The following is a 60948-nucleotide window of genomic DNA, read 5'->3' on the forward strand; positions in this document are numbered from 1 at the left end:
CTCACTCTGATCGAGCAGATCACCTCTGTAAGGCATCCAAGTTCACACTAACCTATAAAACGGGGGCAAGAAAAAGTGAAGGGAGAAAAGGAGGAAGGTTGAACTAGAGCTAATCTTACAGATTTGGTTTTGTTACGATTTAGAAAATTTAGACCCTTAAATGAAAGGGCCCTTATAGGTCATCCAGTCACACCCTGTGCAGGAGTTCTTTTCAGAGTGCTCCTGTCTAAGGGCTTTCTAACCCCCGTTCAATTCCTTTCGTCATAAGAACTAGGTCCCAGGCAGCTTGCTCCTTCCGGCTCAGTAGTTCTCCACGAGGCCTGCACATGCGAATTGCCTGGAAGATCTTAAACATCAAGCTGCCCAGGTTACACCTCAAACCAATGAAATCAGAATCTCAGTGGCTAGGACGCAGGTGGCAGTCTTTGAAAGCTCTGCAGATGACTCCACTGTGCAGCTGAGGCTGTAAGCCAATGCTTGGGAGGTGAAAAAGCTTTTCTGATGTATTATGAAGATGAGACCCTGTGTCTGTATCCTCTACACCAAGCAGAAGTAGAGTAGGTCTTAAGTCTTTCTTGAACAAACGAAAGTCCTGTAATTTAAGTCTGCTGGTCCTAGTCCAACCTTCTGAAACGACAGGGATTGTCCATCAAGTTCAGGTGACAGACTTGGCATCCATGTGGCTGGGCCTCATCTTTCCTCCTCATCTAATTCTCAGGACACGGCCCATAGCCTCCTTCAATCACTTATCTCAAGGCAAGGTTGCTAGGCCTTTGCATACCCTACTACCTCCCTTCTGGATGCATCTTATTTATACCTGTTTTTTCCTCATTAACTGATAACTTCAAGTAAATATAAAACACACACACAAAAAAGGATTTAAACCTTTAGGAATATACGTATAAGGGAAGAAGCCTAAATCTCTATTTTTAAAATGCAGCTACTTAACAATAAAGTAAAAAAACTACACACTTATTTCACCTTGGCTGGTCTTAAGGGCTTGCATTCTTTTATTCATTTAAAAAACAAACAAAAAAAACTTTGGTTTGGAAAACTAGCATTTGATGTGAGTTCCTAATTGTCCAGGTTGCTCTTGGTAACATATTTCAATTACAATATAATCATTTCAAAAATTTAAAGTAATTCTTTAGTAGAGAATGCCAATGTTTTCACCAAAAAAGCAAAACACCATCCCAAGAATGTATATTATCCTATTTTCAGGTTACTATAGATAGGACAGCAGGGTTCTTAACCTTTTCCACAAATAGCACTGCACGGCTGTTGAATGCTCCCAGTTTGGCTTTGGGTACCAGCTGCAGAGGCCAGGTTGCAGACTGGATGGAGTAGAATCTCATCCAGCAGGACACATTGTGTTCTTTTCACGGGATGTGGATAAACATGTAGGCTTCATCATGCAATAGGGGTTATTTTGAAACATAGTACTCCATTCCCTTTGGCTTTTTCTTTGTAGACCCATCCCTGACAGTTAGAGCCGACATCACTGGAAGATACTCAAATCGTCTCTATGCTTACGAACCTTCGGATATGGCTCTATGTAAGTGTTACCTCCTTTGAACATCTGTTTCACTGCTGTACTGGAAGGAGAGCTCACATGGGGAGGGGAGAAAAAGCTGTGCTCAGAGACCCCAGAGAACCAGTCTGACCCTAACTGGCCTTGTGTCCTCCGGCAAATTACATTCAAGCATTGATCTCACTTTTTTAAAAACTCAATTAAAGATGAGTTATTTAGATTAGGTATCTTTTCCTCTAGGAGAATCCTAGGACCCTATTACCTCCTTTTCACGTTTCTCTTAGACTCATTTAACTCCTTCTACCACAGACCTGAGCGCAATAGTAATCGTACCATTACAATAGCAGTAGTAGCAATCTCAGTGCTTTGTTCAATGCTTTTCTCCAAGTAACAAAAGTGAAATCATTTAGTCCAGCTTATTAAAGTTGAATTCAAGTTCAATTTTAAAGATCAGTAGGAAAGATGGTTCCAAATATTTGCCAAGATACTGACTTCCCCTGGGGTCGCCATAACATGAAAAAAAAAAAAAAAGTGTGAGACTCAAGGCAGATGAAGAGCCTCAATGGGAGACTGTACCTAGCTGTGACATCTAATTAGTCCTTCTGGGAAGAAAATTGAGTCTTGTCATAGGAACCAATTCACTCAATGACTAGTGACTATGTAGACCTGCACTGCCCAATATGTCAGCCATTAGTCACATGTAGCTGTTTTAATTAAGGTTTTAAAATTCAGATCCTCAGACACGGTAACCACATTTAAAGTATTCAGTGAATAGGCGCTGACTATTTTTCATCATCACAGAAATTTCCGTTGGGTGGCACCAACCTAGAACGTTATGCTGGGAAGGATTATGAGGTTGTGTCTGGGCAGCAGGAAAGAATGTCCCGGTCCATTATCAATGTCTCCAGTAGGTTCTGGGTGTGCCAAGGGAAGCACATTCCAAATGTATTGACCATTCTTGAGATAACAGTATAGATCTTAATAAGACTTTGGGTTCCTTAAAGGCAGGTATTCCGCACAGGTAATATCACCGTGCCTTGTAAAAAAAGGCAGTTAATAAACATTGGAAGAGAACTAGATTATAATAATAAAAGCCGTTTCACATACTTTTAGAAAAAAATTTACAAGGTTCCCAACATTCATGCTATATCTATCAATGTGATTTCTGATGATGTGCTGACTTTCATAACTTTTTCCCACATTAGTGCTTGACAACATGAGGAAAGCTCTCAAGTTCCTGAAGACTGAATTGTAGAGAAAAAACAAAATCTGCAAGCTCCTCCCTTTGTGTTGGGCCTTGAGACTTGGAACCAGAGGAGATTTTAGAAGACTGTGGAGAAGGCAGAAGCACTGGTGAACCTACTGATTAGATGATGGGTTCATGTTACAACAGCTCTTTTTTTAAATTTTGTCTTAAGTATACATGCATGAAAACAATATCTTATACTAGGATAGTGAGCCATGATTTTTTTAAAAATAAATCCTTTTAGGGGTGTTCAAACTGTTCTTTTTTCCCCCAATTTGGTCTTTCACAGAAAAGCTATTCGGTTCATTCACCAAATAGGATTTTCAGACACACAAAATGTTCCAAAAGAGGACAAGACAAACCTAGTTCAAGCAACAAAGCCCAAAAACAAAGTTATCATCTCATCTCGCTACAGTTTCTCACTGGGTGACTAAAAGTAGACATGAGCTTGAACAACAGAAGTATCAAACAATACGCTCTAGTGTGAAAGAATATCTACAAAGGCATCCCAGGAAAATCAATACCTAATTGAAGACCACCCCTCCTCACCCTGGCCAGAAACCCCAATGGACACTCTTGAATTTAGCAATCCAGTTTTAGTTTAGATTTTGCTCTCTGAGAAAGCCTCTGGCAGGTAGCTTTCTCCTTCAGAAGACTAATTTTGTAAAAAAAAAAGTTCATTCAGGGCTTCCCAGGTGACGCAGTGGTTGAGAGTCTGCCTGCTGATGCAGGGGACACGGGTTCGTGACCCGGTGTGGGAAGATCCCACATGCCACGGAGCTGCTGGGCCCGTGAGCCATGGCCGCTGAGCCTGCGCATCCGGAGCCTGTGCTCCACAACGGGAGAGGCCACAGCAGTGAGAGGCCCGAGTACCGCACACACACACACAAAAAGGTCAAAGAACATCTGTATCCTTAAACACACCCTAATGAAACTGTGAAAATTAAACTCATAATATATTTGTTTTCTTAAGGTTTTAGAGTACTGGCCGGGAATAAATTCAGTTGATATGTTCCCATCTTCTTCACCCAAATGTGACCTGCTGGGTCAAGAGCAAAGGGCACTGACCTCATGTCCATGGGGGTAGAGATCAGAGGTTACTACTTATCTTTGGAAGAGGTGAGAGAGGAGGTACCATCAGATAGGGGAGCAGTTAACTACTTTTAACTCTTTATTCTGCTGACAAAAGTTAGAACCATGTATTCACTACTTCACTACATATTTACTCTCACGTTCATTGTTAGATAAAATTCCTTTATCACCCCAACCCCACTGCCTTCTTTGGCCCCTGAATGGCTGTGACAGTCTGTGCAATGCTTTGTCTATTGGTTATCTATTGCTTGTCTTAATTAACTTTGTTCGTTTGTTTGTTTGGATACAGCCTTTTCTGAATGGCATTATTAACTTTCCCCAGTTAATACTTTTTAAAATACTTTTCCCTCACACAGTACCGTCAAAGAGCTCTGCAACAGAAACCTATGTTGTTGATTTAATGACATATAAATCCTCAGCAAAAATATCACCAGAGGGACTGGGTGCCCTCCTTGTAAGTAGGTAAGCTACATGTACTTAAAAAGGTAAAATATCCCATTTAGAAAGCTCTCTGAGGGTTAACTGGAGGAAAACAACAGTTTCCACGTGTATAAACAAATATTTTGAATGACAACTTCTAAGCTCTTCAGGTTTCCTTTATTGTACAGCAAAATAGTTTTTTTTTAAATTGGGCTGATGTGAAATAAGATTAAATCCTTAAAATTTATTGAATGACATGCTATTTTAGCCACCCATATACTTTTTAAAATATAAATACATCTCTGAGAAGTCAAATGTCAAGGCTGCAAGGAAAATGAGTCTCCCTTAGGAAAGTGACAGAGCAATAGTCATTAAAAAAAAAAAAATTGATCAACTTTGACCCAGTCTCCTCTACTTCTGAGAATTTGTCCTAAGAAAATCATTCAAGAGAAACTGTTCTGTGAAGATGCCAATGGCAACATTATTTAAACATACCCAAAGAAAGGGGCCACCTCCAAATCTAATGAATACATAATTAACACAAAGTGCACTATGTTGTCATCTATAAGTTATAAACATCACAGAGAAACAAAAAGGGTAAGTGAAAAAGAATTTAAGAATTTCTATGCTATAATTGCAACTACAGGACATGTGTACTTAACAAAGGTTAGAAAGAGAAGTTGCAAACATAAAAATGGTTGTTTTAAGCTCATGGAAATGTTAACAATGCCTGCTCTTTCTACCAAACCCTTTACTGTCATCTCACAATCTTTCCTTTGTGTTTAAATAAATTTAAGTGAGAGCATATCTTGAGAGAGAAATGGAAGAATGCCTTAAGACTAGAGTATTATTTTGAACAGCTGAATTAAAATGTTGGTAACCTAGGGGGGATGTAAAATGGTACAGCCACTATGAAAAAAATATAACCGTTCCTCAAAAACCAAATACAGAATTACCATACAATCTGATAATTCCACTTCTGAGTAGGTACCCAAAAAGATATCTGTATACTCACATTCACAGCACCATTGTTGACAACAGCTGGGAGGTAGAAGCAAACCAAATAGCCACTGATGGATGAATGTGTAAACAAAATGTGCTTTACATAGAATAGAATATCCCGTAGCCTTTAAAAGAAGGAAATTCTGACATATGGATGAACATGGAGGACATTATGCTAAGTGAAATAAACCAGTCACAAAAGGACAAATACTGTCTGATTTCACTAAGATGAGGTATCTAGAGCAGTCGAGTTCATACAGATAAAGTGGAATGGTAGTTGCCAGCAGCTGAGGGGAGGGAGGAATGAGGGGGTTACTGTTTAACAGATACAAAGTTTCAGTTTGGGAAGATGACAACCTTCTAGAAATGGATGGTGGTGACAGTTGTGCAACAATGTGAATGTACTTAATAACACTGAACTACCTATGCACTTAAGATAGTTAAAATGATACATTTTATTCTATGTATATGTTACCACCTTAATTTGTTTTTTATCAGTTTTATCTGAGGGTAGGAGGGAGAGGACTAACTTTGAAAAATGAGTAACAAAAGTCATCTGTAAAAGTCATTTACGTAGATGATCAACATACCTCACTAAACCTTTATTACCTGTTTTAGAACCGTGGTCTTCTTCAAACGATCACCTATAACCAGCTATCTCTGCTTTGGTTTTTTGCTGGTTCGATGCCTTCAGTAATCCTAAGTAGGTACTGAGGTCCTCGTATTTAGTAATCACTGTTGAGAATGGGAGCTGGAGGGAGAAGAGAAAGAGCTCGAAGGCAAGCACGAAACTTTCCAGTACCCCACCAGTGAGGCGGACTTCAAAGTCCAGATGAAGTCAGCCTAACTTATCAAGAGGCCACCTGTCAAGTTGTGACGTCATCGACCTGTCAAAAGCAAGATCCCAAAAGTAAGCAGAAATGGTTTCACCCTCCAAGTGATGTCAAAGTCCGTTCTTTGACATATATTTTCACTCACAGGGAACTCCCTCAAGCTCTTCTTTGAAAATGAATTCCAAAAGCTGAGTTTCCTCAGCAGAGGAGAGGACCGGAGAAGCAGCCTGGCACATGGTATGGGGGGGGCTGCTCTTCCCCTTTCCCATTGTTTCAATGACTACAATTGTGATCATGACATTCCAGATAAACTTCAACATGAAAAGCTGTGGTCTCTTTTCTCTTTCTCTTTCTCCCTCCCTCTCCCTCTGGAGTCAGGTGGAGGTGTGGGGTGAAGGGCACTGCCCCTTTAAAATTGTTTAGAAAACATTCATTGAAAACCCACCTTGTAATTGCATCTGGCATAGAGAGCCTGGTGTAAAAGTTAACTGCTAGACCCAAACATACCAAGTGCAGAACAAATTTACACAAATCCCTTCACTTATCCAGAAACCTGGACAACTTGGTCTTCAACCTTATTGTAATAAAGCAACTGATTGCAATAAAACCTTATTGCAATAAAACAACTGATATGTGAATGATCCTATTGGTATAATCATGATGCCCAAAAGTGGTTTTCCCCTAGAAAATACTATGTAAAAACGTGATTCTAACTTTCTCAGTACCAGCTAAATGGTGAAACAGTTTCATATATTTAGTCAGTGCATTTTCAAAAGGATGAAAAACTCAAACAGGGTTAAACAAATATTTAGAAAAACTGTGGGAGGAGGTTTTTGGCTGAAGAAACTAAGAACTAAAAGCCACCCTTCTGGTTTCTTTTTCTTCTGAAAGGTTCCATTCAGCAGCATATTACTTAGGTTGAACATGCATAACTGGTTTTCACAAACTCACTGTCGCTTAGATAACGCAGTAGCTGAAATGAATTTAAGCTATATGAGCTTGGATTTCCAGAATTTATAACCTAACTTTTTGTTTCCCTTTGTATTAGCCTTATATTTTCTAAAATTTCAACTTTAACATCAAGGCTGACTGGGTAAATGTTCTGAGAAACATTTCTCTAAATGAAATAAGTCCACAGAGAATGAAAGAATTTTTTAAAATAGGTTTTTTGTTTGTCTGCTTTTTAATAAATGCTAGGTTTAGAAGAAAGAAGCTCTGGAGTCTTGAGCTGGCCTTACAGACATTTGTTACCGCTCCAGGACAGACCCTGATTTGAAACGCACCCTCCTCTGAGGACACAAAATGTGTTTGTGGCAACATTTTGCGCACAAGAGGCAGTGGCCCTCCTGTCATCCTGGGATCAGCCTGACCTCGGCAGGCTCACCAGCAGCCATTCGGAACTCGGGACAGTATTCAGAGTTTAGTAGTTCTAAAGATTCTTGCTTCTCAGTCCCTGGTCTGTAACTAGGGTGACCTAAATAAGGCCATGGCAATTAGAGCACAAACCAAGGCTATGGGTTGGTTCTCTCTGGAACAGCCCTTGCCACATAAAATCATTCGCACCAAGAAAAGTATTCTAGTAGGAGATTCCAGAACTTCATGGAAACTTCAAAATGCAACAAAGCAAACCGGGAAAATACAAAATGCCTTAAAGGAAGACGGAGTCCAAAAATCTCACTTGTTTCATGAGTCACTTACAATCTCATCTTATGGTACAAGTGGCAACACTTATACGGTCGCCCAGAGCTCAATACGAAATCGAAGGAGGGCAGAATACGCCACCCCACAATATGCCTCTTCGGCATTAAGATTATTTTGAGTTGATTATTTTTGAGAAAGAACAGACAGGAGAAGCTCTGAAAACAGAGTAGAAATTTACTCTTCTGTAAGGTAAATTTACACTTAAATCTCCATTTGTGAAGGTGTCTCCTTCTCTGTACCAGGAAGAAAAGGATGATTCCAAATCACAAGAAACTCTTTTATCAATGGCACTGGCTTAAAACTGTTAAAAAACCTTATCCTTATTTACTGTGTCTTTCCTAGTAACCTCCCATAACTGGCTTCCTGACAGCCCCCCTCCCATACACACACACCTTTCTTTTGCCTTTAGCTGAAGATGGTATTTAAGATGATGGCTTGAGCCATCTCGAGGAGTTAATCAGTTTTTCTGGATATTTCCTATGTATACATGAGGTATACATGTTAATAAATTTCTGTTGTTTCTCTTGTTATCTGTCATTTGCTACACGGGGTCTCAGTCAAGAACTCAGAAGAAGAGAGAAAAAATTATTTTTCTTCCCCTACAACAGCATGGGAATTGCACCAAGGGAATTTCGTTTTCTTGAAAGATAAGCCAGTCTTCCAGAGGCATGTAAGTGACCCACCCTCAATGCTCTAAAATTCTAAAGATTAACTATTTATTCTCCTTCTTGGTCTAAAAGCCATCAAAACAATTACTAATGAAACACCATATACTACATAAAATATAAGACAGGAAATTAGTAATTTTTAGTAACAGGAAAGAACTTTTACATATTTTTCCCCCCAAAATGAGCGACTTCTCTTTTAAAAAACAATTTTCGCTATGGAGAAAATATCAGACACTGAAACATTTCAAGAAAAGATTTTGGGATGACTACTGGTGCTGGAAGTTAATTCCATGGCTGGATTATACACTGAAATAGCAACACTCAGCTCTCGGTCAGTCAAAGGGAACCCGAAGCAAAAAAGAGAAGAATTCCACTTCACTTAATTCATTTATCAATCCTTCCATTACTTTCTTTTAATTCAAACATTCATAGACGAAGAAAGGTTTCCATACTTAATTTTTTAACATAATATACAGAACCACAATACTATTTAAATTCCAAATTATGGGAGATCACATTCAAATACGCTTGGATTTGATGACTTGCTGTGACAATACAGAGAAATTTCACGGAAAAGGTATTTAGAATTTGTAAGATAGTCAAATATCTTTTTGCTATGTGGGCCAATGCATTAATAGGAACTTGATTAAAAAGGCAGTCTTTTGGACTTCAAATTATTATAAAAGAATATCAAGATTATATAGATATACTTTCTGAATTTCTCAAACTCATTTCATTTTGAAGGCTGAAGGCAAATGTTACATATTAGAACATTCATGAAACCATTTCTCCTTTGCACTTACCTGTAAAAATCAAAAACTAAACCACAATTTCCTAAAGACCTAGCTATTTCTAGAGTACATTAGTGTAATCAGAAGGACTACTAGAACTAAATTATCACTTTTATGTTAACAATTTTCACCACAACATCTTTCCTAATAAAAGGACAAAAAAATTGGGGAATTTAGATTTCCCTTATTGAACTTAACAGAATAGAATCTCATACTTTCTGGCTTTAATAAACTTCAACTCTTTTTTCCAGTGGGAACTATCTACACAGCACAGTGCCACATACAATTAATTATTCCAGTGAGATGTACATTTAGATTCACAATATGATCAACACAATAGTGCCATACAAAGTTTTTCTGCAGGTAAAAACGCTAAGAAAGGCCACAGTGGACAGTGCCAGACACTGTGAAAAACAGTAGATTACAAGGTACCACTGAGGTTCAGAGGAGACCACAAGTTTCAGATTTTTTCAGCAATGGAAAAAGAAAAACATTTAGAGAAACATAAAAATATATCATTCACTGTCAATTATGTAATTTTTCATATACTGTTTCCTTAAACAGGCAAATTAGCTTAACTTAGAGGAAATGTACAAGATCAGAATATGAAAGATTTTTCTTGTTTTCTCATCAAAGGAATGCACTAGGATTAGCACGAGGATCTTTCTGGTTCCTGTATCTGTAGGTCAGCCAAACACCCAGGATCTGGAACGGGAAAAAGAAAAGAAGAAAGAGAAAGTAACAGTTGCGTGTATTTATTCAGTTTATCAGCAAAATAATCCGGAACCTCTGAAGCACTTTGTATTATTTGTTCAAAGAGGAAGAGAGATTTCTTTTTAAAATGTAGTATGGGGCTTCCCTGGTGGTGCAGTGGTTGAGAGTCTGCCTGCTGATGCAGGGGACACAGGTTCGTGCACCAATCCGGGAAGATCCCACATGCCGCGGAGCGGCTGGACCCGTGAGCCACGGCCGCTGAGCCTGCGCGTCCGGAGCCTGTGCTCCGCCACGGAAGAGGCCACAACAGTGAGAGGCCCACGTACCGCAAAAAAAAAAAAGGTAGTATGTAACCCAAATTAGAGATCCTAAGAAAAAGTAATAGGAACATTGTGGTAGGCTGAATAATGGCCCTCCAAGGTTGTCCACACCATTATCCCCAGAATCTGCAAATATTCAACCTTACGTGGTAACAGGGACATTGCAGACATGACTGAGTTAAAGCTCGTGAGACAGGGAGATTATCTGGGTGGGCTCTGTGACGTAATCACAGGGGTCCTTAAAAGAGGGAAGCAGGAAGGACAAAAATCAGAGATACAGCCGAAAGGTGATGTCATGACAGAAGCACCGGGAAGCAGATTCAGAGAGAGAAGATGCAACACTGCTGGCTTTGAAGATGAAGAAAAGTCAAGCCAAAGTGGAGCCAAGGGGTGCAGGCAGCCTCTAGAAGCTAGAAAAGGCAAGAAAAGAGGTTTCCTCTAGAGCCTCCAGAATGAGTCTCCATTTTAAGCTTCTGACCTCCAGAAGTATAAGACGATAAATTTGTGTTGCTTTAAGCTACTACATTTGTGATTACTTGTTAGAGTGGCAATAGGAAAGTGATACAAGTTAGCTAATAAGACTGAAATGTCTTAATAGCTAAAAAATCACAGATTTTGCTAAATCAGAAACAGAGTTTGGCAAAACTTAAGCAATAACAAAAATCCTACAATAAATACATTTTCCAACACAGATCATAAAAAATGTCATAATTCCTACCTCTCCAAGGGAGGGGGACGTATACTTTTAGAAAAGTAATAAGTAGTTATCCTGCCATTTCTCACACCACGTTCACTAACGAGTTAACAAATATAACCTGCCTTTTTTTTAATTGAGAAATGTGTTCATTCTGGTTCTGCTACCTCAAAGTTGATTTATTTAAAATAATCAAAAATTCTTAGACTGAATAAGATGCAAAATTTTAATGGAACAAAATGAATTTCAAATTATATTTCCCGTTTCAGACCTGTGCCAACTTTTAATCTAAATTTTGTTCACTTGACTTCATAACTAGTCATTAGCTCTTGAAACTACGTATAGAGAATTGTGGTAAATCTAAAATTTTCTCCATTTACCACAATAATAATTTCTGAGTTACTATAAAACTCATGACTGGCAATGTTTATTATAACATGTAAGGGCTGATGGAACTATGCTTTGTGTTGAATCAAGGAAACATAAGTCTAATTTAAGGAAGTGGAAAGTCTGGTTTGGTGTCTGTATGAGGGGGGTTAGGGGGAAGGAATTTACTTAAACCTATGAAGAGTACTTTGTGACTGGCTCTATTCTTCACATTTCACAAATTCATATAATTTGACCAAAAACCCTATATGATACGAACTGTGAGGGAATTGAGGCATCGAGAGGTTAAATAACTAGATAATAGCTACACAGGTCATGAGTGCCAGAACCAGGATTCAAATCTTGGATCCAAGCTCTTAATTACGTATGTTGTTTCATATGAGAATCAGATGTGTTACAGGCCATTCTCAAGCTAACAACATTCCACCTGTGCTCCGCAACGGAAGAGGCCACAACAGTGAGAGGCCCGCGTATGGAAAAAAAAAAAAAAAAAAAATCTCTAGCTAGGTTTCAAAAGGACATGGTGTATAAATTCAGAGCAGGACTCCATGAAAGAACACCTTACAAATCTAAGATCCATGAGTTTATATTCTTCAATGATTAATATTTTAGAAGACAGCGGGGGCTGGGAGGGATGAATAGGCAGAGCACAGAGAGCATTTTTAGGGTAGTGAACATACTCTGTATGATACCATAATGATGGAGATATTTGTCCAAACTCATAGGCTGTACAACACCAAAAGTGAACCCTAATGTAGGTTATGGACTTTGTGTGTCATTATGTGCCAATGTAGTTTCATCAGCTGTGACGAATGCACCATCCGGTGAGTCACGGTGACAGTGGGGAGGCTATGCTTGTGTGGGTGCAGGGAGATACTGGAAATCTCTGGACCTTCCTCTCAATTTGGCTGTGAACTTAAAACTGCTCTAAAAATAAATAAATAACCTCCTTTTAAAATAATATATGCATAGCTGAAGGCAGTGTGATCTGATAAGAAGAAAATGGAGCTGCTCAAAAGAACTAAATTCTCAAAATAAATCCCAGATATAAAAAAGAAACCATGTGGTGAAATTCTGATCATTACTGACTCTGGCTAATGGAGATTGCTCATTCTGGTTTTTTCCCACCTATATTTTTAAATTTTTATGACAAATTTTTTTAACTTTTAAATCCATGTTTTATTTTAAAAGACAGAAAGGAAAAATGCACAGGATTGTTTTCAAACGGTATGTGAATTTTATTGAATCAATGCCATGACCAACCCAGAAGTAAGATGGCTCCTTCCTGAGAAAAAGTGAAGTGAAAATATGCTTAGAGTAGGAAGGGATGTCAGTAAAAACTTCTTTTGAAAAGTAAATACTAATGAGAATTCCTGGGAGGAATTGCAGGGGGCCCAGGTTCAATCCCTGGTCGGGGAACTAAGATCCCGCAAATGTGGTGAGGCCAAAAAAAAAAAAAAAAAGTGAATACTAAGCTTGGTCTTTATCTCCAGTTTGATAATAACAGCCATGTACGGATTTTTCATTCTCAAAGGGAGAAAAAGAAACTGAATTAGAATATACAATATACACAAACATCTATGTATATATAATATGCTATCTTAATCATACATTTTATACATATATATGTAATGTATACATTATATACATAAATTCAATACATGTCACACACACACAATCAAAATGAGAAGATCTAATGTGTAACGTGGTGACTACAGTTGATAACACTGTATTGTACAAGTGTATTGTACAATCCAATATTGTACAAAATACTGTATTGTACTGTACAATCTACTCTCTTGCTAAGAGAGTAGAACTTAAATGTTTTCACCAAAAAAAAAAAAAAAGGTATATATGTGAGGTGATGGATGTGTTAATTAACTTGATAGGGGGAACCCTTTCACAATGTATATGTATATCAAATCATCATGATATACACTTTAAATATCTTACAATTTTATTTGTCAATTATACCTTGATAAAACAAAAAATACATTTTTTTGTATTTTTATATTTAATTATACAGAGAGAAATAAATTTCTAGGCCCAAGATGAAGCTGCTCTTATCCAGGGTGCCACATCAGCAAACCGAAACTTGGGTAACCTTTGTGTCCCTGTAAATGCCCCCTCTTGACCGGAAGTGCAATATATTCAGTCAGCCAATCCCCAAAGGCCAAGCCAGCTCCGGGCCTTCTCACCCCAAACAAGACTGACTACGTGGGCCCAGCCAATCAGATATTTTCTATTATTCCCTTCCTTATTCTTTAACCTATAAAAGCTCCTTGCCTTCGGCCTTATTTTGCAGTTCTCTGAAAGGAGACTGTCCATGAAGTGTTAAATTTTGTTTGTATCACCTAAACTGCTTTCTTTAATCAAAATGAGAAAGTGCCTTCTAAACATAAAAATCAACTGGATAAACCATCTAGGCAAAAAGCGATAAACTGAACCACATAAAAAGTAAAACCTATACATTTTATTTAAAAACCATGAAAAAGTTAAGTAAATGCAAAAGAAATTGAAAGCAGGACAAAGAAGCCAAGTAGAGTGAGTGATGAGAGGAGGAGGGAGCCAGGAAGGGAGCGGAGGAAATAAAAGGTGAGTGGGCAACTTTCTGGGGCGCCTGGGTTTCTAAAAGCACCCAGTGAGCCCCAGCCTCGAGGTCTCTTTTCTAAACAACCTTCTACCCCTGAGGCCCACTCTCCTATTCTTTTACAAAATTCCCCTTTTTTGCATAGACTGAGTTACAGGCGATCCAAAGGTCCTTGATCAGGACAGACAGTAGGTGGGCAATTCACAAAAGAAGTAATACCAGTGGTCCAAAAACACATGAATACATGAATATTTTCAAATTCACTAGTCACATTTCCAAAAGAGCAAACAGAACTGTAATACTATTTTTACCTATCAAATTGGCAAATATTTTGTAAGATAAAAATATCGAGAATTAGTGCTTGAACCAAAAGTTGGTAGAATCTCCCCCAAAAGGCAATTTGGCAATATTTACCAAACTCTCTTAAAATGCCCATATACTGAATGTCATCTTTTACTTCTGGAGGTATACTCTAAAGAAAAACTAGGGAATATAGATTAAAAATATATATATACAAGGAAGTTGACCATGAAATTACTTATTATAGGGACATACCGATGGGGAAATCAAATGTGCAAGAAATTAAACGACACAGTAAACTTCAAATATACAAAACACTTCAGATTTTTCTGATTTCCTTTTAAAGATAAATGCTCATTCTTACAATAGCCTACCATATACTTCCACAGTTACATGCACAATCTTACTTAATAGCATAATTCTACACATGCTATTCTTTGTTTAAAACAGGTGTGACATGGACAATTAACACAGCCATCACAGGGGTCTCATCATCTTTTTTTAAGGGGGACATCTTTTTTTTTATATGGGGACTTGTACATCAATAATTTACTCATGTCTACAAAATGACAGCTAACACACACAGCGCTTGCCATTATGTCAGGCATTTTTCTCACTATTACAAGTTTTTACATATACTAACTCCTTTAAGCATCAAAACAACTCTATATGAAATAGGGGCTTTCCATTATTATGCCCGTTTGCAAAGCCGAAACAGCAGCACAGAAAGATTAAGGAACTTGCCCAAGGTCACACAGTTCATAAAGCAGGAGAACTAGGTTTCCAACCCACACAGTGCATTTTTTAACTATTTGCTCTTGTCTAATAAACTCTAGTTTCACCCGCTCATTATTGACAAACATGAGTTGGCCCGAACGTTTGCTGTTATAAACAATAAACATTCTTGTGTATTCATTTTACGTAGTTATATAATTATCTCCGTGAAATAAAGCACTGCAAGTAGAATTGATGAGTTAAAGAAAAAAGTTTTAATTTAAATACATATTGCCAATTCAGATGCATCAAAAGTGTCCAGAGTTATTGAGTGTTTAATAAAGACAACGAGGACTTAGCATTCCTCAAGAATTATCAAAATAATATGTGTGTGGTTTTGCTTAGACATTTATATAAATGTATTAATATAGTAAATATATTAATATAACAAATATATGTTATATAGGTAAGAAATTAATAACAACGATTACCTACAGGTTTTAGAAGGCTAGGAACAAAGGGGAGTGCAGATAGGGTTGGAAGGCAACTTTTCAAAGCATACCTATATATAAATGTGTGTATATTACACATTAATAGCTATATTAAACAATGTGAATGTCCTACCTATTCCAAAATTATATCTAAAATTATAGTTTATCATACAACTCTAGAAATAGAAGAGACCCAAGAGATAACCCAGTCTAATATCTTCATTTAATTTTACATAATTTAATGATCAAGCACTTCACCCTGTATAAACTTAGTGCTAAATCTGTGATGTCTGATTTCGAGCCACAGCTCTTCCTATTACAGTACTAGCACCCAGTGAAAACATCCATTGATACATTCCAAAAGTTAAGTGCCATGCCCTCTTGCCCTATAAAACAGGAATCTCACGACAAAGCATGGAAGATATCGAGTTCTTTGTACATACCTCTGTAAAACTGAAGAAGAGGCCAATGCCGCCAACAAATCTCAAAACTTCTCCTGCGTATTTTCCTATTATTGGAGCACAGGGTGAGCACTGGTGGCTGCTCTTCACACAGCTCTGTATCAATTTTCAAAAAAGAACTTTTATTTCAAAGTACATTTATAATGAGCAGATTAAAAAAAAAAACACCCACATAAAAATGACTGTCTGGAATATCACATCCAACCTGGAGCCATGGCTCTTTAGTAGCGTCCAAAATCGTAAGGTGGCTCCTAAGATTCCCACCCCCAGGGTACGTGCCCTGAAGAACCACCCCTTGAGAGTGGATGGGATTTGTGAATAACGATGCACTGTCACTCTCGTGTTTACGTTGCATTACATAAGACACTGTCTTAATAAAGTGAAGAGATTTTCACACTGCCTTTGATGCCATGTTGTGAGATGGCTGTAGAGTTAAGACCTGAGCAGCATCTAGGAACTCAGAGACACCAGAAAGAAAATGGGACTTCAGTCCTACAACTACCAGAAGCTGAATTCAACCAACAATAGCTTGGTAGAAGACCCCAAACCTGAGATGAGACTGTAGCCCTGGCCAATACCTTGACTTCATTCTGGTGAGATCCTGATGAACAGAGGACCTAGCTAAGCTATATGCAGGCTCCTGACTTAGGGAAACTAAGACAATAAACGGGTGTTGTTTTAACCACTAAAATTGTGATAATGTATTATATAGCAATAGAAAACTAATAACCCACAAAAGAGGACACAACGAGGGGGTGTCCAGCTCAGGGCTCAGCGAGGGGGTAATAGGAGTTTCCCCAAAATATAAACACATGTAAACTTCCCAGGAGAGCCAAGCTCCAAGTCCATCCCCATACGGGATTGGGCTGGACTTGGGAGGTCAGTGGTCTGGCCTGGGGCAACAGGAAGGCTCTAATTGATCTATCGCTAGCTCAGCTCCCAGAGAGAAAGGGCATGAAGTTGTGATGGGGAAGAAGGGAGAGAGGAAAGAGGGTGGTTCCTTGTGTCCTCCACCCTGGGGATGTTTAGCTGGCTGAGAAGCCCAGTTTAGTACAGACCACTCCCCTCCTACCACCCTGATAGGCTTCCAAACCAAGATATTTATTTGCTGATCTGCTGTTATTTCTCTTTCACAACTTGTTCTAGGAGGATTTGGCTGGGAAGGAATTAGGGGCAAAGAACCAAAAGCATCCGTGTCTGGCTGGGCCCTGGAATATTCAGCATCCTCAGGATGGATATTTGAGAACAGATAATTGATACAATAGTGTACACGGAATGTAATGCTGGTATATAAAAAACACTTTAAAAGTACAATTCAGCATCAGGAAGTCCACTTCTTCCATGTTAACCATTATTCATCTGTATGCAATACATCTCCAAAAAACATTTTATACTTTGTACTTACAGCCAGACAGGTGTCATTTGGGTTAAAACTTCGGAACCCACAGCAGTTTAAATTTCTCTGGATGTCATTTCGAGCACTTGCTGTATTGTTCCAACCAACTTCCAAAAGCTGACCCTAGAAAACGCATTTAAACATACATTAAAATGTGTCATCCCTGGGACTTCCCTGAAGGTCCAGTGGTTAAGACTTCACCTTCCAAGGCAGGGGGTGCAGGTTCAATCCTTGGTCGGGGAGCTAAGATCCCACATGCCTCGTGGCCAAAAAAACAAAACATAAAACAGAAGCAATATTTTAACAAATTCAATAAAGACTTTAAAAATGGTCCACATAAAAAAAAATCTTAAAAAAAAGTGTCATCCCTGCATAAAATGTATAAAGCTGGAGCCTGCAACTATTAAAACTGAGTGCACCTAATATAATACTCTTTATAAGAGCATCAAAACTTTTCAAAGGGTTACACTTCAATCTGCAACAAAAAGAAGGCATGATTTCTATCCCAAGAATAAAACGTCTTCACGTTCACATGTGATTTAAAAGAAGCACTTAGGTCAAAGGACTAGTTTTCAGAGTGTAGCAAGACAAATTTTCCATTGCCCCAAAAGAGAGACCCATATCCTTCAAACAAATTAGAGTTTGAAGAGAATAATTGCCAGAATGAAACCACAAACATTCTGGGGCAAATGTTTCATTGCATAAAAGTAGGGAAAGACTGGGTGAATATCCATTAGCAGGAGCAATTTTTACCCAGTGAGGGCAAAATCCTACTTCAAGGATGCAGAAAATAGCAACACGTGGTGTTTTAGGGCTCTAAGCAGCCCCACTAAAGCAATGAGGAACAAAAGACTTCAGCTATGTGGAGTGAAATGGCATCCTGAACAAGAAGAAATTATTTTATATTCCAATCATTCCTCCCCCTTTCTTCCTACATGTACTATAATAAAGTAGAAAGAAAAAAAATCTTTGCTTACCTGTTGCTCCTGGTTCAGGGCTAAACAAGCACATGATACGGAAAACTGGACAATAAATACAAGTAAGAGAATAATCATGTACTGAGAATCAAAGTTAAGGATAGCTCTGGAAATGCTTAAAATAACATAAAACAGAGTTACTGGCAACTTCACAACTCCCTAGAAGGAAGTCACCCAGAAAACAGAACAAATGGCACTTAGAGAAAGTGCAAGAAGAATACACGTAATTTTTATTTTGATAATACACTGTAGGTATAATTATATAGAAAAATACTAACAATAATTATTTAAATGCTGATCTATTATAGAGAAAAGACTTGTGGTTGCCAAGGGGGAGGGGAGTGGAGAGGGATGGATCGGGAGTTTGGGATTAGCAGATGCAAACCGTTATACATAGGACGGATAAACAACACGGTCCTACTGTATAGCACAGGGAACTATATTCAATATCCTGTGATAAACCATAATGGAAAAGAATATGAAAACAATATATATGTATAACTGAGTCCCTTTGCTATACAGCAGAAATTAAACACAACATTGTAAATCAACTATACTTCAATAAATTATTACTTCAATAAATTATTAAAAATAAATAAATAAAAATAAAAAGCTGATCTATTATAATTTCATTTAGATTAAAATAAAAATTCTTACCTAGATAAAATAGGAAATAAGTAGAGATAAATGTATGTAAGCTTTCTTAATATCAACTCTTAAAAAAATCATTGTGAAATTCTCAACCAAATATTAATGACTTGGAAAGGACATAGAAGTCTCTGAATCAGTTCAATGTAACGCTGAATTTGCAACACATAAATAGGATGATACTGAACTTGCAGAATACATTCGTCATGATGTGAAATGGAGAGAGAATATGTAAACATACAATAACTTAACCCTAAGAAATGTTCCTAATGTTGGTTGGACAAATACGCATAATGCTTGTCAGGAGTTGCTCTCTGGCAATTAATTTCCTAATGGTTATTTTAAATTAGTTGTAGTTATCACAGGAGTAATCAGTAAGATAAGAGCAAACCCAAGTGGGGTATAACTCCCACCTGTAAAAGAGGATACAAAAAAAAGCAACACCTGATGGTGTTTCACGGCTCCGATCAGCCCCACTAATGCAATCAGGAACAAGAAGATGCCCACTGCGATGACCACACCGACCACCCGGAGACTGGAAATCAGCCCGAAGCCGATGCCCCACGCTGCAATTCCAATGAGCAGCAGACTAACCAACTGCAAAAACAACCACAAAGGGCAGTGATTGGGGGGGGGGGGGGCGGGGGGAGAAGAAAGAGGGGAAAAGCGTCAATATATGTATTAATATCAAGAACATTTTTCAGGCACCTACTTAGTATCTTACAAATGATTGCTAACAGTCAATACTAGAATACACACATGATCTCACAGATAGTATTGTCTTAACAAGTTATATTAATCCTCGGCCGTGTTTTTGTTTTTTGTTTTTGCGGTACGCGGGCCTCTCACTGTTGTGGCCTCTCCCGTTGCGGAGCACAGGCTCCGGACGCGCAGGCTCAGCGGCCATGGTTCACGGGCCCAGCCGCTCCCCGGCATGTGGTATCTTCCTGGACCGGGGCACAAACCCGCGTCCCTTCATCAGCAGGCGGACTCTCAACCACTGCACCACCAGGGAAGCCCCTTGGCCGTGTTTTTAAAACACAAACAATAATCTATAAAATTATTATGGAGCCTCAGAGGCCATCTGGCTTACTAAACCTAAACGATTTCTACTTAAGCTTTTGAAATAATAGCGTATGTAAAACTTTTATACACCAACACATCTCAGTCCGACATACCGGTTTCTTCACGTGGAAATCACATATCTTTCCTTCAAAGCCCCGGACTGGGGCTTCCCTGGTGGCGCAGTGGTTGAGAGTCCGCCTGCCGATGCAGGGGACACGGGTTCGTGCCCCGGTCCGGGAAGATCCCACATGCCGCGGAGCGGCTGGGCCCGTGAGCCATGGCCGCTGAGCCTGCGCGTCCGGAGCCTGTGCTCCGCAACGGGAGAGGCCACAACAGTGAGAGGCCCGTGTACTGCAAAAAACAACAAAAAAGAGCCCCGGACTGTAACCTTCTCTGTGCTGCCTTCCCAGTCCCCAGCAAACTGAATTCATCTCTCCATTCTCTGAGCAATCTCTGTTCTTCAAATATGGTTCCACTGTTCCCTTCAACACATTAACATTCTGTTTCCAAGCCTGTCTCTCCTAGGAGTCTCTGAGCAACTTAGAGACCCCATCTTTTCACTTCTCTTTATCCCCACAACCTATCACAGAACCTCGCCTTTGGAACAGTCGAAATATCTCACAATATTGTTGATGAAATGAATTGCTTTAGATATCACTGGCTATTCTGTGAGCATTCAAACATAGAGAGAGACTATTAAAACTTTTAGGATGAAAAGAGTATAAGAGATTTTAGCTACTCAGAGTAAAAATGGCATTCTGAGCAAGAAGAAATTACTTTACATCCCAATCATTTAATTTATATTCTTATAAAACAAAATCAAGTGTAAGAGGTAAAACACATGCCTCCATCAGTCATTACCTGTAAAACTCAAAGCTACAGTTACTTCTTTAAAATAACACTTAAATAGCATGCCATATAAAGATTATAATCAACTGATAGAAGATACAACTTAAATAGGTGTGGGGGGGCGGGGTGGAGGGTGGAACAGGGAAGAGACAGTATCTTCAAGTCAATCGAGAGTCAGCCATTTCCTGGAGCAAGTTGACAGCTTAATACCTTGTTGGGAGGAATCAAAGTATGTAAAATAAACTTTCTAGCACCACTTCAAGGCTTAATAAACTTTGTTTTGAGATACAAAATAAATCATCACTCACTCAAATGGTTCTTTACTCAAATGTGTAATTTTTTATAAGTGTAGTCATTGTTTATCAGACACAATTCTTAAATGCTTTGGTATGTAACACTTCTTATATGTGTAGACATACAAGTAAAATGGCTAAATATGGACAAATACAGCAGCTATTTGTTTTTTGTTTGTTTGTTTGTTTTTTGCGGTACGCGGGCCTCTCACTGTCGTGGCCTCTCCCGTTGCGGAGCACAGGCTCCGGACGCGCAGGCTCAGCGACCATGGCTCACGGCTCAGCGGCCATGGCTCACGGGCCCAGCCGCTCCGCGGCATGTGGGATCTTCCCGGACCGGGGCACGACCCCGTGTCCCCTGCATCGGCAGGCGGACTCTCAACCACTGCGCCACCAGGGAAGCCCAGCTATTTGTATTTTTATCCATTTATTATAAAGCAGCAAAATTGGAGAATGAAAGCAACTATCTGTAGCATGATAGGAACAAGTTATGGAGTTATATGGACTTGATGTTCTCCACTGAATTAGTACACAGAGGAAGTTTTTCTTTTTAGAGGGAGAAGACGAAAAACTTCTCACAAATACTGCTACCCAGAAATTAGTCCTCCTCATTTTCTCAAATGCTTCTTCTCAGCAGATCCATTCGCTTCTGTCTCATTTTTATCAACTCACAGTCTTCTCACAACTTCAAACAATCTTGGATTGAGAAAAAGTCCTTGGGCCCATCACAAATGAGCTTATTTCTGACTTTGTTATACCCGAATATAACACATTTCCTTTCACGAGGCAGAAGCCTGAAGGAGGTGTCAAGGAAGGAGAGGAAGATAATGCCAGAGGGGCCTCACCTCAGTGAGGGGAGAGAGCGATGCTTAGGTGTCAACAAACACTGAAGATGGTCCACAGTCTCAACACATCAGAGTAACTTGCTGTATCGGTCAGGGTTCTCCAGAGAAACAGAACCAATAGGATATGTATTGAGAGAGAGTGAGAGAGAGAGATTTATTTGAAGGAACTGGCTGGTGGAATTGTGGGGTCCACTAAGTCCAGAATGTGTAGGACGGGATGACAGGTTGGAAATTCTGACACGATTTCAGTGATGCAGTCTTGAGACAGAATTCCTTCTCCTTTAGGAAACGTGGTCTTTGTTCTTAATGCTTTCATGTTTCATATCGTACATGAGGCCCATAACTACTTAAACTCAACTGAGGGTACATGTTAATCACAACTAAAAAATACCTTCAGAGCAACATCTAGACTGATGCTTGAAAAAGCATCTTGGCATCACAGCCCAGCCAAGGTGACATATAAAATTAACCAACACTTGGCAGCTTCAAGTCCTGGGTGTGATGACTATTTACTAACTTAATTAAATTCAGGGGCAGGACATTTACCCTATATTTCTTTGAGTCTTAGGACCAAAAAGATCAGAAGCGTGCATAATATGACACATAAAATTCTTCTAACCCACCGTTTTAAAGAATCCTTTGGGAATTGTACCAAATCCTTAACAACATTAATGAAATTCTTACCACGAGTTAAATATTCATCAACAAATGGTTGGTGCCCACTACACATGGAAGCCAGAGACAAGCTACCCCTAAATACTGAAATTTAAATTCTTATAATTTTCATGTGAAACAAAATATGTTCCTTTGATTTTTTTTTCAACCATTTAAAAATGTAAAACCACTCTTAGTTGGCAGGCTGTACAGTAACAGGCAATGGAATGGATGTGGTCCATGGGCTGCAGCTCGCTGACTCTCATTCTAGAATTCAATGTAGGAGATAATGAAAAACTACAATGGGACAAATCATTGCTGGGTCAGAGATTTTTACAAAGTGGGTCAGAGTAGAGAACAATAATCACAAATATCCAGATAAACAGAACACACCAAAGACTGCAAAGGAACCATAACAGAACACATAGTAGGCTGAAAAGTGACCCCAACTGAATATTACCGTATACAGCAAAAGAATGAATGCTATATCACATGGCAAAAGATGTGACTCAATTAAGGGTCTAAAAGGGACAAGCTTATCCTGGATTATCAGGCAGCCTCTAAGTGTCATCAAAAGTATCCTTACGAGAGAGGCAGAAGGAGAGTAGAGACAGAGAGAGGAGACAGCAATATCAAGACAGAGGCAGAGGGTGATGTGACCGCAAGGCAAGGGATGCTGGCAGCCACCAGAAGACAGAAGAGACAAAGTGGCAAGGAGGCAAGGAACAGATTCTCCCCTAGGGCCTTCAGAGAGAGTGCAACAACTTACTTGATGGTGAACTTCTGGCCTCGTGAACTGTTAGAATAGCTTTCTGCTGTTTTGAAGCCACCATGTTTGTGGTAATCTGTCACAGCAGCCCACACAAAACAATTCTCGCATTTGGAGATGAACAAGTCAGGAATGCATGTTACAGAAAGCTGCGTGATACTTTACCATCAACGTAATCCCTACCATATAGCTGGAGTGAATTATTCAGGTATCCCTTGTCAGTACCCTCCCAGCAAACCAAATCCTTTATTGACAACAGCAGCATTTCAACAAAAGGAGAAAACTGCTCTCTGCTCTCTCAGCTACCCAAGTTACAGGCGTATTAATAATGAGAATCTTTTCCCCTTTGAAAAATAATGTCTATAACTAAAAGGGGGGTAGGGCACTTTATCACTTCTATAAGAAGTTCTAGCTTCCAGACTAGGCTTTATGCTGTTATTGAAAACATTATCTAGAACATTCACAAGTATCTTTGCTCTGATTTTTTTTTTCTAGGTAGGAGAAGAAAAAGGTTACACCCTTCTATGTACCTCTCACTCGAGAGTATTCCTCACCAAGTTCGCTCTGCTGTGTCTCTAATATAGTTTTAGTCATCCCCATCAATGATACTAGGCACCTCTCCTTCAAAAACATTTGAGAGGATGTATCACTTTCTTATTGCCATTTTAACAAATTAGCACAAGCTTAGTGGCTTAAAACACCACAAACGTATTCTCTTGTAATTCTGGAGGTCAGAAGTCCAACATGGGTCTTACTAAGCTAAAGTAACGGTGTCAGTAAGACTTCATTCCTTCTGGAAGCTCTAGGGGAGAATCCATTTCTTTGCCTTTTCTAGCTTCTAGGAGTCACTTGCACTCCTTGGCCGGTATATCCCCTTTCTCCATCTTCAAAGCCAGCTGTGTTGTATCTTCAAATTTCTCAGACTGCAACCTGCTTCTCTAAGCACATCACTTTCTCTGAGTATAAGCCACTAACATCCCTCTTATACAGACCTTTGTGATTATATAGGGCCCCCAGTAACCCAGAATAATCGCCTATCTCAAGATGCTTAATTTAATCACATCTTCAAAGCCCATTTTGCTATATAAGGTCACATATTCACAGGTTCTAAGGATGAGGATGTGAAACTTTGGTGGGAGAAGAGTATTACTCATCCTACCATAGAACCTGGGCAACTGAGTTACCCACGTAACTGAGTCCTTCCTGCTACTCATACTTTAAAGTATTGAAAAAGACAACATTTTATTTAAATATTTAGCTGAGGGACTTCCCTGGTGGTGCAGTGGTTAAAAATCCACCTGCCAATGCAGAGGACATGGGTTCCAACCCTGGTCCAGGAAAATCCCACATGCCGTGCAACAACTAAGCCCATGCACCACAACTACTGAGGTTGCGCTCTAGAGCCCTCGAGCCACGACTACTGAAGCCCGTGCGCCTACAGCCCACGCTCCGCTACAAGAGAAGCCACCGCAATGAGAAGCCCGTGCACCGCAACGAAGAGTAGCCCCTGCTTGCCGCAACTAGAGAAAGCCCGCGCGCAGCAACAAAGACCCAATGCAGCCAAAAATTAATTAATTAACAAAAAAGATAAACAAATAACTTTTAAAATAATATATATTTATTTATATGTATATTTATATATATATATATAGCTGAGTGCAGAGAAACTATGGGAAATTCCCACAGGCCGGAAAGGAAAGGAGAACTGAAAGTCAGACGGCAAGCATACAACTGGCACTGTGTGGCCATGAGACGGTGCAAAGGAATTCCCAGATCAGAACCGTCCCTAAAGGGGAAGGACTTGGGTTTTAAACCAGGCAGAAGCAGGAAGCTGAACTAAGACCCTTGCATGTCTAGACCTCCAGAAAGCTGTATTTCCAGTGTAAAAGGTCACAGAAAGGTCACTATACAAAATCAACAGCATGCTGATGCACCTCCAAATCTCTTCATGCACTTCCTTAAAAGCAATTTGTAATAGGTCCCCAAAATATGACGTACATATAAATAAATCTAAAAGAAGTATTATGACACATCCATGGAGAAAATTATGAAATGAATTGAAGAACATGGAAAAGACCTAAATTAAATGAAGAGATTTATCATGTTCATGGTTGGAACACTTGTTATAATAGAGCATCAATTCACCTCCAATTTAGCCTACAAATTTCACGTATTTCTAGTCAAAGTCTCATGGTTTTGGGTAAAAATTTATACAATGATCCGTTAAGTTACATGGAAGAATAAATGTCATCAAAGAGCTAGGAACATTTTTAAGAAGATTAAAGAGAAAGGCCTGTGTCTGCTGCACTTTTTCTCAGCCCAGCTACACTGTCACTAGCACCCTGCATAAGAAATGCTCCTAGTGGCAAATCAACCTTTGTCAGTGGTCACATTTAACCGTCCCAAATTCTGTCTTTGTTATTGCTTTCACCATGCTCTTCAAAACCTGAGCCTGACTCTATAGCTTTTGAATGTGTTTTATTTTTTTTATTTAGTAAAATTAAATATATAAATAAAACTAAAAGAACTAAAGAAGTTAAAAATAATCCAAACAAATATCAAAATTTATTATAATGGTTTGGTAATTAAAATCAAGTAACTAAACAAACCAACAGTGTGGGCTTGATGAGATATGGAATTCTACATCAGTAGGGAAAGAGCAGTCTTTAATTAATAGCTCTTCCACAACTACCTTCCCATTTTGAAAAATAATAGTAGTAATCTCTACCTCATGCCATAGATTTAAAGCCTAAATATAAAAAGCAAAATTTTAACTTTTGGGGAAAAAAATACAGAAAGATATTTTGCCTTTGTGGTTAAAGAAACACTCTTAAACAAGACCCCCCAAAAGCACAAATAATACAAATATGTCATTTACTACATACAAGAAGTATTCAAAATGTTTTACATTTATTAACTAATTCAGTCTTCTCAACAACCCTAAGACGTAGGTAGTACTATTGCCTCCATTTTCCAGATGGGGGAAGTTGTGCACAGAGATGTTAAGAAATTAGCTCAAGGTTACACAGCAAGGAAGGGATAGAACTGCGATATGAATCCATGTTCTAACCCACCAAACTATACCTCACATTAAAATTTTAAATTCTATATGATAAAAAAAAACAGAAAAATGTCAGATATGCCTAGGACTAGAAGATATTTCCAGCACAGAAATATATATTAAAGAACACTTACAAATCAATTTAAAAGGACAAAAAGCACACTGAAAAGTGGTCAAAGGTAATGAGAGGCAGTTCACTGAAGAAGAATCCAAAAGGCCAATAAACAAATGAAAGATGTTAAATCTCATTATATATCAGGAAAGCAAAAATTAGAACAATGAGGTACGCACTAGTGAACCTCAGAGTGGATCTCACATTCACTAGATTGGCAAACATTAAGCCTGATGACACGAGGATGCAGAGAACCTAGAACTCACATTCCAGTAGAAGTGTCAACTGTTGCAGGCACTTTACAGACCAATTTGGCAGCACCTCAAAAAGTTATAGATACGTGTCTCTTACTAACCCAGCAACTCTGCTTCTAGGTTAATATCCAAGAAAAATGCCCATGTCCCCAGCCAGACATACATGTATTAGGATTTTACTGCAGCCTTGGTTGTAATAGTAAAAAATGTAAAAGAACCTCAAACACCATGACTAGGGAATTCACAAACTCTGGTGTGATCACACAGTAGTATACAAGTGTTAATCTATTTCTATTAAATCTATAAATTCCAAACACAAAAATGAAACAAATTGTATAAATATTGATAAAACAGACCATTTACATAAGTTTTCAAACACAAAAACAACACTTTAGGACTTCCCTGGTGGCGCAATGGTTGAGAGTCCGCCTGCCGATGCAGGAGACATGGGTTCGTGCCCCAGTCCGGGAAGATCCCACATGCCAAGGAGCGGCTGGGCCCGTGAGCCATGGCCGCTGAGCCTGCGCGTCCGGAGCCTGTGCTCCGCAACGGGAGAGGCCACAACAGTGAGAGGCCCGCGTACTGCAATAAAAAAAAAAAAAAAAGAATCCACCTGCCAATGAAGGGGACATGGGCTCGAGCCCTGGTCCGGGAAGATCCCACATGCCACGGAGCAACTAAGCCCGCGAACCACAACTACTGAGCCCACACGCTGCAACTACTGAAGCCCACGCGCCTAGAGCCCGTGCTCCACAACAAGAGAAGCCACCGCAATGAGAAGCCCGAGCACAGCAAGGAAGAGTAGCCCCCGCTCTCGGCAACCAGAGAAAGCCCATGCGCAGCAACGAACACCCAACACAGCCAAAAATAAATTATTAAAAAAAAAAAAACCACTATATTTTCTCTGTGGTTGATTACCAGATCAAATTGTCATATATAAACATGCATAGAAATGACATATGTTGATTTTGGGATAGTGAGTATGATACTTTTGGTGGGGATTGGGAAAGGGAACAGAGAGGGCCCCTTTAGCTGTACTATAACTTTGAACCTCTTAAGAGACATAGCAAAACACTGGCATTTGTGACATCAGGCTGTTGGGATCACATGAGTCCACCATATTACTTTCTGTGCATATAAAGCATTTCCAAGTTACAAGTAGCCTTAAAATGTAACAACCCTTTTCTTACTGGAACACCAATACTAAATTCTTCCGCTTTGCTTTTCTCTGTAAATCCGTCCAACTTGCCTCATCCAGCCTTTTTCCTCACAATTCCCCAAACATGGCTACTCGCATCAAGATATTCTCATTTGTCTCTCAAATATTTCACATTAATTCCCAACTGTGCATCTCCAGGTACTGCTCACATTCTCCCCTACAATTTGCACCCACTTAAGAAAAAGGAAGGCTTTCAAATGAAGGTGGTAGAGACCTGAAGACAGTAGGTAGTAATTCACTGACTCTCCACTTGTTTATAACAGAAAGTGAAGCTCTAGGTCTGTCATACTTGGGTAGACTCACATATGCATCCTGACACCACCCTATCACCTCCTTCTGGTACCCGACTCCTAAATACACATTCTCATTTGTAACGTGGAAGAGAACATGATTTAACTGTCCAATCAAAAACAAATTTTTCATTTATTACCACAACAGAGAAACTGTCCAAACATAAACTTACTTAAGTGACTCAATTTTATGATAAACCCCCAAAATATGTTTGGGTTTTTTGGGTTTTTTTAAACATTTATTTATTTATGGCTGCATTGGGTCTTCGTTGCTTCTCGCGGGCTTTCTCTAGTTGCGGTGAGTGGGGGCTACTCTTCCTTGCGGTGTGCAGGCTGCTCATTGCAGTGGCTTCTCTTGTTGCGGAGCACGGGCTCTAGGCGCGCGGGCTTCAGTAGTTGTGGCACAGGGGCTCAGTAGTTGTGGTTCGCGGGCTCTAGAATGCAGGCTCAGTAGTCATGGAGCACTGGCTTAGTTGCTCCGCGGCATGTGGGATCTTCCCGGACCAGGGCTCGAACCCGTGTCCCCTGCATTGGCAGGCGGATTCTTAACCACTGCACCACCAGGGAAGCCCTGTTTGGATTTTTTAATAAAGCAAAATTGAAAACATAAATGTTTTTGGGTGTGACTGCTGTCTCTAACACACTGTAACAAAAATCCCCAAGTACTCATAATTAACTTTTTAAATTAGAAACAACACCTAAAGTTTTATGATATGCCTCTAATTAGATCTGATTATCAGTGTTTCTTTAACTTTTACTAAGAAGGAGCCTTTTAAAGGTAATAATGAAGCAATTTATTTCTGAATAGTGGTAATTGTATGTTATGGCTGGTTTGTAATTTTGAAGAGAATGGGATTATGTGAAGTCTTCCAAATGAGTGATATAAAAATTATGGATTCCAATAAGATTCTAACTGTATAATTAAAAAGCCTGCTTGTAACTAGAACCTGGTAGACAAAGAAACTGCATGAATTTTTTGTTTAATAATAACAACAGTTTCCTTATGAGACCAATGGTAATAGAAAGTAAATTTAGACCTATGACAAATAGTTTCCTTCCTTTGGGAGACAGAAGGCTGATAAAAACAAATTATGGATCTGTTAACTTGTTGATAGCAATATTATTTATGAACAGGAAGCACCAACCTTTCCTGTTCTCTCTTTAAAACAAAGAAAAGTGAATCATACAAAAAATGAGCTTTTAAAAGAGACAGTACAAAAGCTAAAATTTCTGAAAAGCCACGCCAAGGCAAGATTATAAAAGTGGCTATAACTGGTATTGCTTCCCCAAGCAAATCCTTAAAAAAGGAGGTGGTGGCAAAACTATTAGTGCGCATATGGATAGATTCTTTTTTTAAAAAAATGTATTTATTTTTATTTTTGGCTGCATCGGGTCTTAGTTGCGTGGGATCTTTCATTGTGGTGCCCTGGCTTCTCTCTAGTTGAGGCTCGTGGGCTCAGTAGTTGCGATGCGTGGGCTTAGTTGCCCCGTGACATGAGGGATCTTAGTTCCCTGACCAGGGATCGAACCCGCATCCCCTGCATAGGAAGGCGAATTCTTAACCACTGGACTGCCAGGGAAATCCCATAGATTCTGATGAAGGAGGGCACTAGTGGCACAAAGCTATCTGGCCAGTGACCCTAACCGAGTCCCCTCATTTTATAGGTGATAAATCAGAGTAGCAAAATGACATACCCGATGACAGAGGCAGAACTGTGGCAACCTTTCTGTTTGGTGCATTTTTTTCTTCCTGTAGGACCATATCATAGTGCCTAGCAACATAGTTAAGTAATTTTTAACATCGAGATATAATAGTAAAGACAATATTATAATGCATAAGAAACTGTAGTTCTTGCTTTGTAGTCAGATTGATATAGGTTTGATTAGCGTCTCCTTGACTTACTCCCTATGAGATCTGGTTGCACAGTCATGTATAAACGAACAATAAGGTCCTCACTCATACAACGTTGCTATTAGTTAACTACCAAATCCTTGCTTATTCATTTTGTGCTTATTTTTCTTTTACTCGACCTAGAAAATTTGTAACATATGCCAACATTCATACACAAGCACACAGTGCATTGCCTGGAGTAGGGGAGCAAGAAATCCTAGTCGGGATGCACAGTCTTTATCTTTGAGATCACTCTAGCAAATAAAATTATTTAAAACTAATAAACATGTATTTACGCACTTTTTGGATCAATTGCACACAATGCCACTCCAGAAGAAAGAAAAAAAGTGTTGTGCATAATGTTCTTTACAATCTAGCTTAAGTAGGTGTTGAGGCATTAAACCACTACAGTAGGCCTTTCAAATGATGGAGTTGCTAGAACATTCTAGAATTAGGAAGAGAAGATTCAAATTCCTACTCAGAGGACAAGTGATCTCTGTAGGGGACATACGGTGTTTTTACAACCCAGCACATACATTTCTTATAAAACCCATAATCACAGTGTCTCACTGGCCCCCTCTAACCACTGCCAGCAGCAATCATGGTTGCTCATCCTCCTACACACAGTGATTGGTTCATGGGTTGGGTCCATAAACCAACAGGGTTAATTAGTATGTCCCATATGATCATACAGGAATATTGAAAGAGAAAAAAAGGGTTCCTCTGGTATAGCAAGCCATAAGGACAATTAAAATTGATTCTGCCAGTGGCCATCTCGCACATGGAAAGTTCTGGCCTCAAAAAGAATCTACGCAGAGGCAAGCTGGGCTGAGAAGTGGATAGAAGGAACAAGAGAGTTCTGACCTTTTCTGAGCCCCTTGATCCAGCCATACTTGATGATCCAACTATTGAATCTCCCAATTATATCCTTCTAAGAGTTTGTGCTATCTCGCCAACACATTCTTTTAAGTTCATTTATAACTTATAAAGAATTCTGGTCAAGGCAAGCTTCATCTTGCAAGTGTTTATCGTAACATCTTTAATACTTGCAAACTTGCAGTGACCCTGTCTACCTTCCCCACTGTGACCACCTTCCCCGCCTAGACTAACTCTAAATCCTTCACTTTGTCAATGGGCTTTTACAAAACAGGAGCACTCCGTTTTAGCCTAAAAGACCTCCCTGAAACTGTTTACTCTAAGGACCAAACGAGAAGTGACTCAATGGGCCAGAGAAATGTCCTAGGCCACCTCCCTCCTGCAAACACCCTCCCCAGGCTTACCAAATTGAACTCCAGCCTCAATTTTACTGCTGAGCAGGTCAGTGGTTGCCTGCAAATTGGGAGCAAAGGTTATGTGCCAGGAGAGAGGGATTACAAAGGAGGATAAGGAAACTTTGGGGGTTGATATGTTCAAGGTCGTGAAAGCAATGATGGCTTCACAGGTGTATATATGTGTCACAACTTTATCCAATTTATACTTTGAATATGTGCAGCTTATTGTATGTCATTAATACCTCAATAGAACTATTCTAACACACACACACACACACACACACACACAAACACACACACACACACACACACACACAGAGCTTTATGAGGAAAAGCATTTTACAGCGTTATCCTTCTTCCAGCAGGGAACAAATCCTAATGCCTAGAGTTGCAGATGTAATTGGGTAACAAAGAAGAAAGTCACCTACCAAGGATGGTAGGGCAGGATAATTGGGACCTTGATAACATGCTTGCATTGTGCATCTTCTCTAGATTACCTACTTCTAGACATCTTGCTACATGAAAATAAGAGAGCTTACTATTTGAAGCAGCAGTAGCTGGGTTTCTCTTACCAGCAGCTGGACTCTATTCCTAATATGGTAGTCTTTGATGGTCTTTAACTTAAAGCCAATAGATCAGGTGATTCCCATGCCGGCTATCTTTTGTTTCTAATCTCAGAATAAAGTCCAAATACCAGGCTGACAAATCCAAGAATGCGAAGGGCCTGGCTTACCTCTCAAGGTAACTCGTTAGCCACTATTCCCCACCTCCAGTCATACTTTGAATTCTTCTAATGAGCCCTCTACACTTTGAGAGCCATACAGTCAAAGCACATGTTGACCTGATATTCCTAGAATGTGGCTAAGTGCCTGGTACAGAAGAGGTACCCAAAATACACTGCAGACGGAAAGAGCTCATGATCTTGTTCATTATGCTTTAGGGATAGGGAAATGCTTATTCCCTAATGTAATCAATATTTGGGGTGAAGAAATCCAGCCTCATGTGTTCCAGATTATTCTTTCTCTATATAACCTATAAAAGAGAGTTTCATTCTTTCACCAAATATCCACCACACTGCAGAAACAACATGCAAAGAGAGACCTGAATCATTTCTAGAGCAGCTACACTTTTTGAGCATCCAAATTCTACCAGGGTAAGTGAATTGCTTTGAGGACGAAAGAGGAACGTAGAACTTTGAAAAAACTGGATGCGATTCTGCAGTTAAATCATTCAAAAATGTTCTGTCAGCACTAAAGCAAGAGAGAAGACGTGATGATAGCGGAGGGTAAGAAACTTAAAACAGTAATAAGATTTAAAAGGACTATACCACCAAAATGTAACGCAGCATCCACCGATACATTAAAAACTAAGGCCCCAGACCTCTCCATGCTTCAACAGTCATAAGAGTAATTACACGTGACACTGAACTCTTCCTCTGAACTTCTGCCCAATGTGAACAACTGAAGAACAATTCAGTGATTATGAAGCATGTGTTTCTCTGCTACCAAACATCTGGATGGAAATTTGAAAATTCTGTAAATAATCTGGATACTGCTAAATATCCAGACATTTAGTGTTGAAGCCAAGACCGCAGTTCTTCGTCTCATTTTCATTCCTCAAATGATACAAGGAAGGCTCATGTGCTGTTGTCACATATTTTTCTTCTCTGTGTTCTCCTTGGTGCCAAGCAGATTGCTTTATACTTACAAGGCACAGAATACATAATATATAATATCTGCTGGGAAGAAATTATATAAAGAGAATCAAAAGTAAGGCATCCTGACTTGCCATTTTCCAAGGATAACTGGTTTGAGGTAGCACTCACAACTGCCAACAAAGTTTCAACCCCACCCTACGTCTTCCTTCTTCGGAGCAGTTTTGGGAGAGAAGAAGTGGAATTATGGGTGAAACAGCCCTGCACTGCCTCCTTCTTTCAATCAACTAAATGTCAACCATATGGCAAGGCTGTGCTGGGCATTCAGGAAAGCCGGAGTGATTGGGACACGGTCCTTACTGTTGAGGGACATATAGTCTATCATATGACAAAATAAAAGGGAAATTGCTTTTTTCAGTGACTTCTTCATTGATCAACTTAAGAATCATAACTTAGTCCTCATCTTACTTGGCAGCATTTGACACAGATGTTCAACTCTGCCTCCTTAAAATGACGTGCATTTGGCTTCTAAGACACCCTCCTCTACCAGGTTTTCCTCCTACCTGACAGGCCATTGCTTCTCAGGCTCCTTGGCTGGTTCCTCCTTGTCTCCGAAAACTGTTATTAGAAGAGTGTCCTGGGCTTCCCTGGTGGCGCAGTGGTTGAGAGTCCGCCTGCCGATGCAGGGGACACGGGTTCGTGCCCCGGTCTGGGAAGATGCCACATGCCGCAGAGCGGCTGGGCCCGTGAGCCATGGCCGCTGAGCCTGCGCGTCCGGAGCCTGTGCTCCGCAACGGGAGAGGCCACAGCAGTGAGAGGCCCGCGTACCGCAAAAAAAAAAAAAAAAAGGAGTGTCCTTTTTAGACTACCTGCCATCTGACATCTCCACTTGGGTATCTGATTGGCATCGCATCTAATACTGAACCTCTTATGTTCCTTCCAAAGCCTGTTCCACCCAGTCTCCCCATTCCCGTTAACAGCAGATTCAGCAAGCCAGTTGTTTAGGCCATAAACCACAAGTAATCTGTGACTGGTCTCACCCCATTCTCATCCATCAGGAAACTATGTTGGCGCCACCTTCAAAATGCACCCAAAAGCTGACCATTTCTCTTACTTCCATTGCTATAATATTGGTCCAAACCTCCATCATCTTTGCTTAAATTACTGCAGTAGCCTTACAGGTGATCTCACTGTTTCTACTTTTGCCATCCATAATCTACTTTCAATTCAGGAGCCAGACAAACGTTTAAATGAAAATCAGGCCCAAAGCCACCAATGGCTCCCCATTTCCCTTGGTGTAAAAGTTCAATTCCTTCAATCTGGGTCCCAGAAACTCTGACTCATTTCCAACCACTCCACCCACCGCTTGCTCACTCCGTCCCAGCCACAGGCGTCCTCTCTGTCCCTTGCCTAAATCAGAAATACTCCTTCAGGATCTTCTCAAAGGCCGTTCCCTCCACTGACTTTTTCCAGATGTCTGTCCTTCATCTCTTTCAAGTTTTTGTTCCACTGCTATCTTACCGAGAAGGCTAATCCTGACCACCACACATAAAAATATGCCCTCATCCTCCCCTACCCGCCCCCCCACTGCCCCACTGTGCTTCAGCCTTCTTACTCCATTTTTCTCCATAGCATTTTACCTTCTAACATGATGTATAACTTATTTGCTTATTGGCTTATCATCTACCTTCCTCCCCAAACGTAAGATCCATGAACGCAGGACCTTTTGGTTTGTTTCTCTCACTGCTGCTGTTGCTTATTTAATATTATTGGAATGAATAAAAGAAAAATTATTTGGGTTCGTCTTAACATTTATGTTAGACTAATAATAATAAATTAGACTAATAATATAAAGAACCCTATCCAACAATGATTCTAGTACAATTTTACGGAAAGCTGATTTGTTCACGGGAAAGGTTACAGGAAAACCTCAGATGCATAGGAGAGCTTGGCCAACAATGGGAGAGAAAAGAGAAAAGAGTATTTCAAGGAACATTAGATTCTACAGTAGACAGATAAAAGCAATTCCTATTTATTATTTTTAACCCGACGCTAATTTTCATGTCTTAAAATATTTGGCTGCCTTCTAGATTTAATTTTGATCAAATTATCCTGTTTATGCAAGCTTTCATTAGGTATGTTTTACCTCTGGTGAAAAGGGAACAGCCAATTCTGCAAATTCCATTCAAGAAGTATTTAGAAAGTATAAGCTCTGTGCTAAAAAAAAAAAAAAAAATGCTACAAACCAAAGGATGCAACAAAGAGAAAGCTATGATCTCCGCCAATAAACGGTGGATAGTCTAGCTGGGGAAAAAGCAAACACAAAGCAATCTATAGTGTGGAGCATTGGTATGGTTAATGGCAAAGACAGAGTAAAATAAAATCTTACAGCACTGACTCTCAGCCCTCACTGTAATTTAGAATTAGCTAGGAAGATTTTAAAAAGGGTTTTTTTAAACCAAAAAATCACATGCCTCTCCCTCTCTCTGAATACTGATTGAATTAGTCTGGGGTGGCACTCAAGTAGTAAGATTGATTCCCAAGTGAAAATTTAAGGAAACAATTCTTTCTGACTTAAGAAACGGGAGGCTTTATTTGAGTAGTTTTACAAAGACAGAACAAGGTACTATAGGTCAAGAGCAAAGGATCAGCAAAGACAGGCAACAAAGGGCAAAATGTCTGGGGAACCCTCTGTGGCTGAAATATATGAAGACATGCACACGGGAAGAGCGGATGGTGAAAGACCTTGAATGGCATGCTAAGGAATTTGGGTTTATTCTCTGAGAGTTTTCATCCACTATTACAAGTGCATTATTCATTTTACAGTGATAACATAATATGGAGGAACAATTCAGGTGAAATGTGGTAAGAAGGAAGACGAACTAAACCTAGCCTGTCTTCACCAGTAATTCATATGTGTTTGAGGTGATGATGGCCCACTTTTAAACTACTTAAAACTGTATGCAAATTAAACCACTGAGATGTTCAAATCTCACTTTTCAAACGTAGGCTGAAATACAATTATTCCCCTAATAAATTTTCTTTCTTTCTAAAAGCCTCTTAATTATGTTGTTAAACTTTGTGAAAGAAAATAACCTCATTTCAAGTAAGAAATGACATAAATAGCACATTTCGGTAACTGTTTTAAAATCAAAAGTTGGGAAATTTCACAAACACATTTGGCACAAAGGCCGACTATGAACACCAGCTCAACAGCATCACGTGAAAATTCCAGGTTCTGTAAACAGTGAATCATTTTTATATTCAAAATCCAAGTAAATATTCAGCAACCACTTAAATATTTTAAATTCATTCAGTAGTTTGAACAAGGGCTGAGAAATAACATAAGCCTAACCACATATTAAATAAGAATAATTTGAAAAATAATGATCAGAATTTTGAAAAATGTCAAATACAATAATTTGAAGGCAATTACAGAAGTAGATTTTTTTCTTTGGCTGAAGTATTAGCGTTTTTCATTTATTTTGGAGTAGAAACTGCACAAAATTATACTTTTCCAGCCCTCTAACGACCAGAATAGGACTTTTAAAAATGTACAGGAAAATCGTTCCAAATTTATACTCACCATACCTCAGTCATTTTTTTCTTACAACTGAAAGATTAATATTACTGCTTTGAGGGTATGAACTCTTGCCCCCGTAGGGCCTGCTTGAGTTAACACCAGCCTGTAAGCGTTAGAAATCCCAGTAGCTTGAAAACCTTTCCATTGTAACTTACAGGTTTGTAATTCAGAAATTTAAAATAATTCAACTTTTTCCACGAAGCTGTAACAACTTGCTCTTTTTTCTATAACACATCCAAAGCATTTATCCACATTCTCTCCTTTTATCCTAACAACTCCACAAGGGAAGAATGAAAAATATCATCACCAGTTTATAAATGAAAAAAGTGAAACTCAGATGGAGACGTTTGCCCAAGGTTAAATTCCAAGCAAGCTGTACAGTTGGTATTCAAATTTAGGTTTTCTTCCGAAACCCAGCTGTTTTTCTCTCCATAGACTGTACAGATCTACATATATATATATATATATATATACACATACATATATATATATATATATTTATCTGCTATGTTTTACCTATTTTAAGACAACCTCAATTTCAGAGATACCTAAAACGCAAATAAACATATGCCTTAAAATGAATGTAAATTGGTATAATTTTTGACTGCATGGAGATTTTTTTCCCCAAAGCAACCCAAGATATAGAAAAAATATTGCAAAAAACCAACAGAAGCAAACTTAGATTTTAGAAGAATAAATACAGAATAAGAAACAAAACTGAAACTTCTGAAATGACCCTTATTTAAAGACCATGAGTTATATTCTGTTCCTTACGTTCTTAATTAAAACTATTCATACATACACACACACACACACACACACACATACATATAAACAGCAGTCGATTCCTAGAAGTCTTTTCTTCTCTGCTTAAGAAGCACAAGGAGACATATTCAAAACGTTACATATTTTAATATAACACTTATTTCATACCTTCTAAAATTCCCCACAAATCACTAGGAATAATTAAAGTTATTTTTCACTTTTTTTCAAAATACTTTCAATCAAAATTATTTTAAAATAAACGATTAAAAATAAAATAGACCGTTTTCCCAAAGCAGTTTTCACTTGTGTTTATATCCTGAACAGTATCAAAAAGACCAAGCTATTTCCACACTTCCCCAATTCAATCATACCTTCTTCTCCAACCCACAAAGACCTACCCTAGCCCTAAATTTTGTGGCACCTAAAGTCAGTCCTTCCCTTATATAACATTAATTTTTCCACTCCATAAATCCCCACTAGATCCTGTCTTCACAGAGGAGGTACTTGCCTTTGTATGTGTTTATTATTTCCCACAGTTCTCAGCAGAATGCACACAGTAAGCAAATGTTTATTGGCTGAAGAAAGCTCTTGAGAGCATATGTAGAGAAGATAGTGAATGAAAAAGAGGCTTCATAAGGCATGTTGATTTCAAAGCCCAGTTTGGTTCACTGCTGTATTCCCAGACTGAGACAGTGCCTTGCACACAGTAGACACTCAATAAATATTTGTTGAGTGAAGAAACATTCAGTTTCTATAAATGTAGGAAGTTCTAGAGCAAGTCACTCTCTTTTGTATAACATCATGAAAGTGCATAAAGAAACCATAGCTTCTCCCTTTCCTCCTGTACCTATAAACTGTTGATATTCACTACACTAACGTAAAGTTGTTCATTACTAGGGATTCTATTAATTAAAACAACCAAACCATAACCAACAACAAAAATCAGCCCCGCCTTTGGCTAGTGATCAAAAATCCATGACAAGTTTGGGGGATGTTCCATCCAACCTATTTTAATGACATGCTTTCTGGACTGGTCACGAATTCTGCCCTAATCTCAAGGTCATAAACAGGCCACCTGAGCACGTGGACAGTCAGGCTGCCCTAAGTTCCTCAAGAAAATGCTTCAAGGCAAGAGTGATGACTCAAAGCAGACCATGGCCTTTACACCTACCACACCCATATGCAATCCTGGATTTACTAACACTTTTAGAAATAATCTCAGATCCAATCCCACAACTTTGAGCTTATTTCGGAGGCAGCGACCCAGGTGGGATTGGAACCTATAAAGGGTCCTCCTATTCATGCCTTAAAAAGAAATGTCTCCCAAGTCTTCAGCCTTAACCCTTCCCCCAACCACCTGACATTTCCCATCTTAAAATGTTGAGGTGAAACCAGGGAAGATACAGAATCTAAATAATAGCAATGGCACATTTTCATCATCTATTTAAGACCTGGTTCAGTGTTTACCTTTCATTCATTTCCAGTTTAAACTGCTGAACTCATCTAAACTTGTTCACAATGTATAAGCAGTAGACAGTAATTCATTTTAAGAAATATCCTCTTTCTAAAAAGTCTTAGGGCTTCCCTGGTGGTGCAGTGGTTACGAATCCATCTGCCAATGCAGGGGACACGTGTTCGAGCCCTGGTCCCGAGCAACTAAGCCCGTGCGCCACAACGACTGAGCCTGCACTCTGGAGCCCGCGAGCCACAACTACTGAAGCCCGCACGCATAGAGCCCGTGCTCCACAAGAGAAGCCACCGCAATGAGAAGCCCGCGCACCGCACAAAGAGTAGCCCCTGCTCGCCGCAACTAGAGAAAGCCCGCGTGCAGCCAAAAATAAATAAATAAATAAATTTTTTAAAAAAAGGTTTAGATTTAAAAGGGCCAACCATCTTTACAGTCCTGTGAATTTCCAATTAATTTTTACTACAGTGCTATTAAAATCAATAGAATACACTCTGAAGGTCAATAATTTAGAACAGATACAAAAGTCTTATATAATATGTTCCTTCAGAGTTACCTTTCTCTTTGCTTTCCTAATACACAAGAGATTCAAGCAGAAATGACATGTCTCAAAAGCAACAGAACCAGACTCAAAAATAACTTGCCTTTAGAAAAAAATATATATACGGCATATTAATCTATATAGACCTCCTCAGTGACGTAAGTATGCAACGCAGACATTCTACTGTGTGTAAGCAGATACTATAAGGTTAAATGTCTGGCAAACAGGTAGCTAAATCATGAGGGGGAGGGGCAGAAGTCAGCATAAAATGGGGAATGTGAAGTTCTAAACAGGCCATTCATGCTAACAAAAGAAAATACCTGGAGAATTGGTCAGCTTTTACTTAATAAATAATCAATGTGATAGGCATGTTCAGGTGAGACAAAGGTGGATTCTCATCTGAAACCTGACATGGATCTCCGATTACAAGTACCTGAATCACCAGGTGGTCTAGAATTTTTCCCAAATCTAGGATTAGTGACATGTTGATTAGATTCCTACTAACTAGTCAGAAAGACATACTTTTTTACAGGTTTATGTCTTGCTTTCAAAGCTTTGCAACCCTGTTCACATACAAGGGAACAGTAATGCTAAAAGGACCCAGCCTCTCCCTCCTGCTGGGGACCACAGGCAGACTCCGCACTCCAAGGATGTAACCTAAGCTTGCACAGATGGCCTAGCTCTCTGCTAATGCACAGGAGCTGGGTTTGTTTTCAGGGTGGATGCTGCAAAACAAACCCAGGTGTATTTATAGACAGGAGCAAGACTATGATGGAGGGATGATGACAGAAGATGAAGTTTCTTCTGCATGGTAAAGAAGCCTGTGGAAAGATCTGGATCCCACAGCCTGGGTTCCACTTCTTGACTCGCCAACTATCAACTATGTAAAGTTATTAAAGCCCTTTTCGGTCTATTATCTTACGTATAAAATTTAGACAATGCCCCTTGCCTCGGATGATTGTCAGAAAAAGGAAAGTGTATGTAAAATCTGGGACGTGGTAGGCCACTGGTAAACGGCAATCTACTCTCCCATCCTCCTGTTCACCCTGAATTGCCCCTCAAAAATTACAAACATACACTGCAGGGTTAAAACTAAAAAGCCCAAGCTGGTTGGCAGGAAAAGAAACAACCTGGGGGGAGGCTCGCTTATTTACTGGAGAATTTAGCTTAAAATGGATTTAGGATAATGATAAGAGGGGAGATACATGGAAAAAGCATCAGGTATAAGCAAAACTCCCCCCCCCCAACTCCCGCTCCCCGCAAAAAGACATTCCTTTATGTAAGCACGAAACAAACTTCGGAAGCTGCGGATATCCTGTGAACCTACACGGTGGCCTCAATTAAAATCACAGGCGCACGTAGAGCTAAACACGACGCACACCATCCATATGCCGCCTTGTCAGTTTCAGATCACGCTATTTTTGCAAAACTGTCCTCAAACCCGAGGCGGCTCCCGCCTCCAAATCCGCCCCAGATGGATTTGGGAGCCAAGAGCGAGTTGCAGAAGGTATAAGGATGGGAAAGTGGAGAGGTCTGGTCAAATAACTGAAAAACAAGGCGGTGGGTGAGGGGGCGGGGTAGAGCAATGGGGAAGAGACGCGGCCAGTGAGCCAGAAAGACGGCGGCTTCACAATGAAAGGAAGAGACTGCGACAGTCGCCGGCTCCTGGTCCCCGGCGGGGACGGATGGCGAGGCCGGGCGGGGGAGGCCAGAGCGTGGGAAGACAGAAAGGGGGTGCGGGATGAAGTGAGAGTCATTGGCCAGACAGGGAAGTCACGGAGCACCCGAGCAGGTGCAAAGCCCCCAGGCGGGGAGGAACGGGCTCGGGATACTCACGGTGTAGAGTAGGTTGAGCGCGCACAGGCAGTTCTTGGAACACGCGAAGCCCCCGCAAACCATCTTGGAGCCTGAGGTTCCCGGCAACTGCAGGTAAAGTCTGGCTCCGGCGGAGCCTCCAGGCAGCCTCTTTGTCCTTGCCTTCGGGGCCTGGCCGAGGCGACGCAGCAGCGGGGACGCGGTGGGGAGCCCGGGGCTTGGGCAGGGGCTGCAGCGCGCGGCGCGCCCGCGGCGGTTCCTACGAGCTCTGGAACCTGCGGCCGCAGCAGCTGAAGACAGAGTCGGAGCCCGAGTCCCGCCCAGACCCCCGCCTCGCCCCGCGCGCTGATTGGCCGCCGGCGGGGAACAAAGGTAGAAATATGCAAATAAATGCGCTCAGCTAGCTGGGATCCGGGAGGGGAGGGGAGGGCAGGCGAGGGGAGGGGCGGGGCGGGGCGGCCCCTGGGAGAGGGGGAAGGGGCGAAGGCCTTGAGGGAGAGTGCCTGAGGCCAGAGTGTGTGGCAGCGACCTAGCCGCGGGTTCCTGGGGAGCAGGTGAGGAGGAGAGGGCGGGACTCCACGGAGATCCACGCTGGCAGGGAGAAAGATGACAGCACCTCTCGGTTCTTGGCCCCAGCGGGTGACGTGGCACCATTTTGAATGAGATTTTAAAATTAAGCACCTGGCCTTGTTTGAATGAAGGAAAAAAGGAAGGAATGAAGCAATAAATGAATGAACGTGAACGATTTAAAAGAGAGAATGAAGTGGGGGAAAATGAAAGGAAGGAAACAAGTGAAAGAATAAACGGAGAGATGAAATCTCTGCTTTTCTCAGAAAATAGGTAAGGTATATGGCCCATAATTGTGACTCTTGTCAGGTCAGATGTATCCTTCAGGGATTTGCAAAAATGCTGATAAACTTTATCATACATGCAAAAGAAAATCAAGAGGTTTTTTGTCTTCCAATCTTGCATTTCAATAAGCTGAGGGTTTTTTTCCCACAAACAACGGTGAAAATTTTTTAATGACACAGTCTCCACCTCTGTCAATTCATTATCATTTTGAGTGTCTATTATAGAAATGCTTCATGTATCCTCAGATTCCTCACCTATAAATTGGGATATTAACAGTATGTCAAGCACTCTTTGCAGAGCGCCTGGCACAGTGTAAGGACTCAGCTAGTCCTTAATATATGTCAGCTAGTATTAATATATCTAACAGTTTTTGAAAACCTGCTGTGTTCCAAGCACTAAGCTAAGCCAATAAAGGTTTGGTTATTTCATGGTACCTTCTACCAAAAAAGGTTCTTAGAGAGAAATATTCAGGTACTTATATGAAACCTAAGGGTTCATGCTGAGTAAGTTATGTGATAGCAAATGATACTGGATATGTTAAATAAAATATTGCAGCTGATAAAAATAATTTGTCTTCTTGGAATTGTCTGCTTCCTCTTCTAATCTCTCTTTACCTTCCCAGACCCGACTTCACCAAGAAAGCCACATTAATTCTTTAGCCTTGGTATTCCACATTAACCTTTTGTATACACCCAAATGAATTCCTTTTTTTTTTTAATTTTAATCTGGAAAATGACCCTCAAACCCAAATAAAACTTTGTGGCTCAGCTTTCCATTTGAGAAGCCAGAGGCTTATTAAAGAAGAATTAGGGGGGAAATCTATTCTTTCTCTTCTCATTCGTGGATGTCACCAATGTTACTACCACTTCAACATAACTCAACCAACTGTGACAATTCTCTATTTGCTTTCTTCATAATACACTCTACTATCTGCCTGTGGGTTGAATCTCTTACTTCTTCTCATAGGAATGTCCCCTATCAGTCAGGGGCCCAGCAGGAAGGAGGTGGCTCACTTCAATGACTGAGAAGAGTTTAATAAAGGGACTGTTTTGAAAAATATGGACAAGTTTAAAGGAAGCCAACAAAGGATAGTGAAGCAGCTCAGAGCTAGCAAGAGCAGGTAGTTATTATAATTCCCCTTAAGTCTGGGGGGCAATTTAAGGGAGCAGTTACGGAAACTAGGCAAGAGCTAAAGTTGTAGGAGGGTTGCATTAGGAGTTGTGGCCTTTAAGAGAGAAAACCAAGAAAGTACTGTAAATTGGAAAACAAAACAAGTGAACATAGTGGGATTCCACCTTAGAATTTGGATGTAGAAATTTGCAAAAGACCATTTGCTCCCACCCTAACAAGAATGAGCTAGAAAAGCTACAAAACTATCGTTTTTAAAAAAAAAAAAAAAACCTATCAGAAAACAAAACAAATGAACAAACAAAAAACAAATTCACAGATACAGAGAACAGATTGGTGGTTACCAGGGAGGAAAGGGGTGGGGAGGTAGGCAAAGTGAGTGAAGAGGATCAATTGTATGATGATGGATGATAATGAGACTTCTGGTGATGATCACTTTGTGGTGTATGTGGATGTAGAATTATAATGTTGTACACCAGAAATGTATGAAATGTTATATATCAATTTCACCTCAACTAAAAAAAAAAAACCTCTCATGGAACTGAGGAACCAAAGACATCTAAAGGAACTAAAATCCAAGAAGTAATAAGACATTCTTAGGAAGAAAAAGCCCACAGTGTTTTTATCTCTTATGGATTAGCTATAGAAAGAAGACTGCCATAGAGAGGGATAAAGAGAAACTAGCTGATCATTTAACCATCTTTTAATGTGGGTGTATGGTCTAGTGTGACAGTTCATAATCCAAGGATCAAAAGCCACAGAGTGAGTGTACAACTACTTGCCAACTCTAACCCATGGGCCTTCACATAGTACAAGGATTTGAAGCTCTATAGGCTGTGGTCAGGCAAGAGCGCTCCCTCCCCAGCTATCTCAATGGGCACAAATATCCTCAAGTATGACAGTGGCTAAAAACAGATTAGGACAGGAAAGACAAAGCAATCTGGGTCTTTACCTAATCCAAAGCAGTGGCTGCCAAAGGCTAAGGAATTAGCAGAAGAGAAAAATCTCTTTACAGTATACTGCAAAAGCCCTCCAAAGCTGTTAAAACAGCAAGAAAGGGAGAGGACTCATAAGGACATGAGTGAAAGCCAAGGACATGACAGAAGAGCAAAGAACACTCCCCAGCAAAAAAAAAAAAGGAACAGCCAAGTTGTAAAGCACATCTGAGGCTGAGAATGCCGGTGACTGAGCTGTAAAGTACAAAGAGATCTGTATGAGGTCTCCTTCCTATAAAAGGAAAATCTTGATTGTGTCCTCAAAAACATTTGAAGCCAATGCTGAATTGAACCTAACTAAACCTGTTACAAGTCCTGACCCAGCTCAACTGTAGTGCAGACTGACTTAGGTACCCACAGTAGCAGCCTGGCAGAATAAAGGATGTACCCATTTCTGCTGGTTAATATTATTTACTTTACTCTCAGTGTTCTTTTATACACACTACCTGACACACAATCAAAAATTATGAAAGACTTGGATGATCAAAAAAATTTGACCTATGGTCAAAAGAAGAAATGGTCAGTAGAAGCAGAACCAGAGATGATCCAGATATTAGAATTATCAGACAGGTCCTGAAAACTCAAAATGATAAATGTGTTCAAGGATTTAGTGGAAAACATACAGGAGCACACGGAGAATTTCAGCAGAAAGATAAAGATTACTAAGGGGAAAATGAAAATAAAATGAAAAATATAATCAGAGATTTTTGAAAAGGTGATTTCAGCAGACTAGACACAACAGAAGAAAAAAGTAAACTTGAAGATAATTCAAAACTAAAACACAAAGATGAAAAGTGGAAAAATGGATCAGAGCATTTGATACCTGTGAGACAAAAATCCAGTAATGTGTGTGTGACTATAGTTCTAGAAGGAAAAGAGAAAGAACACGGGGCAGAAGAAATATGTAAAGAGAAAATAATGGTCAGGAATTTTCCAACGTTAGTAAGAGATATCAACGCACAGATCCAAGGAAAATCACCTCCACCATTCTCTACTAGTCAGGAGAACCCAAGCCTGACAAGTTTCAAAGTGAGGGGAAAGCAGACCCACCTCTTGATGGGAGGGTTACAAGTCACACTGCAGAAGAGCACAGAGGATGCTACGTACTGTAGTGTATCTTTGGAAAATAAAATCTGCCACAGGTAATGTCCTTTTTCCAAATTGTGCTTTGATGTTGCACCTTTGTTGACAAATTGCTGTTTTTGAGTGAGAAAAAAAATAGGACATTGGACTGTAGTTCTTCTCAGAGAATTATATTGGAGACTAAGGTAAGAGACTGTTTATTTTGTTAAGTAGAAGAGGAAGTTTTATTTTTATAAAACAAATTTGTCGGGCTTCCCTGGTGGTGCAGTGGTTGAGAGTCCGCCTGCCGATGCAGGGGACACGGGTTTGTGCCCTGGTCTGGGAAGATCCCACATGCGGCAGAGCGGCTGGGCCCGTGAGCCATGGCCGCTGAGCCTGCGCGTCCAGCGCCTGTGCTCCGCAACGGGAGAGGCCACAGCAGTGAGAGGCCTGCGTATTGCAAAAAAAAAAAAAAAAAAAATTGAGTCTCCTAGAAAACGGCTTTTTAAACTGTTTTTAAATAGGAATAACAAAGACAAACTAAATCTAATCAGTTTTACATATAATTTCTTAATCCTTAAATAAATCTGTAATATGAGATGAGTTTCTAACAATTTAGGAGATTGCTATACTCCTTTCTCTTTCTCCTTTGTTTTAAATGTGTTCTGTTTTGTTTTGTTTTTGATCTAATTCAAACAGAATTCTCGTGCATTAGTCCAGATTCTCTGAGAAGCAAACACCAAGACTGGATTAGATGCACAAGAGATTTATTGGGAGAAACATCTGTGAGGGAAAATAGGAAAGGAGCCATAGGAGGCTAGGAGAGCTAAAAGAACACAGTTCAGGTCTGACCTCTATGAAGGACAGAGGGAAGGAAGGATAAAAGAGAGGGAGGGATAGAGGGAAGGAGGAAAGGAGGAGGAAAGGAAGGAAGGAGAAAAGGGAGGGAGGAAGGAAGGAAAGTCTTAGACTGCAGTGCACTTTTTAAAAGCTTTGGCAAAGAAAGCAGGGAGTCTTCAAGCCAAAGCCAAATGTCAGAGACATCCAGCACACCCTCCTGTAATGATCCTGCCTTGGTATCTCTGCCACAGTAATTGGCTAGAAACATCAGCACAAATGCTGTGATGAATTTCAGAGTATAGCGTTGGGGCTGGCTTCAGTTATGCTCCCACGAGAGATCTGAGAGGTGTGTTTTCCTGAAAAATAATTGTGACTACGTATTCCCCTTCTGTCCTAAAAATATTTCTCTAGTCACATTTCAAACGATCTTTCAATTTTTCAGTCTTCGTCATTTTACCATGGAAGGAAATTCTCTCACTTCATCTGGGTAATCTATTGCATGTTTTAACAATCCTTATTTAAAAACTCTTTATTTGTGGCTTAGGTTTAGCTTAACATGATCTTAATTTTTTTTAATTCTGTTTTTCTTTTTCTATCAGTTCAAGGTCAACATTTCTTTTTTAATAATTCAACACCAAGACTTGATTGTGTTCAACAAATCCTAAGCAAAATTACTCCTAAGCTATTGTACAGAACTTTTAACTATGTTACCAAAAGACTTTCTAGACTTCTCAGAAATATAAACATGAAATTGATAAACATAAAATTGCTCATGCACAATTTATAGTCAAGTAAAATATCAGTAATACTGCAAATTTTAAATTGCTTCAACTATAGTACACTTTGCTATATCTAAACCCCACTGTATTTTCCTTAGTCAATAAAATATCCTTAAATAAATTAAGTGCCAATTTTTTAAATGTCTCTCAGTGATTTTACTAGAATTGATCCAGTTAAATTATTTATAACGATTTTCTTTCTATTACAAATTTCTTTGTCATCTATTCCTCTGATACTCTTGTGTCTCCAGGGAAATAAAGGAAAGAACTGTAGAAACTTTCCTTTGTAATGATTTGCAGCTTTTTGCATTGAATGAAGCTTGAGAAGGGAATTTCTTGGCCAAGAAGGAGACGAAGGAGCTGATCAATAACTGTCTGTCTCCTTCCGAGTCTATCTCTTGCTCTATTTTCTCTGTTATCCTTTTTGATGTTTTGCCAAACTTTAGCAATTAAATGCAACACATTCATCCCTCCTACAATAATATTCAGACTCTCTTTTGCTATGCAGGATGTTTCACAATTCATGCTAAAAGACCTCAAATCATAATTCATTTTCAGAAAATGTTTTTCTTCTAACCACAAATTAAACTTGAAGTTTTTATTGCTTTTACTTGCTTTATTTTCCCCTCCATATGATGCCAAGAAGACTAAAACATATAGATATATATGACTATCTTCTCATATATGACACTAAAATCTCAATTCTAAATGTCTGTAAGTGACTATTTTTGGTGGCATATGCAGCTATTACAAAATTACATACAGTTCCAGGGCCTAATGGGCAAATTCAGCTTGACGGCCAGACAAATCCAACCTGATCAGCTGACTTTAAAGAGGTGGGACAATCAGCTTTAGTGATGGGATAATCCTCTTGGCCCTTTGCCTCTTTTGTCTCCACATTCTCCCTTCCAATTTTTCTTTATTCACTATATTAACAACGTACCCGTAGGATTACAATTTAGAGGGAATTGATGCAATTTATTAATGTCCCATCACACCTAAAAAAATCTTTCTGGAAATCTACCCTATTTCAATTCTGAGGCCTGAATGTGTTTCATTTTAAGTGCTGTAGATCAATATGTGTTGTATTTATTTAGTCCAATGGCTACTTCAGTAAATACATTATTTTTATTTGAAAGTGAATAATACTGCCTTAATTAATACAAATATATTAGAATGAACAGGAAAAGGTGCAATTAAAGCGGTCAACAGCTTTATAGCTTATTTAAATAAGCTATCATTATGTTTGAGAAAAATGGAAGGAAACCTAGCATTTATAAGGGTGACTAAATGTTCTTAATTTGTATAAAAATGTATCTTTCTGCCTCACCTATAAACAGTTTATGAGTTCTAAAAGTGAGATTGATATAGTCTAATGCAGCTTCTGTTGCACTGGAAATCGTCCAAGCTGGAAACAACTCAGATATCCATCAATACTAGAAATGGATAACTAAATCATGGTATACTCACATATTGGAAACCTATCCCAAACCAAAAATGAACAAAATCCAGCTAACTCAACAATATGGATGTGTCTTACCAACGTGGAGTTGAGTGAAAGAAACCCAAACGCAAGAATGTAGATTTTATAATTCCATTTATATAAAACTCAAACACATAAATTTAATGACAGTATTTAGAGATGACTTAAAAACTATAAATAAAATCGAGGGATCGATAACCATAAATATCAGGTAGTCATGCATTTGAGGGAGTGTGTGTGGAAACAGTGATTGAGAAAGGGTGAGCGGGGACTCCCTGGGCGCTGACAGTGTTCCTGGATGATCACTTTGGGATTAGACTGTGAAAGAGTTGAGAGCGGGGAGAGAAATACTTACAGCCTAAAGTAGCAGTAATCTGATATTTTATATTATATAAACAATGGTATTCTAGAAAAAAATAGTAAAACCGGGCTTCCCTGGTGGCGCAGTGGTTGAGAGTCTGCCTGCCGATGCAGGGGACACGGGTTCGTGCCCCAGTCTAGGAGGATCCCACATGCCGCGGAGCGGCTGGGCCCGTGAGCTATGGCCGCTGAGCCTGCGCGTCCGGAGCCTGTGCTCCGCAACGGGAGAGGCCACAACAGTGAGAGGCCCGCGTACCGCAAAAAAAAAAAAAAAAAAAAAAAAAAAAATAGTAAAACCACCTGTGTATTTTTCAAACTTAGTTTCTTGCACAAATTTTTCTTTAAAACAATAACTGTTTATTAAGGAGTACAGTTCGTAAGGTGACTTTTGTCATTTCAACTCAGGGGGTTTTGTATAGTAGCTGTTACTGCCATAAAATGCCAACTGTGTCTTCATGATATTTTTGGCAATCTACCAGGTACTATTTAGGGCAAAGACATAATTTTGGGAAATAAAAGTGTGTCTGAGTTAAGTCATATCCTGTTTACAAGTTCAAATATACTGGAACACATTGTTTAGCACTTTCCTAAAATAAAGGAGCATGGTAAATTTTTTGAGACTTTATACAACTGGTCAGAAAATATTTCTATTCGTCTCTCTCATTTTATTGAAATTGCCCAGTGTATTGATCTAGGTTGGAAATTATTTCTCCTTAGAAGTTTGAAGGTCTTTATTAAATTCTCTTTTGCAGTGTTGTTGAAAAGTCCAAAGCCGTTATGATTCCTGATACTTCACTCATGACATTTTGTATTTTTTTGATCTTCTCTTTGAAGATTCTATTCTATTCTGTTCTCTTTGAAGATTCTATTCTCTTTATAGAATCTTCTCTTTGACCTCAGTGTTCTGAAAATTTGGAGGAACACTTTAAGAAAAAGAATAACAGTGCAAAAAATAAAATTTGGTACAAAATTAAGTAATTGTCTAGAATAGGTAAACACAACAAATTATAAAGTTTTAAAATGATCAGTCCTAAAATCTCACAAAATCCTGAAAAAAAAAACATAGCTTTTATTAATTTACTGCCTTATATAACTGTATAATACATTTTTTCTTTTTGGCTACTTACTTTTGATCTCTTTTTTATGTGGTAAACGTTTTATAATATTTTCTACAGAGAAAATAGAAAAGTCATTATCTTCTCTCTAGTATGATTAATTGAAATTTATTTATTATCAATAATTTAACTTTCTTTTTGCTCTACAACTTACAGTCACAATGCATTATTGGTAATGTCACATAAATTTGGAGAAACCCCTGATCTCCATTATCTATTTCTGCATAATATATTACATTACCCCTAAATTTAATAGCTTAAAAAATAATCTCTTGGGGCTTCCCTGGTGGCGCAGTGGTTGAGAGTCCACCTGCCGATGCAGGGGACACGGGTTCGTGCCCCGGTCCAGGAGGATCCCACATGCCACGGAGCAGCTGGGCCCGTGAGCCATGGCCACTGGGCCTGCGCATCCGGCACCTGTGCTCTGCAACGGGAGAGGCCACAACAGTGAGAGGCCCGCGTACCGAAAAAAAAAATAATAATAATAATCTCTTTATTCTATCTCATAATTTCATAGGTCAAGAATTTGAGCAGGGCTGAGCTGGCCAATTCTTCTGCTCCCTATAACGTTGATAGGACTCTTAGGTGATATTGAGGTGGCAACCAGGTTGGTCTGCAGAGTCTGTTTTCACATGCTCACCTGCTGGGGTTCAGCTGAGATGTTCTCTCTCTCCACTTAGTCTTAGGGACTATCCACATGGTCTCTGTGTGAATTTACCACATAACGTCTTTGTGCTCTAAGGAACAGAGTGGAAGCTTACAATTCTCTCAAAGACAGGCCTCAGAACTGGCACAGTATCACTTCTACTCTGGGCAGAGAATTAACTGGTCAGGCCAGATTCCAAGGGAGAGGAAATGAGACCCAATCTCTTGATAGGAGTGTGGAAAAGATTTTTTGGGGGTGTCTTTACTATACCACACTGATTCTATTTTAGTTACCTATTGCTACCTAACAACCCCCCCCAAAAAAGAGAGGCTTAAAACAATAATTTGGTATTATCGCCCATGGTTCTGTGGGTTTTCTGGACTCAGTCTGGCATTTCTCACTTGAGGTTTCTCAATCTGTTGCAATCACATGGAGGCTTGAATTGGCAGGACATAAAAGATGGCTTCTCACCAAATGCCTGGAGCCTCAGCTGTCATGGCTGAAATAGGTGGAGGATGCAGGCCCTCTCACATGACTAGCTTGAGCTTCCTCACAGAATGGCAATCTTAGGGTAATTGGACTTTTTATACAATGTATTGCTTCCCCTACAGTACATGTTTCAAGAGATCCAGGCAGAAGCTGCAAGACTTCTTAGGACTTAGCCTCAGAATTCACCTACTAAGGTGAATCTACTACTTGGTAGGTGAATTCACCTACTAAGAATTCATCACTTCTACCACATTGGTCAAAACCAAGCAATATGGCCAACCCAGACTTAAGGGAGGAGATTGTACAAGGGCATGAATACCAGAAGGCATTGGGGGTATCTTTGATGTTAGTGGTCTCACCCTAACAAATTTCTTTCATATATATTCTCTTCCTTTCAAGGCATTTCATAATCTTAAATACTCTTGAATCGACAACTCTGTAAGTTTGCATTGATGTCCATAAGTAGTGACATATTATAGGTTTTATGCAATTGTGCCTGATATGAGAAAACTTCCATTTTGATGAGATATATACAGTTGAGACAGAATCTTCCATTTACAATTTTACATATCTAATGATTGAAAGAATTTTCCACAGACTTCCTTTTGGCTCTGCAAATCACAATCTTTCTCCTCCATGTTCTTTTTGTGCTGGGTTCCATAGGATAAATTCATAAGAGGTTCTGATTCTGGCACTGCACCTTTGTGTTTCATGGAGTGGATTAACATGGTAGCAATATGAGTTTTCCTGGAAGACATTCCTACATGAAAATAGCTAAACTATATATGGAATATATATATGGAATATCTGTATATGGAAGTGACTTCAGGCTACATAACTATATCACACTAAACCCAAACTAAATATATCCCTAGCTTAATTCAAATATGTGGACAGCCTCTACAAAGCCACCTGACAGGAGGGAGAAGTGTGACAGGGGAGAAGTTGGAGCAGAGAATGTCAGCTGATTAGGGTTAAAATATCTTATGTTTGCATGTTTTACAGAAACATTGGACTATTTGAACACATTGCTAGAACGCCTTCCCAAAGCCTTTGTAAAGGCTTATTTACACTCTTTTCCTTCACCTCCAGTCTCCCCAACACTTGAGGATAGCTTTCCTCTGGCTTGCTGCTACAGGCTCTATTAACATGCCTCCTTTCCTCAGATTTTGTCCTGCTTCAATCTACTCCCTATCCTGCAACAAAAATAATCACTCTAAAACATAAATTTGACCTGTTTGTCATTCTAAATTAAAATTCTCAGTGGCTCTTTGCCATTTGTCAAATTCCTTAACATGGTTTACAAGGCTTTTCAAAGCCTGGACCTTTCATGCTAATTCTTCTCATTGGCCTTTCAAGCATTCTTTAATCCAAGCACACTGAACTATTTTAACTCCCTGGTATTCTTTTCACTCTGGGCCTTCCTAATTCCTGAGTCTGGGTTAGGTACTCTATTAGATATGGTAGATTATGCTGCAATGAAAATGGGACCCTGAACTTTCATAATTCTAACAAAGGTTTATTCCTCACACATGCAAAACTGAAAGGCAAGACAGCTGTCTTTATGCGTTGACCCAGCAACCCAAGCAGCTTCTATCTTATCACGTCAGGGTGAGGGCCTGCAGAGTGCACACTTGCTTATAAAGCTTTCAGTCATAAGGGGTCCAAACACCTTCTGGTCATAGTCCCTGGGCCAGAATAAATTGAATTGCTGGAATAATTGGTGAACAACACTAACCAGGTGACATTACCCATCTAAGCTACTCCCATCACACCTTCTACCAACCCCATTATCATTTTTATCACTCCTTTTGCCCAGGTCTTTTCACTTATCTCTCCACCCATTCTTTTTTTTTTTTTTTTTGAATTTTTGAATTTTATATACTTTTTTGTACAGCAGGTTCTCATTAGTTATCTATTTTATACATATTAGTGTATATATGGCAATCCTAATCTCCCAATTCATCCCACCACCACCACCACCACCCCCATGACTTCCCCCACTTTGTGTCCATACGTTTGTTCTCTACATCTGTGTCTCTATTTCTGCCCTGCAAACCGGTTCATCTGTACCATTTTTCTAGGTTCCACATATATGCATTAATATACGATATTTGTTTTCCTCTTTCTGACTTACTTCAACTCTATATGACAGTCTCTACATCCATCCACATCTCTACAAATGACCCAATTTCGTTCCTTTTTATGGCTGAGTAATATTGAATTGTATATATGCACCACATCTTCTTTATCCATTCGTCTGTCGATGGGCATTTAGCTTGCTTCCATGACCTGGCTATTGTAAACAACGCTACAATGAACAGTGGGGTGCATGTGTCTTTTTCAATTATGGTTTTCTCTGGGCATACGTCCAGAAGTGGGATTGCTGGGTCATATGGTAATTCTATTTTTAGTTTTTTAAGGAACCTCCATACTGTTCTCCATAGTGGCTGTATCAGTTTACATTCCCGCCAACAGTGCAAAAGGGTTCCCTTTTCTCCACACCCTCTCCAGCATTTGTTGTTCGTAGATTTACTGATGATGCCCATTCTAACTGGTGTGAGGTGATACCTCATTATAGTTTTGATTTTCATTTCTCTAATAATTAGTGATGTTGAGCAGCTTTTCATGTGCTTCTTGGCCATCTGTATGTCTTCTTTGGAGAAGTGTCTATTTAGGTCTTTGCCCATTTTTGGATTGGATTGTGTTTTTGATATTGAGCTGCATGAGCTGCTTATAAATTCTGGAGATTAATCCTTTGTCAGTTGTTTCATTTGCAAATATTTTCTCCCATTGTGAGGGTTGTCTTTTCATATTTTTTATGGTTTCCTTTTCTGTGCAAAAGCTTTTAAGTTTCATTAGGTCCCATTTATTTTTCTTTTTATTTCCATTTCTCTAGGAGGTGGGTCAAAAAGGATCTTGCTGTGATGTATGTCATAGAGTGTTCTGCCTGTGTTTTCCTCTAAGAGTTTGATAGTGTCTGGCCTTACATTTAGGTCTTAAATCATTTTGAGTTTATTTTGTGTATGGTGTTAGGAAGTGTTCTAATTTCATTCATTTTTTTGCATATAGCTGAACAGTTTTCCCAGCACCATTTATTGAAGAGGCTGTCTTTTCTTGTATATTCTTGTCTTCTTTATCAAAAATAAGGTGACCATATGTGTGTGGGTTTATCTCTGGGCTTTCTATCCTGTTCCATTGACCTATATTTCTGTTTCTGTGCCAGTACCGTATTGTCTTGATTACTGTAGCTTTATAGTGTACTCTGAAGTAAGCGAGTCTGATTCCTCCCTCTCCATTTTATTCCCTCAAGACTGCTTTGGCTATTCGGGGTCTTTTATGTCTCCATACAAATTTAAGATTTTTTGTTCTAGTTCTGTAAAAAATGCCACTGGTAATTTGATAGGGATTGCATTGAATCTGTAGATTGCTTTGGGTAGTATAGTCATTTTCATAATATTGATTCTTCCAATCCAAGAACATGGTATATCTCTCCATCTGTTTGTGTCATCTTTGATTTCTTTCATCAGTGTCTTATAGTTTTCTCAGTACAGGTCTTTAACCTCCTTAGATAAGTTTACTCCTAGGTAATTTATTCTTTTTGTTGCAGTGGTGAATGGGATTGTTTCCATAATTTCTCTTTCTGATCTTTTGTTGTTAGTGTATAGGAATGCAAGAGATTTCTGTGAATTAATTTTGTATCCTGCAACTTTACCAAATTCATTGATTGGCTCTAATAGTTTTCTGGTGGCATCTTTAGGATTCTATATGTATAGTATCATGTCATCTGAAAACAGTGTCAGCTTTACTTCTCCAATTTGGATTCCTTTTACTTCCTTTTCTTCTCTGATCGTCATGGCTAGGACTTCCAAAACTATGTTGAATAACAGTGGTGAGAGTGGACACCCTTGTCTTGTTCCTGATCTTAGAGGAAATGCTTTCAATTTTTCACCATTGAGAATGATGTTTGCTGTGGGTTTGTCATATATGGCCTTTATTATGTTGAGATAAGTTCCCTCTATGCCCACTTTCTGGAGAGTTTTTACCATAAATGGGTGTTGAATTTTGTCAAAAGCTTTCTCTGCATCTATTGAGATGATCATATGGTTTTTATTCTTCATTTGTTCACATGGTGGATCACACTGATTGATTTGTCTATATTGAAGAATCCTTGCATCCCTGGGATAAATCCCACTGGATCATGGTGTGCGATCCTTTTTCTGTGTTGTTGGATTCTGTTTGCTAGTATTTTGTTGAGGATTTTTGCATCTATATTCATCAGTGATATTGGTCTGTAATTTTCTTTTTTTGTAGTATCTTTGTCTGGTTTTGGTAACAGGGTGATGGTGGCCTCGTAGAATGAGTTTGGGAGTGTTCCTTCCTCTGCAACTTTGTGGAAGAGTTTGAGAAGGATGGGTGTTAGCTCTTTCTAAATGTTTGATAGAATTCACCTGTGAAGCCATCTGGTCCTGGACTTTTGTTTGTTGGAAGATTTTTTATCACAGTTTCAATTTCATTACTTGTGATTGGTCTGTTCATATTTTCTATTTCCTCCTGGTTCAGTCTTGGGAGCATATACCTTTCTAAGAATTTGTCCATTTCTTCCAGGTTGTCCATTTTATTGGCATAGAGTTGCTTGTAGTAGTCTCTTATGATGTTTTGTATTTCTGCAGTGTCCATTGTAACTTCTTTTTCACTTCTAATTTTATTGATTTGAGTTCTCTCCCTCTTGATGAGTCTAGCTAAAGGTTTATCAATTTTGTTTATCTTCTCAATGAACCAGCTTTTAGTTTTATTGATCTTTGCTACTGTTTTGTTTCTATTTCATTTATTTCTGCTCTGATTTGATATTTATGATTTCTTTCCTTCTACTAACTTTGCATTTTATTTATTCTTCTTTCTCTAGTTCTTTTAGGTGTCAAGTTAAATTGTTTATTTGAGATTTTTCTTGTTTCTTGAGGTAGCCTTGTATTGCTATAAAATTCTCTCTTAGAACTGCTTTTGCTGCATCCCACAGGTTTTTGTTTTGTTTTCTTTGCGGTACATGGGCCTTTCACTGTTGTGGCCTCTACCGTTGTGGAGCACAGGCTCCGGACGCGCAGGCTCAGCAGCCATGGCCCACGGGCCCAGCCACTCCGCAGCATGTGGGATCTTCCCGGACTGAGGCACGAACCCGTGTCCCCTGCATCGGAAGGTGGACTCTCAACCACCGCACCACCAGGGAAGCCCCCATCCCATAGGTTTTGGGTCATCATGTTTTCACTGTCATTTGTCCCTAGGTATTTTTTGATTTCCTATTTGATTTATCCAGTGATCTCTTGGTTATTTAGTAATGTATTGTTTAGCCTGTGTATGTTTGTATTTTTTACGGTTTTTTTCCCTGTAATCGATTTCTAATCTCATAGCATTGTGGTCGGAAAAGATGTTTGATATGATTTCAGTTTTCTTAAATTTACCAAGGCTTGATTTGTGACCCAAGATGTGATCTATCCTGGAGAACGTTCCATGTGCACTTGAGAAGAAAGTGTAATCTGCTGTTTTTGGATGGAATGTCCTATAAATATCAATTAAGCCCATCTTGTTTAATGTCATTTAAAGCTTGTGTTTCCTTATTTTCATTTTGGTTGATCTGTCCATTGGTATAAGTGGGGTGTTAAAGTCCCCCACTAGTATTGTGTTACTGTCAATTTCCTCTTTTACAGCTGTTAGCAGTTGCCTTATGTATTGAGGTGCTCCTATGTTGGGTGCATATATATTTATAATTGTTATATCTTCTTCTTGGATTGATCCCTTGATCATTATGTAGTGTCCTTCCTTGTCTCTTGTAACGTTCTTTATTTTAAAGTCTCTTTTATCTGATATGAGTTTTGCTACTCCAGCTTTCTTTTGATTTCCATTTGCATGGAATATCTTTTTCCATTCCCTCACTTTCTGTCTGTATGTGTCCCTAGGTCTGAAGTGGGTCTCTCGTAGACAGCATATATATGGGTCTTGTTTTTTTTTATCTATTCAGCGAGCCTGTGTCTTTTGGTTGTAGCATTCAATCCATTCACGTTTAAGGTAACTATTGATATGTATGTTCCTATGACCATTTTCTTAATTGTTTTCGGTTTGTTTTTGTAGGTCTTTTTCTTCTTTTGTGTTTCCCACTTAGAGAAGTTCCTTTAGCATTTGCTGTAGAGCTGGTTTGGTGGTGCTGAATTCTCTTAGCTTTTGCTTGTCTGTAAAGCTTTTGATTTCTCCATCAAATCTGAATGAGATCCTTGCCGGGTAGAGTACTCTTGGTTGTAGGTTCTTCCCTTTCATCACTTTAAATGTATCATGCCACTCCCTTCTGGCTTGTAGAGTTTCTGCTGAGAAATCAGCTCTTAACCTTATGGGAGTTCCCTTGTATGTTATTTGTCGTTTTTCCCTTGTTGCTTTCAATAATTTTTCTTTGTCTTTAATTTTTGTCAGTTTTATTACCATGTGTCTCAATGTGTTTCTCCTTGGGTTTATCCTGCCTGGGACTCTCTGCACTTCCTGGACTTGGGTGACTATTTCCTTTCCCATGTTAGGGAAGTTTTTGACTATAATCTCTTCAAATATTTTCTTGGGTCCTTTCTCTCTCTCTTCTCCTTCTGGGACCCCTATAATGTGAATCTTGTTGCATTTAATGTTGTCCCAGAGGTCTCTTAGGCTGTCTTCATTTCTTTTCGTTCTTTTTTCTTTATTCTTTTCCGCGGCAGTGAATTCCACCATTCTGTCTTCCAGGTCACTTATCCGTTCTTCTGCCTCAGGTATTCTGCTATTGATTCCTTCTAATGTATTTTTCATTTCAGTTATTGTATTGCTCATCTCTGCTTGTTTGTTCTTTAATTCTTCTAGGTCTTTGTTAAACATTTCTTGCATCTTCTCGATCTTTGCCTCCATTCTTTTTCCGAGGTCCTGGATCCTCTTCACTATCATTATTCTGAAATCTGTTTTTGGAAGGTTGCCTATCTCCACCTCATTTAGTTGTTTTTCCTAGGTTTTATCTTGTTTCTTCATCTGCTACAAAGTCATCTGCCTTTTCATTGTGTCTATCTTTCTGTCAATGTGGTTTTCCTTCCATTGGCTGCAGAATTGTAGCTCTTCTTGCTTCTGCTGTCTGCCCCCTGGTGGATGAGGCTATCTAAGAGGCTTGTGCAAGCTTCCTGATGGGAGGGACTGGTAGTGGGTAGAGCTGCATGTTGCTCTGGTGGGCAGAGCTCAGTAAAACTTTAATCCACTTGTCTGCTGATGGGTGGCGCTGGGTTCCCTCCCTGTTGGTTGGTTAGCTTGAGGCAACCCAGCACTGGAGCCTACCTGGGCTCTTTGATGGGGCTAATGGCAGACTCTGGGAGGGCTCACACCAAGGTATATTTCCCAGAACTTTTGCTGCCAGCGTCCTTGTCCCCACAGTGAGCCACAGCCACCACCCACCTCTGCAGGAGACCCTCCAACACTAGCAGATAGGTCTGGTTCAGTCTCCTATGGGGTCACTGCTCCTTCCTCTGCGTCCCAATGCACACACTACTTTGTGTGTGCCCTCCAAGCGTGGAGTCTGTTGAACTCCTGCAATCAAATACCACTAGCCTTCGAAGCCTGATTCTCTAGGAATTCCTCCTCCCGTTGCCGGACCCCCAGGTTGGGAAGCCTGACGTGGGGCTCGGAACCTTCACCCTAGTGCGTGGACTTCTGTGGTGTAAGTGTCCTCCAGTCTGTGAGTCGCCCACCCAGCGGTTATGGGATTTGATTTTATTGTGATTGCTCCCCTCCTACCGTCCCATTGCGGCTTCTCCTTTGTCTTTGGATGTGGGGTATCATTTTGGGTGAGTTCCAGTGTCTTCCTGTCGATGATTGTTCAGCAGTAAGTTGTGATTCTGGCGCTCTCGCAAGAGGGAGTGCTCTCTACCCATTCTTAATATATAATAACTTCGGTGAGAGCAAGAAGCATGTTAGTAAGCTTTAACATTTTGTTCTCTCCTAGTACCTAGCAAATTCTAGGCATCCGATGAATGTTTATCGAATGAATAAACGCATTTACACTATCATATGTTTATTATGAGGCTCCTATCCCCAACTTCCATAATCACTTGAATAAATTATAAACTATAAGACTCCGTTATATACATTCCTTCATTTTTTTTATTATACTCCAATGAGATCATTATGGTTTCCTATGTTATTAACATCATTTTAAAGATCACAAAGTTGAGGCTTAGGGATCACAAGGGATTTGCTATTGGTCACACAGCAGAATTGCTTCTTCCTAATTCCAGGTCCCATTCTATATCTAGGCACAAAAGTATTCACTTTTTTGAGCAGGCCTGAGTTACTCAAACCCTGCACATTGCAAAGAGAGGCCAGTCTTTAGAACTGCCCTTGGCCAGTTCCTGGGAGACGAGCTGAGCCCTGGCATATTCTACCTGATAAGTGCTTTGTATGCCTGTGGCCTTAGGCCATGCTGTTCTTGTGGTGAATGCCTGTTTTGCTCTGGCAGGGGTTGGGGGGACTGGAGTCTGAGTTGTGGTCACTCACACAGGGCTGCATGACTGATCCCCAAGAAAAACCATCAAGGCTAATGGGAGCTTCCACGGTTTGCAACATTTTGCATATGTTGTCACACATCACTGCTGGGAGAATTAAGCATGTCCCCATGTGACCCTACTGGGAGGGAACACCTGGAAGCTTATACCTGATTACTCCTGGACCTCTCCCCATGCACCTTTTCCCTCTGCTGATTTTAATCTGTGTGCTTTCACTGTAATAACTTGTAACCATGCATTTAACAGCTTTTCAGAGTCCTTCTAGTGACTCACTGAGACAGGGTGGATTTGGGGACCCCGGGCACAATATCTAATACACCATGCTACCTGCCTTGCCAGGTTCTAAAGTATGTTCATTGTAAACCTAGATTTTCAGTTGGAAAATAAATGCTTTTTATAATTAACTTCTTTATAATAAAATATTCCCATGCTGTTTTCCAGAGATACATAGTTTGAGATTTGAAGTTTGTTATAAGAACTCACCAGATAGCACACAAGGGAGTTTTAAATCATTTCTTGTGTTTCTTGGCAAGCATCAAGTATTAAGACAAAAATGCAGTAAATTACTTTATGCTGTAAAAAGTAAGACTGATTATTGCCTCATCTTTTTAGAAAATCATAGGAAATATAACTATTATATTCATAGAAGTGGTTTTGACATGTGGCATGATATAAATACCACTTATCTGGGAGTCTATAAATCTTGTTTAGCCATGGATTAGGCCTTGGCTAAGTCTGACTGTACAGTTTACTCGTCTATAGCCTGAAGTGATACCACTTTTCCAATATCTCATTTAATCAGAGTGAGGAGGAAAAGAGATAAAACATATGAAACAAATCTGGAATCATTAAATTAGTATGTGAATGAAAAACATTATTTTATGTTCTCAACTTAGCGGCAACAAAGCAATATTTTCAAGGTAGCTCATTTGTGCTCTTAAGAAACTGCTTTTAAGTGGACTCTTTTATAGTAATTACTTGAATTCTTAACCATAAGACTCATACTTAAAACTTTAACCATTTTACCCATAAAAGTAATGTATACTTACATTGTTAGCCTTTAGGCCAAGTGGCAGGGCTAGGTAAGGAAAGGCATGTTTTATATATTAATCTATAGCTCCAAAAGATAATAACGTTGGACCATAAAGAGAAAATGTTGTAACAAAGCAGTGGCCAACCCCCACAAATATAAATATTACTTTATAAATACGAGAAAAAAGCACTTAAACTTATAATAGGGCTTGAATAATGCCAGGTGTGATCCAATAATGTGACATA

The 60948-nt window shown here is 39.5% G+C and overlaps 2 protein-coding genes across 2 annotated transcripts in view; one reads left to right on the forward strand and one right to left on the reverse strand.

Annotated features, from left to right (window-relative positions):
• Positions 1-1720, forward strand: part of AGR2 (anterior gradient 2, protein disulphide isomerase family member) — a 7776-nt gene extending 6056 nt beyond the window's left edge. Inside the window, exon 6 of the mRNA XM_082846547.1 lies at positions 1472-1720. Coding sequence (XP_082702673.1) covers positions 1472-1575 — 104 coding nt within the window. The 3' untranslated portion in view covers positions 1576-1720. The remainder of the gene's footprint in view (positions 1-1471) is intronic.
• A 7156-nt stretch (positions 1721-8876) lies between these two features.
• On the reverse strand, positions 8877-41645 carry TSPAN13 (tetraspanin 13). The gene is made up of 6 exons (XM_082846545.1): positions 41394-41645; positions 19406-19573; positions 18329-18409; positions 17361-17474; positions 15938-16051; positions 8877-9989 (listed from the first exon to the last, which is right to left on the reverse strand). The coding sequence occupies exons 1-6, from the start codon at positions 41454-41456 to the stop codon at positions 9915-9917; spliced, it is 615 nt and encodes a 204-aa protein (XP_082702671.1). The 5' UTR covers positions 41457-41645; the 3' UTR covers positions 8877-9914.
• Between the last annotated feature and the right edge of the window lie 19303 nt (positions 41646-60948).

This window comes from Leucopleurus acutus (genome assembly GCF_964270905.1).
Source record: "Leucopleurus acutus genome assembly, chromosome: 9".
NCBI lineage: Eukaryota > Metazoa > Chordata > Mammalia > Artiodactyla > Delphinidae > Leucopleurus > Leucopleurus acutus.

What these genes read in the sequence shown, in the direction of transcription:
- TSPAN13 (XM_082846545.1), bottom strand. Translation starts at nt 41,456, where the DNA reads ATGGTTTGCGGGGGCTTCGCGTGTTCCAAGAACTGCCTGTGCGCGCTC. An exon ending in ATCAGGTGTTGCTTTTTTTT is followed by an intron (nt 18,410 to 19,405) that starts GTATCCTCTTTT and finishes TTTGATTCTCAG; the next exon opens with TACATGATTATTCTCTTACT. An exon ending in CAAATGACACCTGTCTGGCT is followed by an intron (nt 16,052 to 17,360) that starts GTAAGTACAAAG and finishes AAATTGATACAG; the next exon opens with AGCTGTGTGAAGAGCAGCCA.